The 72,089-nt window shown below is 32.0% G+C and overlaps 4 protein-coding genes and 1 long non-coding RNA gene across 7 annotated transcripts; 3 read left to right on the forward strand and 2 right to left on the reverse strand.

Moving 5' to 3' along the window:
• The first annotated feature begins 3,632 nt into the window (after positions 1 to 3,632).
• LOC132713572 (uncharacterized) lies at positions 3,633 to 13,185 on the forward strand. Of its 3 annotated transcripts, none has more exons than XM_060696209.1 (2): positions 3,633 to 4,041; positions 12,511 to 13,074. In XM_060696209.1, exon 2 carries the CDS (start codon positions 12,533 to 12,535, stop codon positions 13,040 to 13,042), a length of 510 nt encoding a protein of 169 aa, XP_060552192.1. In that variant the 5' UTR covers positions 3,633 to 4,041; positions 12,511 to 12,532; the 3' UTR covers positions 13,043 to 13,074. The 3 variants fall into 3 exon arrangements, with proteins under 3 accessions (XP_060552192.1, XP_060552191.1, XP_060552190.1); XM_060696208.1 differs by lacking the exon at positions 3,633 to 4,041 and adding an exon at positions 4,303 to 4,314 and having other exon boundaries at positions 12,511 to 13,185; XM_060696207.1 differs by lacking the exon at positions 3,633 to 4,041 and adding an exon at positions 8,142 to 8,245 and having other exon boundaries at positions 12,511 to 13,184.
• Positions 13,186 to 15,264: 2,079 nt separating this feature from the next.
• Positions 15,265 to 23,801, forward strand: LOC132713573 (extracellular serine/threonine protein CG31145-like). The gene is made up of 7 exons (XM_060696210.1): positions 15,265 to 15,395; positions 16,539 to 16,631; positions 17,221 to 17,333; positions 17,513 to 17,675; positions 18,255 to 18,382; positions 20,819 to 20,900; positions 21,409 to 23,801. The coding sequence occupies exons 1-7, from the start codon at positions 15,274 to 15,276 to the stop codon at positions 21,689 to 21,691; spliced, it is 984 nt and encodes a 327-aa protein (XP_060552193.1). The 5' UTR covers positions 15,265 to 15,273; the 3' UTR covers positions 21,692 to 23,801.
• Positions 23,802 to 25,655: 1,854 nt separating this feature from the next.
• Positions 25,656 to 28,050, reverse strand: LOC132713575 (uncharacterized). The gene is made up of 2 exons (XR_009623466.1): positions 27,870 to 28,050; positions 25,656 to 26,809 (listed from the first exon to the last, which is right to left on the reverse strand). It is a non-coding gene; the product is annotated as an uncharacterized LOC132713575 (long non-coding RNA).
• Positions 28,051 to 36,148: 8,098 nt separating this feature from the next.
• On the reverse strand, positions 36,149 to 49,311 carry LOC132713576 (sodium-dependent phosphate transporter 2-like). The gene is made up of 12 exons (XM_060696212.1): positions 49,092 to 49,311; positions 47,750 to 47,854; positions 47,333 to 47,473; positions 45,046 to 45,131; positions 44,013 to 44,109; positions 43,217 to 43,336; positions 42,398 to 42,472; positions 41,514 to 41,618; positions 40,058 to 40,170; positions 39,394 to 39,515; positions 37,557 to 37,742; positions 36,149 to 36,546 (listed from the first exon to the last, which is right to left on the reverse strand). Exons 1-12 carry the CDS (start codon positions 49,282 to 49,284, stop codon positions 36,297 to 36,299), a joined length of 1,593 nt encoding a protein of 530 aa, XP_060552195.1. The 5' UTR covers positions 49,285 to 49,311; the 3' UTR covers positions 36,149 to 36,296.
• A 5,311-nt stretch (positions 49,312 to 54,622) lies between these two features.
• On the forward strand, positions 54,623 to 57,225 carry LOC132713574 (uncharacterized). The gene is made up of 2 exons (XM_060696211.1): positions 54,623 to 56,736; positions 57,054 to 57,225. Exon 1 carries the CDS (start codon positions 54,704 to 54,706, stop codon positions 55,598 to 55,600), a length of 897 nt encoding a protein of 298 aa, XP_060552194.1. The 5' UTR covers positions 54,623 to 54,703; the 3' UTR covers positions 55,601 to 56,736; positions 57,054 to 57,225.
• The last annotated feature ends 14,864 nt before the right edge of the window (positions 57,226 to 72,089 follow it).

Below are 72,089 nucleotides of genomic sequence, written 5' to 3' on the forward strand. Positions count from 1 at the left end.
CTGCATGAGGGCGTTTTAAAATTCCAAAGATAAGGTGGTAATAAATTTTGGGTTTGGGTTTTTAAAAAATTTACAAATAGGCCCCATTTATTGCTAAAAACAAATTGTCCTTTTAAGGAAAAATCTGTAAGGTTTTTGGACCGTTTTTTTTTTTCGTTTTAGGGACTTTTTTTTGAGCCCAAAAGGTTAAAAGTGAAGCCTTAGAAAATTTCCCGTGAAAATGTCTGTTTTCTGTTAAAAAATTCTAAAGTTTAAGTAAGGGAATTCCTGTTTAATATAAGTTATCCTTGGGGGTCACGAAAGCAAAATTCCCCCCCGTGGTTTTTTTCTTGAAATTTTACAGACGCTAATCTTGTCCGGTCGAAAAAAAATGCTCGTTTAGGCAGATCAATTAAAAATTTGTAACAACTGTTCAAGTTTAAATTTTTTATAATTTCCCTCTTTTTTTTTTCTGAAATTTCCTAACCCCATTACCATAGCAACTAGGGACATCTCTAAAAATTGGGCCAAAAAGTTGATCACTATTTTGCGTTGAAATTTTTTCCATCAAAATTGATTTCAAAGTGCTCCACAAAATTGATTTAAAAGTGCCTACTTCTCAATGGATTGAGATAGAGTCAAAGGCTTTTCAGCATTGGTTACACGTTACCTTGTGATCGACCTGGGGTCATTTTTAGCCTCCAGCAAGTCCAAAGTTTTTTGGCGATGAGGGGGACTCAGCCCCTCTTCAAAAACCCCCCAAACAGAAGGGGGCACATCCCCTTCTGGCAACCCCCTGATGTATCTTTTGGTTGGGGGTGGGGCCGCGCCGAAAAAGTGGTCAATTTTTTTAAACAACATTTATCAAACAAAAACAAGTGTTTGGGGGCCTACATAAGGCATTTTTTTTCACATTTGAGAAAGCAAAAAAGGAGGGGGGGTGAACAGGCGTAGAAAGGCGTATATATCTGGTAATGGGTTAACAGAAAAAATGATTGAAGAAAAAAAAACGAAATTACCCAAAAACGCGTTTTTTCCATGTTAAAACATGGCCTCACATATAAATTTTGAAGAAAATTGCTGTTTTGTAGATTTTTTGATTTTTTCATTAATGCGGTATGTGCATCGAAAAAAGCTTATTAGCAACATGCAGTTACAATACAAAATGTTTTGATTTAGTACCACAAAATTTCACTATAAATAGAGAAATGAACATGAAAAACTTCATTTTCTATATTCATGCATGTGTGCTTGATCTGTTTTGTGTCTGTCAGTTACATGCATACAATACATAATTATGTATCTTAAGTTTAGCAGCGCACTCCCTTTTTAAGACATAACGCCAATTGCATATTACAGCAAGTAACTTCTGTAAGTGGATATTCATTTGCTAGCAATATGACATTATTTTCTCGAGGTAATAATGTTCATCGCTTTATGACAAATAAAGGCTGAAATTTACTTAATCGGCTCAGATTATAAATTTATTAAATTGATGTAATAAAAGGGGAGACTATTAACCTCGCAACTGGTATCAGTGTTAATGTAAAATGGAAAGATAATATTATTGACAGTTTCAAATATTTTCCTATATTATCAAGTTCTTGAAAAACACGACAACGTGGATTCATTTCTTTAAATTTTCATGTTTGTAATAGCGTTGTAGTTTGCCTTTGAATTACATTTACTATTGCTAAACTATTAACAACAGTTCTAACATCACGTGCTCCCCATTTAACTATGTATTTTTTTCATTCATTTTAGTTGTAACCATGGCAATTATAAAGATGAACCTTTCGATGATTCATATCACAAGATGAAAATAAATCCTGTATTTATAGGAAAAAAAACTAGAATTTTTTTATTTGTTATATTCTTTTTCTCTTTTTTGACCTTTCAATTCATATGAACAGATCAAGCACACATGCAATGAACATAGAAAAATGAAGTTTTTCATGTTCATTTCTTTCTCTATTTATAGTGAAATTTTGTCGTACTAAATCATCACTTTTTGTATTGTAACTGCATGTTGCTAAAAAGCTTTTTTCGATGCACACACCGCATTAATAACTTTTCTATCTTGAGAAAATATTAGAAATGATAGTTTAACGTCTCAATTCCGACTAAAAGGACGCAAAGAAAAGAGGAATTGATAAAAGATTGAACTTGATTTTCTGTCAGAATGTTAGCCACTTTCGTGGTATTTCTGCCATCGACGGCAGCATTTATAATATGTATCTGCCTACAACGGCAGCATTTTTTCTTCGACCGGACAAGATTGAGCGTCTGTAAAACTTTCAAGAAAGACTCACGGGGTAGATATTTGGCTTGCGTGACCCCAATGGATGAACGTCTATATTGATAACAGGAAATCCTGCCATTTACTTAAAACTTGAGATATTTTGAACAGAAAACAGATATTTTCACGGATTTTTTCCAAGGCTTTCACTTTTAACCTGCTCAAAATAGTCTTAAAACAGGAAAAAACGAGTCCAAAATTACCTTACAGTATCTCCATTCAATGGACAATAGTTTTATAGCAATGATATGGGCCGTATTTGTGTAATATAATTAAACCAACCAAATTTATAACCTACCTGTACCGATCGGTAATTTTCAGATATCTGCCATCACTGCAGTGATCTGCCATCACTGCCGCCGGTAATACGGTGTGATATATAGAAGTAGCGATTTTAAAAACCAACAATGTCAACTTTCAATGGTAAAACTTTGATATGACTTACAACAATATTTCATTGACAAGTGTTTTTTTTGTATTTTGGAATGTAATTAACAGGCCAATGTTCAGGCATTGATATATATTTCTATTACGGAGATCTTCCTCCATAATTAACAAAGTTTTATGACCCATTCTCCTATATATAATAGTAAATTCAATATTTTGTTGGCAAATTTGTTTGGGGGGTATTTTTTATAAACTTTTTTTTATGAAATATGAAATTGTATTCAAACTAGGGCTCGATTCTTTCCATTTTAAATGCCAACTTTGTTCTTAGTACTAAAAGTAGGTTATATGCAGGACATTAAAAAAGTAAATAACAAATGAAAAGAATATTGTTCTTTGTTAGAGATGTCAGCATTTTTTCCCTTATATTTCAGCAATTCCCTCGATCATAATAGATTTATAATGCTACTAGTTTATATTTCCGCCCAGCCTATTTATATAAAAAGAATGTAGTTTATAAGTAGGACGTGCGAGTTTTTACCCATTGATGGAAACATGCCCGTATAAAATGTTTTCGGGTATACAATTTCACCCATTATCGTAACATTGACGTTAGAATATGAATAGAAATAATAATGAGCCGAGTCATGACAAAACCAACATAATGCGTTTGCGACCAGCATGGATCCAGACCAGCCTGCGCATCCGCTCAGTCTGATCAGGATCCATGCCGTTCGCTATCGGTTTCTCTTCTTGTACTAGAATTGGTAAGCGAACGGCATGGAGCCTGATCATACTGCGCGGATGCGCAGGCTGGTCTGGATCCATGCTGGTCGCAAACCCACTATGTTGGTTTTGTCGTGGCGCGGCTTAATTATTAATAACGCCCACACCACAGAACACGTAATATTCAAATATCCACCCTGGGTAAATCATAAAATCAACGAAATTCAATTATTTACATTGTGGATTTAACTTGCTATACAGGCGTTATAATTATACCCTGTTTATACACGAGCTGAACTTTTTTTATAAGATTTGCTTTTACATATTATTTGTACAGGATGTCCCCGGATGGTTTAATATTGTATTTATCGAAAAATAAACGTAAACGGAAAACACGAAAGCTATTGAAATCGTCAGATATAGACGATTTAAAGTTAACAGTAGAGGTTTAATATTCGATCATATTATGGAGAGATTTTTTTTCAAACCGTTTTACAATTTACACTGATTTATGAATGGATATTTACAGTGCTATGAACACTTGAAAATACGGGGAGACACGAGCTGTTATATAACCTCCCGAGTTCGGCTGATTTTAATATATACGAGGTGCTGTCAACTATATATGGTTTAAGTAATGCAAGAACAAGGTTTGTGCATTTTCATAAATTTTCTCAGATACTACGTTTTTCAACGGGAGTGTCATTTGTTAAATAGTGACTCATTTTTGTCAAAGAACGCAAAATAAGTGACAATGTTTTAAAAACGAAATATCTTAAACTGGACTACCTTGTTAATCAATTTTTTTACTTAATCATATTTATATTTTTATTTCTAAGATCGAAATACTTGTGTCTATTTGTTTCTATTTTTCTATTATTTTTAAATATTATTACTTTCGTGACAGGTTGTAGCAAAATGAGGTAAAGAAAATAACTTCATATCATAATCATTGACAAATATTAGTTTAACAATATTTCTTTACTAATTTAAAATGTACTTTCATTTCGGTGTAGTTAAATATAGCGTTAGAAACTACGTTGTATTTATAGTCAATAATTTTAACGATATGTTTACTAACGAAAAGTATAAACAAGCTCCTTTAAACAATTTCTTATTAAGGTCTTTTTTCTCTTTAATTCACGTAAAATACCTGTGCTTCCATGTTTAGTCACCTAGGACAGGACCTTAGTTTAATAGAATGTAGATACCTTTTGGTATAGGTTTGCATATTTTACTAGGTCTAACCAAAGATTTTAAAAGTTTGTATTTGTTTTAAAGCAGCATGCCTCCAGATGTGTCATTTTTTTCAATAAAATCAAACTTAGGAAAGATTCTACCAAGAATTTTAAGAAAATGAAAAGGGTTCAAGACTCAAGTAATTATTTACATGTTATGTGCCATTATATGATTGCTTTTTCAGTATTCATAACTATATTTCTACAGCGTTACTAACGCAGTAAGTGCTATTTTTGGATATTTTTAACTCTTATTTTGTAATGTAAGTGCCATTGATAGTGCGTAAATTGCTTCCTTTTAGATATTTCCCAATATTGTAATTTTAAATACATTTTCATGAAAATTAGCATGAATCTGGAGGCGTACTGCTTTAACGAACGAGAAAATATTCTACATTTACAGCTAAAGCTATCATGTATACAATCCTTTTCATGCATTGTCGTGAAAAATTCACGACATGTGTTTGTCATTTATTGATTGGTCATGCACCGTAAAGAGTAACATATTGTAAAAGTTTAAGAATATACAGTGTTAAATATATACAAAAAATATTATAATATGTTACATTGGCAATGAACAGATTGCATTTGATTATCTTGTCAAGATAATATATATAAAAGAACAAAAGTTCACGTCCATAACATATATAATATAATATCACATACCGCTTTTCGGCATTTGAAACACATAATATGACACAGTTTCACATACGTTACAAAATAATGACACAGTTTCACATACGTAACAAACGTAATGACACAGTTTTACAACGTAATGACACAGTTTCACATACGTAACAACGTAATGACACAGTTTCACATACGTAACAACGTAATGACACAGTTTCACATACGTAACAACGTAATGACACAGTTTAACATACGTAACAGACGTAATAACACAGTTTCACTTACGTAACAAACGTAATGACACAGTTTCACAAACGTAATAAACGTAATGACACAGTTTCACATACGTAACAAACGTAATGAAACAGTTTCAAATACGTAACAAACGTAATGACACAGTTTCCCATACGTAACAGACGTAATGACACAGTTTCACTTACGTAACAAACGTAATGACACAGTTTTACAAACGTAAAAAACGTAATGACACAGTTTCACATACGTGACACAAGTAATGACACAGTTTAACATATGTAACAGAAGTAATGACACAGTTTAACATACGTAACAGACGTAATGGCACAGTTTCACATGCGTAACAAACGTAATGACACAGTTTCACATATACGTAACAAAAGTAATGACACAGTTTCACATACGTAACAAAAGTAATGACACAGTTTAACATATGTAACAGAAGTAATGACACAGTTTCACATACGTAACAAACGTAATGGCACAGTTTCACATACGTGACACAAGTAATGACACAGTTTAATCATACGTAACAGACGTAATGGCACAGTTTCACATGCGTAACAAACGTAATGACACAGTTTCACATACGTAACAAAAGTAATGACACAGTTTCACATACGTAACAAACGTAATGACACAGTTTCACATACGTAACAAAAGTAATGACACAGTTTCACATACGTAGCAAAATTAATGACACAGTTTCACATACGTAACAAACGTAATGACACAGTTTCACATGCGTAACAAAGGTAATGACACAGTTTCACATGCGTAACAAACGTAATGACACAGTTTCACATACGTAAGAAACGTAATGGCACAGTTTCACATACGTAACAAACGTAATGGCACAGTTTCACATACGTAACAAACGTAATGGCACAGTTTCACATACGTAACAAACGTAATGGCACAGTTTCACATGCGTAACAAACGTAATGACACAGTTTCACATACGTAACAAACGTAATGGCACAGTTTCACATACGTAACAAACGTAATGGCACAGTTTCACATACGTAACAAACGTAATGGCACAGTTTCACAAACGTAACACACGTAACGACACAGTTTCACAAACGTAACAGACATAAAGATACTATTTATACTATTTATATACGATACAGATGATTATAATTTTGGTTTTTGGCTGACAATTAGAAATAGTGCAGTCAATTAAAAGTGACGCCCATTTTTTCGTTGAGCTTAAAGCTCTTTTACTTTTATCTGCATATGCCACGTTAAAGTGGCCTCCAGTTTTTATATTTTTGCTAGAAAAGCAATTTTGTGTTGTTTCAAACTAAGTATTCCAAACACTTTATCTTGGAAAAGTGCGTCATATCACTCTTAAGCCTCCCCCAAAACAGCGTCCCAAGAGCTATTTATAACGCGTCAGTGACGTTCGTTTCTGAAAATAGAAGATCGTGTCCGCTTTAGTTATAGATAAGGGGTATCGAGGGGTTTCCTTATTGTTTGTGTATTTTTTCGACGGAAAATTTAATTTTCCACCTAAATTCTATTGTTTGACACGATACTAAACGGTTTATCTAAAATAATATATTCAATCTTTAGAAAAACAAAAAGGCCGCTTTAAGCAAAACACGGCATACATTCACCTTCAATATAGCTGAATATACTTTTCAGTTTTCATCAGTTATCTGTTTCAACATCATATAACAAATGGATGTTTTACGATTTGGTCTTTACTTTGTGTCCATTGATAAAGTTACTTTATTAATGACTATGTAGATTAAACTTAACGACTTTGAATATGCAAATTAAAAACCTCAATCAAATTAATGACTTATAAATTAACTAAAGACTTAATAGCCTTAGCGCATGCACAGAAGTTCCATATCAATTATGACTGTAGTCAAAGCATCAATATCTGTGAAACAAATGTCCACCCTGACTGAGGCCCGCAAGAAAGATTAAGATATTGACCAAGCAACTTTTATATGGACGAGAATAGAACTATGTCGCCGAAATGTATGCACGAACGTCGTTCCTATACCATTTGCAGCTGTGATTTGACTCACCGATAAGGTGTATATATCTCCGCCATCCACCCCTTCTTAATGTGCATAACTTTAAAATTTAGCTCTTCTAACGGTCCTAGGATCAAGGCCGGGTGCTTTGGAACTTCTCCCATAAAAAAAAAACAAAATTAAGTTAAAATTGAACAGTGTTTTGTGGGAAGGGCAACTCTCTAATGTTGTAAAACTGGGTCCGACCCTTTTGCTTTTTATGAACAACTACAGCGTCCATGTAAATACTGTAGATTTATTCGATAATGTTTTGTTTTGACTTTGTATCTGTTTTTGTATAGAAAGGAAAAAAAAAGGAAAAAAAACAACAACAATAAAACTAAACTAAACTAGCACTCTTTTTAGCAAACGTGAATTTTGTTTTTACTAAACCTTAAACAGTATGTCTTCACCAGCGTTTTGCATAATTATTATTATAAAGCAACGACTTTTTGTAGAGTTTATAAATTTAACGACTTCAGTGCTTGGCCATATTTTTTTTCATTTTACTGTACATTATTATTCATATAATTTAGTCTTTAGTAATACTAATCTATAAATCTATAGCATATCATCTGTGCTTGAAATATAAATAAAGCTCGGAGTGAATACATTCTATATCACAAGTGCAAGTAGATTCTCCGATAAACTGACGTTTTTTTAGATTAATTTAGGAAAATGGCGGACACGTCCAGCACGTGAGTTTCAAATCTTTTTGTAAACAAGTATCTTTCACGTGTATCACGTGGTTTGTTGTTGTTGTTATTTTATTTATTCATTTTTATTTTGAAATGGTAAATGCAAAGTAATTTAGTTTGTATGCAACGATTCTTTGTAGCGTGTATTCATGCCTGCAATTATTGTAAGATCTTTTATTTATAATCATTCCAATAAAACCAACGCCTTTATTTAGCTTTCGACGTTTTGTCTTTTATTTTCAGAAAAAAATGACGTTAAACGATAAAAGTTAAGATCTGATTTCATTTTTCTCTGCGTTGATGATAATCACTTCTGTTACAAGTCTTAAAGGCGCATTATGACCCAAAATTGCTTTTATTTTTATTTCTCGAAAGCCTTTTATTTTTGTTGTACTTTTATAGCTTCCAAAAACTTACTTATTGAGCAATTACCTGAACCATCTTTTTCTTCTGTTACATACTGGCAGTTATAGTAAAATAATATTTTGTATGGAAGTCAAAATACCACTCAGTTTACATTTTGCTACTTTTATGACAAATAATTTCAAATTAAGCACTTCTTTCTTAAGATAACAAACAGATATTTAACATCTCCAAAAATAATATAAACGTTTATATATAGCACTCAAGTTTGCCATAACCAATGAAGTTAAAAAATACTCATTTCTGTGACATAATGTGCCTTTAAATGCACCCGTGCTACAATTATACCAAATGTGGTTTATTTATACACGTATATATGATTTGATCAGAGTTCTATCTTTGTTATTATCCATAATAGGGTAGATAGATATCCTAACGAAAAAATGTGAGGATAATGTAAGCATAACGTGAGCATAATGTGAGCATTATGCAACGATTTCATTGCGGGGTAAATCTTAAATATTTTTGCTGTAACATTGTGTATCTATATAAAGTTGTCATTGATCAATGTGTAACAGATTTATCAACAATTACTCACGAGTCGCATACGTTCTTTTTATTTTGAATGTTAGTTTATTTACATAGTTAATTGGAAAAAATGTAGAAATCAATCTGTTTTTGTGTAAATCTACAATAAGGCCCATTCACAAAGACTGTGTCACCATATGGATGACAGCATCTGTATAAAAACAAATATGCTTAACATAATTGTATTTCTCTTGTATAAACCATCACGAAAACTATTTTGCTGTCTATGGTGATATATTTCCATTGATAAACATGATATATAAAACTAAGCCTATGATGAAGTATAGGTATTAATATATCAGATATTTGATCCATGACAATTTAAACCTTAGATAAACTCTGTTTTATGATATAAACTTACACCTTTCATTGAAAAAAAAAGGAAATCAATTCAGAATGATCAATCATCATATCAAATATAATTTATTCTCCAGTTTTAAATGCCATAATTTTCGTAACATATTTTTAAAAATAATTATTGACATACGTTCCCCAAATCTTTGAATAAATGGTTCCAATTTTTAAACTTTTGTCCGTTTGAGACATTATTCAGAAATAGTGTACTCATCAGGAATAAGAATATTACTGAAAATTTCACCGTGTTACGATTGGTCGAAACGCGGTCACATGGCCTTCGACCTCGATGAATATCACATACCATGTAATGAAATATTCGCCTCATAATCATACAATAATTGTTCTCAATTCAAATATGATAAACTTATATAACTTGTGTTCTGTCGGTGATATTTGTTTAAAAATCACTAAATTTATCAATTCTTCTTTAATTTATGTTTACAAAATGCAATATTTTAAAAATAGATAGATATCTTAAATTTAATTATTATTTTAAAAGTGAAATATTGCGTTCTTATTTGTATAAGATACGCCTGATTGTAAACAAAAGTAAAATGTAAACATGTAATAAACTATGTAAGGACACTTGTATCAAACATTCTACCCCGTCACTTTATAACATTTATCGAACTACAAAGAAGGTAAATGAGAAATAGTTTAAATTAAGAGATACTTAAAGTTAATGTCCAAAAATAGCAGTTCCTTCTATGGAGGTGATGTTAAAATAATCAGTATTTTAATACAGTGAAATGGACGTGATAATTCTTGTTCAGGAAGTTTCGGTAAGTCTTTTATACGAATACAAGTTAAACCATAATAATAATAATAATAATAATAATAATAATAATAATGATAATAATGATAATGATAATGATGATGATGATGATGATGATGATGATGATGATGATGATGATGATAATGATAATGATAACAATAACAAAACAATAACAATAACAATGACAATGATAATGATAATGATAGTAAATGAATAAATGAATAAATAAATAAATACAGTCAACTATCGTTATCTCGACATCGCTTTTCTCGATATTTCGTTATCTCGATGAAATTTTGAAAGTCCCGATTTTCTTCCTTCTTTATCTATATTGGAAATATTTGTTTATCTCGATATTTCTATTTCGATATTTTCAGTATCTCGATGTAAAATTTCAGCCCAACAGTTATTTTCACACTATTATCCTTTGTTTATCTCGACTTTGTCTGTTCCCTTCAGACGTGTGAAAAACACAATCTAGACGATAATTGCTCAATTAATAGCGTGTGTCATAATGACGATTATGTTTGTAACAAGTTTAGCTGTTTTTATAAAAGTTAATCTATTTAGCGTGTTGATTGACTTATGTCCACAATGAGTGAATTTTACATTCTTTTTAAATATTCGAACACTGTATCAATTCATTATGACCTTAAATGTAAATGAAAAAGTGAAAGTATAGAAACGCTATCGTTGCAATATTGTTTCACAACATCACCACCAAATCAATCAGCGGTGGAACAATCTCGAGAAAGACCCGATAAATAACCCGGGAGGATATCCGGATCAACCATATCCGATATCCGATTCACTATATTGGTGTATTACTGAGTAAACATCACTATGTGTTTTTATCACAGACACCCGTATTTCCGCTGGTAAACATCCGCTTATGTTACTTTGTTAAATATTGACTAGGCCTATGAAAACAAGACATTGGGATATTATAGTTTATTTGACATAAGGTATGCACATGTCTTTTGTAAAAATCAGTTTCGCCTTGTTCTAACCCTAATATGTTTATCTCGACATTTCGTTATCTCGATATTTTTTGGACGGTCCCAATGACTTCGAGATAACGAGAGTCGACTGTAAATAAATAACCAATGATAATAATAATGATAATGATAATAATAATAATAATAATAATAATAATAAAGATGATGATGATGATGATGATGATGATGAATTTGAAGTTATTCGTAAGTATGGCAATTGTTTATAATGCCTCTCACATTAAAACTATATAAGATACTTCGTTGTGTTTAGTGCTGGGCTTTGTGTATAACTTTTAGATACAGTTAAACCCTGTGAGCAAATGCCCTAGACAGTGACAAGTTATGGCTTTAAAAGACATTTGGCCTTTATTTGCAGGGTTATCTTTATTCAGAGGTGATCTTTGTCACAGGTGTGACTATATATTGCAGCTTTCGGCACTTTTTGTCAAACACCATTTTTTACTTAATTTACTAACTCAAGGGATGCATATTTTTGCATATCTAAACATTTATCTAAGTTTATGGGATCAGTATTAATATCAAACTAAGTGATTGTTTTGTAAAGCTGTTTGTTTTAATTGAAAATGAGGCTAGCCTTTGATGTGAGAAAAATTATTGTATAAGCAATACATCTGTTTCAATAATTTCAAATCATCTCATTTAAAACCGTTCATATCTAATTTCTGTAGTCAGCGTATATATTTTCTTACCTTTGCGTATCTATCGATCTAACTGATAAATAAAATCGTTTCCTAATCTAACATCTAATTATCACGCTAACATCTGTGACAGTGTGGGTATTGCAGCACTGTGTCACATTCAGTCACTGTTTCTTATAGTACTCACCCACACTTAATGACAAGGTATTATGCTAAGTATTGTTGTAATTCCATTGTTTTCGGGAATAATCCTTCTCTATAAAAAAAATCATTAGGCGCGTTAATCATATTGTACCTGAAAACATTAAGAATAAGATTATAGTGATTTTATTATATGTTAGTAAACTTTGATCTTCTCCATTGTTGAACGAGCTGTTGATCTTCTAATAAGTATATGTTTATTTCTCTTTTATTTGTTGCTTTATGGCAAGTTGTTTGCTTCAAACTTTGAATCGTTTAATTAATTTCCAAAAAATAAACCTTATTTAACTCGTTAATTGTATAAGATATGTTTTGGTTATGTAGTGGGCTCGAACATTGGATCAGCATGAAACGGGTACAGAGGATTGGCAGGACGGTGGTCCTTGTAGCGCTCCCGATGATCATCATCTTCACCTTGATCAACATGTATCTATTCACGTTCTTCCAACATGGCCATTCGGAGACGATGGTCATTCTCAACGAAAAAGTGTACAACAAAAATAGTGACTCTAGTTCAAAGAAAATACCTTCACTTCGTGATAAATACAGCGGGAGAGATGAATCCGCGAATATTAATCAAGTAGATGACGCGGAACAAGAACTAAGAAAAAAATCTGGAAACGGAGACACGCAATCACGTGACAATAAAGATGCTGAGTCATTGAAATATGACGTAGTCAAAATGGAGGATGAATCTATAGATAGAATGATTGAGAAATTTAAAATGGCCAATGACAAGTATTTTATCCCAAACTATTTTTGGAACAGCAGCCTTTATGATTTAACAAGACGCTTCGGTGCTACTGCAAGACGAAATGCTAAAACTTTATCTGGTTATAACCGTTTAAAAAAGTAAGTTAAATTTTTTGTAAGAACCCATTTTATATTCCGTTGACATCGTATCTTTAACCTTTTTCCAACTTTGTTTGATACGTAAGCAGAGTAAATAGAAATCAGTAACATTACGATTGTGATACTCAAACTTTTGATAGGTCTATTTACCAAACGTTCTGGTTACCAAGAACTATTCCTTTTTAAACCGCTAGAAACCTTAAATGGTTGCCAAGGTTTCACAGAAATATTCCTTAAACCGCTAGTCAAATGTCCGCATATGAAATGCCCTGACTGTCTAACAGACATATATATGAAGTACAAAGTGTAGGACATGTATATGAGAAGAACGCTAATACAGAGAGTCTATACCGGAAATAGGCTTAGAATTTGACTTCTTTGAAAATTGTCAACCCAACATTCCTGTTTTATATACTGTATCTTTGGTTCTCTCAATTTCATTTACATTGTATATATCCTAAACGTTTGTTTCTTGCTTTCAAATTTGTCTTGTAAAACTAGTGTAATGATATTCAGACCCCATAGCATCTTGTTCCTATTTACAATTATACATTACTTAGTTTCGCCCTCTGTTTTATCATCATCACAGATGTTCTTGCACTTGTGACCATAAAGTGCCATTCATCGGTTGACATAAAACAGCCATTTTGAAGTTTCAATGATCGACGTCATATGAACACAATCTGAAGATGTAACCTACATTTCAAATATAATATATAACATTTAAAATATGTTTAAACCGGTGCGGGGAGGGGGTAACTTGCATGATTCAAACTTCTCCATGAACAATCTCAGTCGAACCAAATTTATTTTTTCAATTTTGTCATAATGGGCGACAGTTTCTTTCCTTACCACCATCTCATGTAATAAAGATTATCTTATTGAATTATAAGGGTATCTAATTAAAAGGGACACCACATATTTTTTTTACATTACGGGAGTGGAAATATTTTCCTAAATTTGTGTACCACTTGATATAGGTCTGAACCAATAACTTGTGTGGAAATTTACAGATTATTCCGTCACTCCCGGTTTTCCAGATTAATAATTTTTAATGCGCAAAATGAGCCCAGAAATGGAAAGCGTTGCAACGCTTTTAACTCAAATAGGGCTCAGTATTGCAATACCTATTTTACTTTAAATCCTGCGTATATTTCCATGATTTCTTTACTTAGTATTATCTTTTGCAGATTTTTCTATTTTATGTGTTTCACTTGACCTCTTTAAAAAATCAAATTATGTATTTTTAGGCGTTTTGACGTCAGTGAAACTCCTGCTGTGTAAGATACAAAATAATATAATTTGCGATGAATTAAATCTTTTTTTCACAGCTTTTAGTGGGGAAATTACCAGCGTGGAAAAATTTTTCCCCAGAAACATCCGCCAAATTTTTCCCCTGTCAGACCCCCGGGTGATTTAAAACCCTTTTATAAAATGTTTCTAAAATATTTGGGAACCCTGCCCAAATTTTTTTTTTAAGCCGGTAAAATTATATTTCACTGATATCTAGTTAAAAGGAAATTTTGGGGTTGGGGTTGGGGTTTTTTAAACACGTCGAGTTTTAAACCCCTTTTACTTTGAAATTTTAAAAAAGGGGGGAACAATTTCAGATAAAGCATTTTTCATTGGAAAGGGTGTCTAGGCAGGGTTTTCCTTAATAGCTGCCTTCAATTTTCCCCAAAGGAACTAATAATTTCTGTACCCTGCCGAGCAAAAAGGGAAAGTACAAAAGACCCTTTGAAACCCATTTCCTTTGGGTTATTAAAATTATAAAAAAAAATGATCTGCACCGTCCGGAAATCGGGCCCGGGCCGCCCGATGGACCAACACTCTCAATTTTCATTCTAATAGCAATTTGAATATTCTCCTTTTTATTTTGCTTTCTTTATAAGTAATCAATGTTTCAGTTTTACATTTAATGCACATGTGTATATAAGGCAATACAGCGTCATAGAAAAGGTCTGATTTTAATAGTCAAATCAAAGTATGAAGTGAAAAAATAAGCGGTTTGTCGAAAAAGGAACACGCTCAGTCACATATGCAAACGCCTATAGCGATGACTTGATGGCATCTTTATTCTAAAATTCTTGAAATCAGAAGCTGTTTAAGGATAACGTGATATTTATTCATGAGCCGATAGATGAGCAAAAAAGCCAATCTCCTACGCAGTGATCCCCCCGTATCAGTACAATCTGCCAAGGTAGGTAATCACTGTGAGGTGTTTGCAAAAAAAGCATGTACATGACTGTATCTATACATTTATTGCTGTTTTTTCCAGAGGAAAATACGGGAGGAACTCAACTTAAAATTACAGTACGGTTTAGCAATGAAGGCAGAGCGGTTGTAAAGTTTATGAGGTTAGTTTATTTGTAAACTTTTATAAAGATACATTACTAATAAATACAATATGTGCGACATCGGCAACCAAAAATGTTGATGTGTCTTAACATTCAGTTAAAAACAGTACCCCTTGTATAGAAACATCAGGCTTGCATTAAGCATTCAATGGTATGAAGATATGGTCTTATTACATTATTAAAACTGTTCTTTAAGACGTAAGCACGGCTACCTTTCTTTAAAGCTGTATTCAATGTATGAACTGAATTCATGTATTGTAGTTAAATACTCACATATCTGGTTTAAGTGGCCTTCAGTTTTTTTGTTATTTTATGTTATAAAAACAATCGTATGTTGTTCCAAACTAAGAATTTCAGTAATTTTATCTTGAAAAAGTGCGTCATATCACTGTAAAGCCTTCTTTAAAATAACGTCCCGAGAGTTACCTATAACACGTCAGTGACGTTCGTGTCTAAAATTAGAAGGTCTCCGTCCGCTTTTCTAGCGGACCGGTAGATAAGATGTTTGGAGGGGTTTTCTTTTTTGTTCATATATTTTATCACTGACAAACATTTTTCACCTTAAATTTTATTTATTTGACAATTATATGAAACGATTTATCTAAAAATAACATATTTAACCTTTCAAAAATCTGAAGGCCGCTTTAAAGACAATTTCAATAATAACATAACTGTATTGCTAACTCAAAATTACCGCACTAATCAATATAGATTGTGTGTGTGTATTTGAGTTTATTTATACTCGCCACCGGTTGCCCATATGGGCAAGTCCTCCAGAAGAGTATTAGTCATTTTATATTTTGGAGGATAGTGCAAGATACAGATACAGAAAGATGCCCCAATTCCAGAAGCTTCTCCTGGTTCTTTAACGTGCCAAGTAATTAAGCACTCATACATGGGACTTCGACTTAAGGTCTCATCCCAAACACTGATTAGCAAAAAAATTTGTAGTTAGCCACCCACAGTGTCGAGATTACAAGTCTCGTGCTCTAACCGATTGAGCTATGCGGGCTGGCTTATATATATAGATTGATTTTTGGTGTTCAAGTATTTATGTACACCGGGAACAATTATCACATTTATTCAGTATTTAAATATTGTTGAATTATTAACAATGACGTTAATTATGAGAGGTGTTTACAGGTATCCGAGAGAAGTTGAGGCGGACGAGAATCGTTATATATTTGATGACATAGAAAGACATATAGCAGAGATTGCCGCATTTCATCTGGACAAGTAAATCATTTGATATAATATATAATTGTAACACTGCATGTTTGTAACATCGCTTTTCATTGGACAATCATGACGTTTATATAGTTCTACATAATTATACGACTGCTGTCAATTTATAAAGTCACCTAAGTGGTTTGAAAAAACATGTTGGTATTGTTGTAAGTGAGTTAGAATGAACATTTATATGATACATAATACTGTTTTGTTATAGAACATTTTATTTCCGGTTATATAAATTTTATATCGGATCATGTATCTCACACTTGCCAACAACTTCCATATATTATAGTGTTTTCTCGTGCTTTGATGTTATGTCTGATACTAAGTACTTTCAACGTTATTTTTCATAGTGTTCCATACCTTACATTTTAGACCAACTTAATTACTTTTAATTCGAGAGTCCTATTTCTATTGTGATATGAGTCCATTCAAGGTAAAGACTTACTTCACTGTGCTAATGAATTCTTAACAGTACTGTATCAGACAAAAAGATTAATTTGATTAATTGTATTTTGTCAAAACATTGATTTATTCCAGCAATAAGTATATGCTATTAAAAAGTAATAAATTCATTTGAACTATGTTTCAGAATTTTGGGGTTTTATCGAGTACCCCCAACCATCGGTAGATGGTTCAATATCACGGCCGACTTAGAGCCAATTCTACCGAAATCAATCGCGGATACCCTGTTCAAATCGCCAGGTAATATCTGCAACTTTTTAATGTGTTTAATAATGTCAAAGTCAACTATCAATATTATGTAAAATTTTAGAATTTAAATTGCAATGTTTACACTCGTTAAAACTTATACGTGATATAATAACACGTGTTCATGCGGCATGCTTGGCTTATCTAGTCAACAACTTTTCTTTAATTTACAGCCGGAAATTTGTGCTTCTTTGGTGAATGTGATTATTACTGTGACAGTGCGCATGCGTTTTGTGGACATCCGGATATGATTGAAGGTTCTGTACAGAGTTACCTCCCCTCCAGAAACATTGCAAAAAGAAGATCTTGGTATCAACCATGGAGACGGTCATACAGGTTTTATATAATTTATTTTCTTTTGTATTGGCAAATCTCTTTCACGGTTCTTTGTCCAAAATATATACGAGGGATAATCCAGAATTACTCAGATTTTGTTTATAATTCTGATAAATTTCACGTTTTCTTTAATAACTTCGTACCTGCGCAAAGTTTGATTTTTCGTTACTTTAATACAAAATATTATTGATTCAATGGCACCAAGTTCCATATATTTATATTTTCGTGCCCTGTTATAGTAACAAAAAGTTACTCATCCCCAGTTTTTGCATTTATTGTCTTTTGCTGGTAAGGGCAGTAATAGTACTTAATTATTTTGTATAGAAGTCAAGATACAACTTTGTTTACATTTTGCTACTTTAATGACAAATAATTTCATATTTAGCGCTACTTTTTTCATGTGATAAGCATCTTGCATGCTCAAAACCATTATTTGAACAGTATAAAACTCATGTTTGACATTTCTAAAGAATTAAAAAGTTATAGATTTTTGAGGCATTTTTGAGGCATTTTTGAGGCCTTTAATTTATTTTTGCTTTTGATTAGCAATTAGAAAATGACATTTTTTTCCCTTTGTAGTAAATTTCATAAAGCATATTGGGAGGAGAATGACGATCTTTGTGACAGTATCCGACACGAATCACCGTTCAATAATGGCAAACTTTTACTAGATATGGTCGACGCTCATACCTTTGACTTTCTAACAGGTATTATAAAAATATACAATCATTTGAGCCGCGTCACGACAAAACCAACGTAATGCGTTTGCGACCAGAAACTGAAAGCGAACAGCATGGATCCTGATCAGACTGCGCGGATGCGCAGCCTGGTCTGGATCCATGCTGGTCGCAAACGCATTACGTTGTTTTTGCCGTGACGCGGCTCAAATGTTTTCAAGAGGATTTGTTTAATGATCTGAATGCTGAATGTAATTTGTCCTTCATCACACTTCCATACTAGCTTATATGATGTGATTGGCTGTTTTACTTGTATAGTAAAGTTGTTTATTTTGAACTAAAATAACTTAATTATAAGGTTGAATGAATTTGACCTTTTTAAAAACTCTTTTTCATTGGTGGATTTTAATTTATGCATTACGTAGGCAGTAAACAACTTTCTATTGGTCGCTAATTTTTTTGGCGGTAAACTTTCTTGTCTCTTGCGCTTCTGCATTTTTGGTTCATTCTGTATTCGTTTGACAAGTAGATCACATGTTGAAATTCTATTTTATTATTATTCTATTTTCATCTGAATGATACCAGAATCAGTCTGACTACTTTTTCTATTCAAGTCTGTATCCCCAGAAAATTCATCATCCTCGTGAAAACTGACATTTTTAGCGGAAGTTGGCAACAAGGTCGCTTGTGTAGTTTCCTCGGAAAACAATTTAATATCTTCCATGTGCTCCTCTGTCCAGAAGGATTCCTGGTCCTCATCTCCGAATCCGTCATTTAACAATTTATAGTCCACTCTTTTACTTCTAGAAGGCAATATTTTTTTCTTCTCCTGTTCCTTCTCCTTGGACGCCATGTTAGTCCCAAAATACAAACAGCTTACGCGGCACGAAGTTCCGAAATAAAGTTTATTCGTATTCAACGAAATATTATTTACTGAATACGAAAACTCCTCTTGGTTTGCACTATAAAAACCTGATGAACAATACACCAGTCCATAAATCAAATAAATTACCAACATATGTGGAACAATTCTGTAAAATAACTTTCAATAAACTTGTAGTAAAATAGAATCTCAACATGTGATCTACTTGTCAAACGAATACAGAATGAACCAAAAATGCAGAAGCGCAAGAGACAAGAAAGTTTACCGCCAAAAATATAAGCGACCAATAGAAAGTTGTTTACTACCTACGTAATGCATAAATTAAAATCCACCAATGAAAAAGAGTTTTTAAAAAGGTCAAATTCATTCAACCTTATAATTAAGTTATTTTAGTTCAAAATAAACAAGTTTATAAATCAAGCAAATGAAATATGCAAACATATTTAATACATGATGTGTAATATGATTAAATTTAGTTTCATTGAACTATTCAAAAACTAGATTCTACCTTATATTACAATGCCACCATAAATGATATATTAGAACTGTAGAGTTCCAAGCTTGTAATGTTAAGCTACCATATCAATAGCTGTATGAATTAATTAATATTGTATATAGCCAATGCTCAGATTAACTGGCCCTTCATAGTTATATCATCGATTAATCGAGATGTGACTTGTTAATATTAATATATAAACCATGTTGAACTTGAAGTAAGTATATAAACAGGAAATTAATGTATTGGGTCCTGATGTATCAATGACTTCTGTTTGTTTGATGCCACATTTGCATTTTAACGTTCATGTCGCGACGTACAAGCTTTAATAACCCATAACCTGTTCAAACTGAAAGTGTCAAGCCTTCCTCACCTAGAGCCAGGTCAGCCGGCACATCCATACAGTGTGACCAGACCACAAGGTTACAAAACCTTTTTGAGATCAAGCTCAAATCTCGGGATTTTCATAGGTCAATTCACATTTTATGCCTGTTTCTGACCAATCAAATACCTGAGATCTGAGTTTGAGATTAGAATATTTCTTTGTAACCTTGGCCCCAACTTCAAATGTTCATCTTGCTATCCAAAAATTGATAATGGGCATGAAAGAACTGAAACGTTGACGAGTCCATTACACACATTATGCAGGTTAAGGGTTTAAATCTTAGTGTGGCCAAGTGGTTAAAGCATCGGACTAGTATAGTCTAAGGGTCGCTGGTTGTGTGGTTTCAGACTCAGTCAGGGCCAAGCAGTTGTTTCCTTGAGCAAGAAACTTTACTTTCATTGATAAGTACTGGTTGGTTCCAGAGAACAAATTCGAGTGTTTCAATAAGCTTATAGCTTCTAACACAATCGACCTAAAACAAATTTGTATAAACTATACTAAGTAAGCTGCTTGTGCGAGAGATTTTTCACGTTACATATTTCAGCGCCATTAATGGAAATATAACGCACGGAGGTTGAAGATCAAATGTTTCAAAACACAGAGATACTCCCTATTATACACGGACAGATATATATATATATATTATAACATTATGATAATGTCAGTCATGTACTCATGCATTAATTCTCTTTTGTTTTCTAGGAAATAAAGATCGCCATAGTTTTGCAACTTTTAAAGAATATGGAAATTATACGTTCCCTATAATGTATGATAACGGCCGAGGGTAAGTAAAACTTTTACAATAAAGCTGCGCTGAGTTCTACAGAAGTCTGAAATAATCTAAACATTAATATTAAGTTTTGATGGAGCAATATTAATCTTTCAAATTGTTGTATTCAGAAACCAAGCATGGCTTGCATGTCCCGCGTTGAATTTATATTCCATGTTTTTTCAGTGTTATCACCATATATCAGTACCCTTGTGGTTTTAATGTTTGAGGCATAAGCATTGCCCCGCTTGATTGTATAAGACGATCGAATGTGTTTGAATTACTGGAGTATATACTTCTTTTAAGCTCCAAGAGGTGAGGTGGTTTTGACCCCTGGTGTTGCTTTCAAGTTTGTAACACCCGAAGATGGCCAAAATCATCTTTCAGTCCCAAACCGCCGGGACTGAAAGCCATAACCACCGGGCACTGAAAGCCCAAACCACCGGACACTTAAAGCCCTCGTAGAAATTCTGTTGACAACCATTTTGAAATCTTAATGTCATGTGATTTTTTTTATTTGCAGATTCGGCCGACAAACCTATGACGCCATGTCTATCTTAGCACCTTTAAAACAATGTTGTGTGATTCGTAAATCGACATTGTTAAAATACCTGAAACTTTATATAGGCCCGGAGAGACTCAGTGCTTTGATGGAGAAAACTTTAGAATCCGACCCCATAGCACCAGTGTTGATTAAACCCCATCTTAATGCACTTGATAGACGGTTAATAAAAATTCTGCAAATAGTGGCGGACTGTGTAGACAGATTTCCGGTTAAATCTGTAGTCATTTTCGACAGATTTTGAGATAGTCAATTTAAATTTTCTTTTTTGGTGGTCGGTGAATCTTTTATAGTTTTTTTTCTTAGAATGTTGATAAGTGGTCAATGAATTCTGAACTGTAGAGGTGAACATTTTATGGAGAAAACGATGGCAAACTTTATTAAAAATAAAACACAAAGGCTGTGATTTGACAGTGATTAAGGTGGCACTTCTTTTCACAAAAGTAAAGCAAATCGTTCCGAAATGTGTTAAAATGACAAACTTAGAATCACGATTTTTGATTACTATAGACAGTAAATCGTTTGATAATTGAACACAACCAATACCGGCGCAGACGACAAGACGCCGGAACTTGAGGGAAAGGGGGGAGAATAGTCTGCAAGGGACTAAAAAGTTTCCCATAAATTAAAAGATACCACAAGTATAAGACCGTGTGATTAGACTGCTCATCGTTACAGAAAAAGCATTCCATTGATTGCTATGATCACGAATTTATCTACGAGAAATGACGAGAAATGACGAGACATAAGTTATTTCGGATGATACAGTAGTTGAAACACAAGAAGAAAGAAAGAGAAGGTAAATCGTGTTGGTCATACTATATGAATAGATGATGATGTTTGACACAGAGTTACAGAGCAATAAGTGCAGAAGAATTGGATAGAAAACATGTTTGGATATATATGTGCTGTGTGTTAGTTATCCTAGTAAGTTACAGGTTGGAAATGAGACATTTTAGGTGTCAGGTTCACTCAGTTACCATATATCAAGTCTTCCATATATATATATATATATATATATATATATATATATATATATATATATATATATATATATATATATATATATATATATATATATATATATATATATATATATATATATATATATATATATATATGACAGTAAACATCATTCTCCATGGCAATATTAGTTATAAAAACCTGTGACAGGTTATATAACCCAGTACCTGATATAACCCAATCCTCTTTATTAGAAATTACTGTATACAACGGTCATATAACCTGTATAAAGTAATATTTAGAATTTATAATTTGCAGTATTACTTTCTTTGTTTAAATAAGATTGGCAGCAGCCGAGTAGATAGGTATTATAGTATTATAATACTGAAAGTTTGTTTCGTCGTTTTTCATTGGATAATCGTAACGTTCATATAATCCATATATACGGTTGCAATCGATGTATGAAATAATTTTATCTTTTTTTCTCATATAGGAATTTTACAGTATAATGAATTCATTATAAAGATTCTGTACAGGTTATATGACCATATAAACGGTTATTTACAATACAACCCTCGCCTTATGAATCGGGTGATATATGAAAACGTTTATGTGCCACGACTGGCCAATGAAAATAGGCGTTACAAACGTGCAGTATTATAAGATGTGATAAGAACGTTTCTGCAATGACATTTGAGGACATATATCTAAATATCGAACGAATGAAAATGAATATCGTAGTCAGATCAAATGTTGGACGGATAATTGTGTCTCCGAACATTTGTAGTTTGTTTGTTTGATTGTTTGTTTGTTTATGGGATTATTTTTGTGTTATTGAGTAACTGAATTTTATGATTGTGTAAACTGCCGCTTTCTTAGAACTGGTATGTAGGAAAGTCCTGACGTTCAGATGATCCGTCGTTACCTTTGTATTTTTATGTATTATACAAAAGTATTTCAAAAATAAGTGTTGAGAGGGGGTTTGCTAACTGTATATCCAATATCTTCCAAAAATAGACTTGTACCAAACTTTGTGATCGAATAACTTCTTTGTTTTCTATGGTAATATGTACTGTTATTTAAATGTTGTACACGTGTTGATTCACGTGTAAAGATAGATTATTTATGTCTTAACTGGAAATAATTTAGTTAAAAAGATGAAATCTTTTATCTATGTTTTCATGTTTTAAATTCTACGCACGGAAGTATTGAGATTTTTGTTTTTCTTTCATTATTCTTGTTTTTTCCAAATATTATTTTTATACATGCATATATATACGAGAAATCAATCTGTTTTACATTTTTAAAGTTTATCTATTTATAAAAGCAATCATTGTGAAAATCCAAGTTCGTGCAATGACATTCTATAAATAAATCTCTTATAATGCTCATGTATTATTGTATTTTATATTATTATAGAGCTTGATTGATTTTGTTATAATAATGTTCATAGTAAATTAACCACAACACTATGTGGATGGGCAAAAATCTCAGACTATATAGCAGTAAAAGAAGACATGTCAATGCGCCCAAATTTCAATCAATACGTCTAAAACACAATCAAAACGTCTTAAGTACAACCAAACGTCTGAAGTACAACCAAAACGTCTTAAGTACAACCAAAACGTCTTAAGTACAATCAATATGTCTTAGGTACAATCAATATGTCTTAAGTACAACCAATACGTCTTAAGTACAATCAATACGTTTTAAGTACAACCAATACGTTTTAAGTACAACCAATACGTCTTAAGTACAAACAATACGTCTTAAGTACAATCAATATGTCTTAAGTACAACCAATATGTCTTAAGTACAATTAATACGTCTTGTGTACAATCAATACGTCTTAAGTACAATCAATACGTCATGTGTACAATCAATACGTTTAAGTACAACCAATACGTTTTGAGTACAATCAATACGTCTTAAGTACAATCAATACGTCTTAAGTACAATCAATACGTCTTAAGTACAATCAATACGTCATGTGTACAATCAATACGTCTTAAGTACAATCAATACGTCTTAAGTACAATCAATACGTCTTGTGTACAATTAATACGTCTTAAGTACAATCAATACGTCATGTGTACAGTCAATACGTCTTAAGTACAATCAATACGTCTTGTGTACAATCAATACGTCTTAAGTACAATCAATACGTCTTAAGTACAATCAATACGTCTTAAGTAAAATCAATACGTCTTGTGTACAATCAATACGTCTTAAGTACAATCAATACGTCATGTGTACAATCAATACGTCTTAAGTACAATCAATACGTTTTAAGTACAACAATACGTTTTAAGTACAATCAATACGTCATAAGTACAATCAATACGTCTTAAGTACAATCAATACGTCATATGTACAATCAATACGTCTTAAGTACAATCAATACGTCTTAAGTACAATCAATACGTCATAAGTACAATCAATACGTCTTAAGTACAATCAATACGTCTTAAGTAAAATCAATACGTCTTGTGTACAATCAATACGTCTTGTGTACAATCAATACGTCTTAAGTACAATCAATACGTCTTAAGTACAATAAATACGTCATATGTACAATCAATACGTCTTAAGTACAATCAATACGTCTTAAGTACAATCAATACGTCATAAGTACAATCAATACGTCTTAAGTACAATCAATACGTCTTAAGTAAAATCAATACGTCTTGTGTACAATCAATACGTCTTTCGTACAATCAATACGTCTTAAGTACAATCAATACGTTTTAAGTACAATCAATACGTCTTAAGTACAATCAATACGTCTTAAGTACAATCAATATGTCTTATGTACAATCAATACGTCTTAAGTACAATCAATACGTCTTAAGTAATATCAATACGTCTTAAGTACAATCAATACGCCTTATGTACAATCAATACGTCTTAAGTACAATCAATACGTCTTAAGTACAATCAATACGTCATGTGTACAATCAATACGTCTTAAGTACAATCAATACGTCTTAAGTACAATCAATACGTCATGTGTACAATCAATACGTCTTAAGTACAACCAATCCGTCTAAAGTACAACCAGTACGCCTTATGTACAATCAATACGTCTTTAGTACAACCAATACGTCTTATGTACAATCAATACGTCTTAAAATCAATCAATACGTCTTAAGTACAACCAATACGTGTTATGTACAATCAATACGTCTTAATTTGTTGTATTTATATTTTACTCCTTAAACTGGAAAAATACACATCAAAGAAAATCAATGTAAGTTCTTTATTTTTAAAGTTTATTACAAATAATTTTTGAAATTCCTGAATACATGTATAATAGGTAAAAAACAAAAACACTAAAATAGTTAATTTGATATATGATAATTATAATATTTTAAAATTATAGTAAAGAAAGAACATAGTAAGTAAAAGAGCAATGTACATTGTATATGTATATGTATATGATTCATAAAGTGTGTATAACATAACCTTACATTATGTAAGTTAGATTTTTTTAAACCTTTACCACCCCGCTAAATATCTCAAAATGGATTAGTCCATCTTTCTCATATATCTTTAAAAATGTGTTTTACTGGCTTTTTTGTGTGAAAATAACGTATATAGGAGTATATGTATTTAATTAGACATAAAAATAGACATACAAAGACATAGACATGAAAGAATAGATTAAAAAATACATGTATACATGAAAATATACATTATGAATTGTATATTGGACACTGTCTTTTCAATATCGAGTGTATGATAATTGAGCCTGTTCTGTATTCGAATCCCTTTGTTGTACATGACCACAAACATTACATAATTCTAATATTACACATTTATATTAAAAGAAATGAATAAATTTACACGTGGTATTTTGGTAAATTAAATTAATAATGTCGATACGACATAATTTTCCGCATAATCATGACATTGAAAAGGGTATTATGTGATAATACCAGGGAATATATTGGCAATAACTTTGTATAAAAATATCCTTGCACTTTTACAACCAAAGATAACATTCTAACTTAATGCCAGCTACAAACTTTCATAACCATTTTTAATGTTTTATCAGGCTTTTCTTTTGTAATAAAACTGCTGACATAAAATATTAACTTGATTGTGAGTAGAATTCCACCAGGATGATTGAACTTTCCTCATTTCCTTTCATCTAACAGCGTTTAAAATTGCTCTGTAACCCAGCATCGCGAGCGCACTTAATCCGCCGGAAACCGGAAGTGTAACGCACCACGCTAAAATGATGTTCCTAAAGAGTTTCCAATCAACAGACTCACGTGACCTTACTCTTCCCACCATGACGACTGAACCGACTTTACAATGCGTCGTGCTGATCGGGATCCCGATATTTGACGCTACGATGACGGTCAATGCACTTCCAACTTCAATACAAAAACCACTGAAGAGAAAAGAAAAGATGTTGCAGCAGCATTAATATGTGTGTGAATGTCGACCAAAATAAGAAAAAATCTTGTTTGTAACTGTTGCATACCATGGCATTTATTAAATCTATGTTTGGTATATTAAAGTGACTTGGTCTATAATGGAAGGTCTGATATATATATCAAATAAGAACGTCCGTAGTTTTTAATATCAGACATAACAACGAGTCACTATAGATTATATTAGGATGATGTGGGCAATTGTGAAATACATGATCCATTATAACATATCTTTGTAGAGCAAATAATCAAGCGTTCTATAACAAAATATCATCATCATATAAATGTTCATTCTTAATCACTTGGAGATGTACCAAAAATTTTTTTCCAAGAAATATGTTACAAGAATATGCAAATGATACATTGCTATTGTTTCCTCTATCAATATTTGAAAGACATATAATGGAAAATGTGCCCACTATTGATCAATCCACTTGGTGATCAAACCATATGAAAGAAATACCATTATATAAATACCACGATGTGCTAGAGCTATAACATTGATATTTGTTCAAAACAAGGTCTACTAAAATAATAGTAAAGAGAAAAACACGTGCTACTTTGACGTGCTAATTTTATGCAGGTTTTAAGTATGTCATACGTTTATTCTAATGTACATTCAAATAACATAATATACATGTTTTTTTGTATGTGTACCCGTGCAACAGCTGCACGTGGAGGTTCTCTAGATATAAAAACACATTAGAATAGTTTTGTCTATACTTAAAGGATTTAATTCACTACAGTGTTGGAGCAGTACCTCTAGACGCTTGCAGTAATCATGATCACACAGAAGAAAACATGGCTTTTTTCGCCGATTCTGACATTTTTCATTCATTTTCGTACAAAAATCGACGTGAGACATGTTAGAGTGCATTTTTGCGGGATTTTACCACGCCTTGTCCGGTTAAATACCGGAATAAATACGGAATTTAACGTGGTGCTTCAACACTTTTTTTTGTCTCACTCATACGTGTTTACATGACTGTCAACTTCTTCATCAATGAGATAATTTACCTTGATGGTGTAATTCTGCTAAGATCTTCCCCCATCGTTTTCATAACACGTCGTCCCAAAACCCACAACCCGACAGAAATTCCGATACCACCGTACACAAGGACCCATATCGGTACTGGTACCTTTTGTGCGGAACTTCCGGTTGTTGCCGTAACCCACAGTGCTACCAGAGGTCCGATAGCATTACCAGCCTAGCGGCTCGGGTTATATTTACAAATAGCCGTTTATATAGGGCCATATAACCTGTCAACGATCTTTATAACTAATATTATAACACTGCGCATTTGTAAAAAAAGTTGTTTGAAAAAAATGTGGATATTGTTGTAAGTGAGTTAGAATGAACATTTATATATGATACATATACTGTATTGCTCTAGAACATTTTATTTCAGGCTATATATATTTTATATCGGATCATGTATCTCACACTTGCCAACAACTTCAATTTTTTTTTTCGTGCTTTGATGTTATGTCTGATACTAAGTACTTTCAAAATAATTGTTCATAGTATTCCATACCTTCCATTACAGACCATTTCACTTTTAATTCGAGAGTCTTATTTCTAATGTGATATGAGTCCATTCATGGTAAAGGAGTATAGATTCGGACTTTATCTACCTTGAATACTAGTAAATTATTCAATACAAATTTAAAAGCTCTTCTGACGTCATAATTTACGTCAAATTATAAAATGACGTCAGGGTACTGTAAATAAGTTCTCGTTCAATTAAGTTTATTGTAAATCAGTTGATTTTGATAATTGCTATCCAAGACTTACTTCAATATGCATACATATCTTCTACAAATGGACTCTTAACAGTACTGTATCAGACAAAAAGATTACTTTCTATATAAAATTTAATTCCTAAAAGACATTAAATTGTATTTGTCAAAACATTTATTTATTCCAGCAATTAGTATATGCTATTCAAAAGTAATAAATTCATTTGAACTATGTTTCAGAATTTTGGGGTTTTATCGAGTACCCCCAACCATCGGTAGATGGTTCAATATCACGGCCGACCTAGAGCCAATTCTACCGAAATCAATCGCGGATACCCTGTTTAAATCCCCAGGTAATATCTGCAACTTTTTAATATGTTTTATGTTGCATGTCAAAGTTAACTATTAATATTGTGTAAAAATTCAGTATTAAATTTGCAATATTTACATTCGTAAATCTTTTACGTGACATAAAATATATAACACGTTTTCATGAAATTAAATCCGTTGGCATCCTCGGCTTAACTAGGAAACCATTTTCTTTAATTTACAGCCGGAAATTTGTGCTTCTTTGGTGAATGTGATTATTACTGTGATAGTGCGCATGCGTTTTGTGGACATCCGGATATGATTGAAGGTTCTGTACAGAGTTATCTCCCCTCCAGAAATATTGCAAAAAGAAGATCTTGGTATCAACCGTGGAGACGGTCATACAGGTTTTATATATTTCTTTTCCTTTTGTATGGGCAAAGCTCTTTTACATTTCCTAGAATTTTTTGTCAAAAATATATACAAGGGATGATCCAGAATTACCCAGATTTTGTTTATAATTCTGATAAATTTCACATTTTCTTCATTAAAGTGATTCCTTTTGAAATGTGTGGTTCTTAAAGGTCCATGTGTCTCACAGAATTGCTTTTATTTTTATTTCTCAAAAGTTTATTTTATTTTCGTGCACTGTTTTAGTGACAAAATGTTACTCATCCCCAGTTTTTGCATTTATTGTCTTTTGCTGGTAAGGGCAGTTATAGTACTTTATTATGTTGTAAAGAAGATACAACTTTGTTTACATTTTGCTACTTTAATGACAAATAATTTCACACTTCATGTGATAAGCATGTAACATACGCAAAACCATTATTTGAACATTTTAAACCCCATGTTTAACATTTCTAAAGAATAAAAAAATTATAGATTTCTGAGGCATAATGTGCCTTTCATTAATTTTTGTATTTTCAAATCGAAGATCGGGAAATACAATGCTGACATTCAATCTCTGGCACAAAATTTCATTATTTTTGTTTTTGATTAGTTATTAAAGTATGGCATTTTTTCCTTTGTAGTAAATTTCATAAAGCATATTGGGAGGAGAATGACGATCTGTGTGACAGTATCCGACACGAATCACCGTTCAATAACGGCAAACTTTTACTGGATATGGTCGACGCTCATACCTTTGATTTTCTAACAGGTATTATAAAAATATACAATCATTTGAGCCGCGTCACGACAAAACCAACGTAATGCGTTTGCGACCAGCATGGATCCAGACCAGCCTGCGCATCCGCGCAGTCTGATCAGGATCCATGCTGTTCGCTTACCAACTCTATTACAAGTAGAGAAACTGATAGCGAGCAGCATGGATCCTGATCAGACTGCGCGGATGCGCAGGCTGGTCTGGATCCATGCTGGTGGCAAACCCATTATGTTGGTTTTGTCGTGACGCGGCACAAATGTTTTCATGAGAATTTGGTTAATGATCTGAATGGTGAGTGTAATTTGTTCTTCATCACACTTCCATAGTAGCTTATATGAAGCGGTTGGCTGTTTTTTTTTGTATAGTAAAGGAGATAAATCTAGGAAAACTTGTTTACAATTTTCCAACAGTTGAATAATTGAAATTTATTAAAACTGGCGCTTATTCAACAATGCAAACAAAATAATGAAAAAATGAAGAAAAAATGAGAAAAAAAGAGTAAAAAAAAGCTTAATTAAATGAGCGAAATCCTCTTATATCTAATTCATATTATTTTACAATTACTTAATTGCCATATTGTTTGCTTATAAATCAAGCAAAATGAAATATGCATATATTTAATACATGATGCGTTAATACACGATTAAATTTAGATTCATTGAACTATTCAAAAACTATATTTTACCTTATTACAATGCCACTATAAATGATATATAAGAATTGAGGAGTTCCAAGCTTGTAATGTTAAGCTACCATATCAACAGCTGTATGAATTAATTAATATTGTATATAGCCAATACTCAGAATTAACTGGCTCTTCATAGTTATATCATCGATTAATCGAGATGTGAATTGGTACCATTAATATATAAACCATGTTGAACTTGAAGTAGGTATATAAACAGGAAATTAATGTATTGGGTCCTGATGTATCAATGACTTCTGTTTGTTTGATGCCACATTTGCATTTTAACGTTCATGTCGCGATGTACAAGCTTTATTAACCCATAACCTGTTCAAACTGAAAGTGTCAAGCCTTCCTCACCTAGAGCCAGGTCAGCCGGCACATCCATACAGTGTGACCAGACCACAAGGTTACAAAACCTTTTTGAGATCAAGCTCAAATCTCGGGATTTTCATAGGTCAATTCACATTTTATGCCTGTTTCTGACCAATCAAATACCTGAGATCTGAGTTTGAGATTAGAATATTTCTTTGTAACCTTGGCCCCAACTTCAAATGTTCATCTTGATATCCAAATATGATAATGGGCATGAAAGAACTGAAACGTTTGACGAGTCCATTACACACATTATGCAGGTTAAGGGTTTAAATCTTAGTGTGGCCAAGTGGTTAAAGCATCGGACTAGTATAGTCTAAAGGTCGCTGGTTGTGTGGTTTCAGACTCAGTCAGGGCCAAGCAGTTGTTTCCTTGAGCAAGAAACTTTACTTTCATTGATAAGTACTGGTTGGTTCCAGAGAACAAATTCGAGTGTTTCAATAAGCTTATAGCTTCTAACACAATCGACCTAAAACAAATTTGTATAAACTATACTAAGTAAGCTGCTTGTGCGAGAGATTTCTCACGTTACATATTTCAGCGCCATTAATGGAAATATAACGCACGGAGGTTTGAAAATCAAATGTTTCAAAACACAGAGATACTCCCTATTATACACGGACAGATATATATATATATATTATAACATTATGATAATGTCAGTCATGTACTCATGCATTAATTCTCTTTTGTTTTAGGAAATAAAGATCGCCATAGTTTTTGCAACTTTTAAAGAATATGGAAATTATACGTTCCCTATAATGTATGATAACGGCCGAGGTAAGTAAAACTTTTACAATAAAGCTGAGCTGAGTTCTACAGAAGTCTGAAATAATCTAAACATTAATATTAAGTTTTGATGGAGCAATATTAATCTTCAAATTGTTGTATTCAGAAACCAAGCATGGCTTGCATGTCCCGCGTTGAATTTATATTCCATGTTTTTCAGTGTTATCACCATAATATTATTATTTATTTATCAGTACCCTTGTGGTTTTAATGTTTGAGGCAAAGCATTGCCCCCGCTTGATTGTATAAGACGATTGAATGTGTTTGAATTACTGGAGTATTATGCTTCTTTTAAGCTCCAAGAGGTGAGGTGGTTTTGACCCCTGGTGTTGCTTTCAAGTTTGTAACACCCGAAGATGGCCAAAATCATCTTTCAGTCCCAAACCGCCGGGACTGAAAGCCATAACACCGGGCACTGAAAGCCCAAACCACCGGACACTTAAAGCCCTCGTAAGAAATTCTGTTTCAACCATTTTGAAATCTTAATGTCATGTGATTTTTTTATTTGCAGATTCGGCCGACAAACCTATGACGCCATGTTTATCTTAGCACCTTTTAAAACAATGTTGTGTGATTCGTAAATCGACATTGTTAAAATACCTGAAACTTTATATAGGCCCGGAGAGACTCAGTGCTTTGATGGAGAAAACTTTAGAATCCGACCCCATAGCACCAGTGTTGATTAAACCCCATCTTAATGCACTTGATAGACGGTTAATAAAAATTCTGCAAATAGTGGCGGACTGTGTAGACAGATTTCCGGTTAAATCTGTAGTCCATTTTCGACAGATTTTGAGATAGTCAATTTAAATTTCTTTTTTGGTGGTCGGTGAATCTTTATAGTTTTTTTTCTTAGAATGTTGATAAGTGGTCAATGAATTCTGAACTGTAGAGGTGAACATTTTATGGAGAAGACGATGGCAAACTTTATTAAAAATAAAACACAAAGGCTGTGATTTGACAGTGATTAAAGGTGGCACTTCTTTTCACAAAAGTAAAGCAATCGTTCCGAAATGTGTTAAAAATGACAAACTTAGAATCACGATTTTTGATTACTATAGACAGTAAATCGTTTGATAATTGAACACAACCAATACCGGCGCAGACGACAAGACGCCGGAACTTGAGGGAAAGGGGGGAGAATAGTCTGCAAGGGACTAAAAAGTTTCCCATAAATTAAAAGATACCACAAGTATAAGACCGTGTGATTAGACTGCTCATCGTTACAGAAAAAGCATTCCATTGATTGCTATGATCACGAATTTATCTACGAGAAATGACGAGAAATGACGAGACATAAGTTATTTCGGATGATACAGTAGTTGAAACACAAGAAGAAAGAAAGAGAAGGTAAATCGTGTTGGTCATACTATATGAATAGATGATGATGTTTGACACAGAGTTACAGAGCAATAAGTGCAGAAGAATTGGATAGAAAACATGTTTTGGATATATATGTGCTGTGTGTTAGTTATCCTAGTAAGTTACAGGTTGGAAATGAGACATTTTAGGTGTCAGGTTCACTCAGTTACCATATATCAAGTCTTCCATATATATATATATATATATATATATATATATATATATATATATATATATATATATATATATATATATATGACAGTAACATCATTCTCCATGGCAATATTAGTTATAAAAACCTGTGACAGGTTATATAACGCAGTACCTGATATAACCCAATCCTCTATATAGCAAATAACTGTATACAACGGTCATATAACCTGTCTAAAGTAATATTTAAAATTGACAATTTGCTGTATTACTTTCTTTGTTTAAATAAGATTGACCATTATAATACTGCAAGTTTGTTACGTCGCTTTTCATTGGATAATCGTAACGTTCATATAATCTATATATACAATTGCAATCAATGTATGAAATAATTTCATCTTTTTTCTCATACACAGGAATTTACAGTATAATGAATTCTTTATAAAGTTTCTGTACAGGTTATATGACCATATATAAACGGTTATTTACAACACAACCCTCGCCTTATGAATCGGGTGATATATGAAAACGTTTATGTGCCACGACTGGCCAATGAAAATAGGCGTTACAAACGTGCAGTATTATAAGATGTGATAAGAACGTTTCTGCAATGACATTTGAGGACATATATCTAAATATCGAACGAATGAAAATGAATATCGTAGTCAGATCAAATGTTGGACGGATAATTGTGTCTCCGAACATTTGTAGTTTGTTTGTTTGATTGTTTGTTTGTTTATACGTCATGTGTACAATCAATACGTCTTAAGTACAATCAATACGTCTTAAGTACAATCAATACGTCTTGTGTACAATTAATACGTCTTAAGTACAATCAATACGTCATGTGTACAGTCAATACGTCTTAAGTACAATCAATACGTCTTGTGTACAATCAATACGTCTTAAGTACAATCAATACGTCTTAAGTACAATCAATACGTCTTAAGTAAAATCAATACGTCTTGTGTACAATCAATACGTCTTAAGTACAATCAATACGTCATGTGTACAATCAATACGTCTTAAGTACAATCAATACGTTTTAGGTACAACCAATACGTTTTAAGTACAATCAATACGTCTTAAGTACAATCAATACGTCTTAAGTACAATCAATACGTCATATGTACAATCAATACGTCTTAAGTACAATCAATACGTCTTAAGTACAATCAATACGTCATAAGTACAATCAATACGTCTTAAGTACAATCAATACGTCTTAAGTAAAATCAATACGTCTTGTGTACAATCAATACGTCTTGTGTACAATCAATACGTCTTAAGTACAATCAATACGTCTTAAGTACAATAAATACGTCATATGTACAATCAATACGTCTTAAGTACAATCAATACGTCTTAAGTACAATCAATACGTCATAAGTACAATCAATACGTCTTAAGTACAATCAATACGTCTTAAGTAAATCAATACGTCTTGTGTACAATCAATACGTCTTTCGTTACAATCAATACGTCTTAAGTACAATCAATACGTTTTAAGTACAATCAATACGTCTTAAGTACAATCAATACGTCTTAAGTACAATCAATATGTCTTATGTACAATCAATACGTCTTAAGTACAATCAATACGTCTTAAGTAATATCAATACGTCTTAAGTACAATCAATACGCCTTATGTACAATCAATACGTCTTAAGTACAATCAATACGTCATGTGTACAATCAATACGTCTTAAGTACAACCAATCCGTCTAAAGTACAACCAGTACGCCTTATGTACAATCAATACGTCTTTAGTACAACCAATACGTCTTATGTACAATCAATACGTCTTAAAATCAATCAATACGTCTTATGTACAACAAATACGTGTTATGTACAATTCATACGTCTCAATTTGTTGTATTTATATTTTACTCCTTAAACTGGAAAAATACACATCAAAGAAAATCAATGTAAGTTCTTTATTTTTAAAGTTTATTACAAATAATTTTTGAAATTCCTGAATACATGTATAATAGGTAAAAAACAAAAAACACTAACATAGTTAATTTGATATATGATAATTATGATATTTAAAATTATAGTAAAGAAATCACATAGTAAGTAAAAGAACAATGAACATTGTATATGATTCATAAAGTGTGTATTACATAACCTTACATTATGTAGCTTTGATTTTTTAAACCTTTACCACGCCGCTAAATATCACAAAGTGGATTAGTCCATCTTTCTCATATATCTTTAAAAATGTGTTTTACTGGCTTTTTTTGTGTGAAAATAACGTATATAGGAGTATATGTATTTAATTAGACATAGAAATAGACATAAACAGACATAGACATAAAAATAGATTTAAAAATATACATAAAATATACATTATAAATTGTACATGGGGCACTGTCTTTTCAATATCGAGGGTATGATAATTGAGCCTGGCCTGTATTCTAATCCTTTTGGTGTACATGACCACAAACATTGCATAATTCTAATATTACACATTTATATTAAAAGAAATGAATAAATTTACACGTGGTATTTTGGTAAATTAAATTAATACCTTAGTGCAGTAATTGGTTAACTCCTATTAAATTATATAAGAAGTTAACCCATTATTGCACTAAGGTGACTTAATGTCGATACGACATAATTATCCGCATAATCATGACATTGAAAAAGGTATCACGTGATAATACCAGGGGAAATATTGGCAATAACTTTGTATAAAAATATCTTTGCACTCTTACAACCAAAGATAACATTCGCTACAAACTTTCATAACCATATTAATTTTTTACCAAGCTATTCTTTTGTAATAAAACAGCTGTCATAAAATATCAACTTGATTGTGAGTAGAATTCCACTAGGATGATTGAACTTTCCTCATTTCCTTTCATCTAACAGCGTTTAAAATTGCTCTGTAACCAAGCATCGCGAGCGCACTTAATCCGCCGGAAACCGGAAGTGTAACGCACCACGCTAAAATGATGTTCCTAAAGAGTTTCCAATCAACAGACTCACGTGACCTTACTCTTCCCACCATGACGACTGAACCGACTTTACAATGCGTCGTGCTGATCGGGATCCCGATATTTGACGCTACGATGACGGTCAATGCACTTCCAACTTCAATACAAAAACCGCTGAAGAGAAAAGAAAAGATGTTGTGGCATTAATATGTGTGTGAATGTCGACTAAAATAAGACAAATCTTATCTTAATCTAACTGTTGCATACCATGGCATTTATTAAATCTATGTTTGGTATTAAAGTGATTTGGTCTATAATGGAATGTCTGTTATAAATTATATTAAATAAGAATTATAAATGGATGATGTTGGCAATTGTTAAGTACATGATCCAATATAACATATAAATCAAGCGTTCTAGAACAAAATATCATCATCATAAATGTTCATATTTAATCAGTTTGAACTGTAAGAACATTTTTGTCTCAAGAAATATGTTATAAGAATACACAAATGATACATTGCTATTGTTTCCTTTATCAATATTTGAAATACTTATGGAAAATGTGCCCACGGTTTATCAATCCACTTGGTAATCAAACCATATGAAAGAAATACCATTTTATAAATCAACGATGTGCTAGGGCTATAAAAGTGTTATTTGTTCAAAACAAGTGTCTACTAAAATAATAGTAAGAACTGAAGTAAGCTGCGGACAAAAACACACGCTACTTTGACGTACTAATCTTATGCAGGTTTTCAGTACTGAATACGTTTATTCTAATGTACATTCAAAAAACATAATATACATGTATTTCGTATCGTGCAACAACTCCATGTAGATGTTCTCTAGATATCAGAAGATCAACATTAGAATAGTATAGTCTATACGCAAAAGTTCTACTTCACTACAGTGTTGGAGCAGTACCTCTAGACGCTTGCATTTATCATGATCACACAGAAGAAAACATGGCTTTTTTCGCCGATTCTGACATTTTTCATTCATTTTCGTACAAAAATCGACGTGAGACATGTTAGAGTGCATTTTTGCGGGATTTTACCACGCCTTGTCCGGTTAAATACCGGAATAAATACGGAATTTAACGTGGTGCTTCAACACTTTTTTTTGTCTCACTCATACGTGTTTACATGACTGTCAACTTCTTCATCAATGAGATAATTTACCTTGATGGTGTAATTCTGCTGAGATCTTCCCCCATCGTTTTCATAACACGCCGTCCCAAAACCCACAACCCGACAGATATCCCGATACCACCGTACACAAGGACCCATATCGGCACTGGTACCTTTTGTGCGGAACTTCCGGTTGTTGCCGTAACCCACAGTGCTACCAGAGGTCCGATAGCGTTACTGTTAAAAGAACAACATAAAAAAGATCAACACAACACACAATTTAGCATCATTAATTGTATTACACCAAAATACAGCTTCCTTAATTCTGTACCAACTTTTGTCATTTCTATTTTTAGACATTAATCATAATTCTATATTAAGATTTTTGTGAACGAATTTTCTAAAGACCTTACAATATCTTTTGCTTAAATCGTGAAATTAGCTAAAAATAATATTGAACTAAAATGACAGGATTCAATTTAAGTCACATTACGAGGGGCATATTTTAATTATTGGCAAACAATTCAATTTGACCATGATATGCACGTGAAAATACATGTGTAATATACCGTAGGAAAGATTATTGATTTTTCTAACCAACACGATTTGCACGTGCAATAAAATTTTAGCAGGTCATTTAAATACATGTGGTTTTGTTTACTGATTGTAAACATGGCTTAGTTGGAGAAGAGCGAATGTTCTCACTTCAAAGAACCCAAGGTCCGGGGTACGCAGGATCAAATTATTCCATGATAATTCACCTGCTCGCCGGCCTTGGTTCAAGCTTATTTATAGGAGCAGAGAATTGAGGTTTTGCTACATCTCGCTTATAGTCCTCTCTCATTACCTATGTTATCAATCCTCTGGGTTAATTTTGTAAATGGCATACATTTACCTATAAATTTTGAAAAATGTTTTACGATAAACTGTATAAAATGCATGTTACTTCGCAACACATCTGGGAAATGTTCTTAACTTCTCAAAACTTTGTAAAAAGTCATACTTAAACTTCTTTATAAGATGCTTTAATTTTCTGGTCGGCATTACAGTCAATTTGGATAAAGGATAAAATCAGATACATGTAAACTGAACAACCACAAACATGTACGTGAACGTGAGCACGTACATATATTATCACATGTTTTGACATTCTCACAATGATAATTAACTTCGATTTCATGTTATATAAATGATCTCTTCAGATTTTATTATAACCTATTTCAAAAACAATTAAGTAGACCCCTTGTCTTGCTAATAAATATATTTCCATATTTTTATCACAATTATCACAATGATTGTCAAGTCAGACGTGATCGAAAATAGAATTCTTTAAAAAGAAAAACATCTTTTCCGTATTCTTTTTGACGGCCATCTTGGACATTAGCTATAAAAGCGTCTTTTGCATTTTTGTTAAAAGCTATTCAATATATATTCATTTTCCTTTTTACCTTCAATTAAGTCGGAATTGTCTATGAACTTCCATTACATTTCTAAGAAGGGCGGTGATCTTTTGCTCTACGCAGATTGCGCATGAGTGAGAAAATGTTACTTCCGGTCGATTTTTCATAGCAACGAACCGTGTTGTAAAAAGGTCTATAGCTGTTTTTCTTTTTGAAATGTATTTTCTTTATATACAAAAAAGTTAGACTTGAGGAACTGGTCTTCTTTGCTGTGACTTCTGCATGACTGTACTGAATAGTCCAGTAAAGAATAAATGGCGTTACTGTAAATGTACGTACATGCATATAATTTGCTGACCTTAAAGGAGTTATCCTCAACTTTACTGACATTGAAAAAGATCAAGCAACAATGGACATGATCGTCTGGTCTTATACTGGTTGAGAAGACATATCGGAACATTACCAGGAAAGACTCAAGGTTAACCCACCTTACATCATTTCCTCCGTGAGCAAAAGATCCAAACACCGCAGTAAGTATTTGTAGGAAAGAAAATAAACCAGCTGTCTCCGGTTTGTCTTGAACTTTGTCACGTGCAGCGCTTCTCTCGGACTGAAAAGTTTAATTAAATATGAATACAGTTAATAAATACAGTTAAACCTGTGAAAAAGGAGATATCAAACATGACCTTTAAAGACAGGTGGTCTTTATATGGAGGTCTCTCTGTTATATGTAATCAATGAAAGATTTTTAAGAGTGGTCTTTATTTACAACATGGTCTTAATTCAGAGGTGGTCTTTTACACAGGTTAAATCGTATTAACATTTTGTTTTGAAAACGTATCAAATGTTTATTATATATCAATATATAAGCCTGAAACACACTTTGATATAGTCACAACTTTTATCATAATACTACATTAATGAACATGTATATAAAGTATTTGAACCAAAACTTTTATAATATTTCGTTTAAATGTTAAAATTAAGAATTCCTACACGCCATAACGTAACCAACAGGAAGTAAAATTCAGTAAAAATATTGGTCCTGCATGTCTCCGGCACAGCTACTCCAAGAGGTGTCACTCATGACCTTTTTAAAATATAAAAAATAATTTTGATAATTATTTTGACTTTTTTGTCATGTGAAGATACCTTCTCGGGTTCGTCTGCCTCGTGAGCTATCTCAATGTCAACATTATTCCCGTCACTGTCGGTATTTAATGGTTCCTTTTCTTCATCTAATGCTGACTGATCCTCGTCCTTTTCTGAAGAAGATGGCAATATTGATATATAAATAGAGCACATTAGGTTGTAAGTTCCAGCCAAAGCAAGCTGATGCCCCCCCTCATTTGTCTCCTTATATACGGGTCATTTCAGTAAAATAAAATTGATAGACATTTTTTTTTAAGTTGCAAAATTTAGTGTTTCACAATTGACAATAAATGAATGCGTTTAGATTGATACAAAAAATAATAAAATGCAAGAAAGTTGTGGTGTATATTGAATACACAATACGTGTTAACTGAGATTTGCTGGTGAAAGTTCTCCGCTTACAATTAGAATAGATTTTATTGAGTACTGGGTTGCTACGTATAAGTTACCAAGATTGGGCGTAGATTCCCTAACAATAGTAAACAATATATCAAACGAGTCGAATAAAACAGTATGGAGCGAAAATCTGACTGAAATATAACTTATCTTGTATTAAAACCACCCAAAATAACAAGTACTAATTATATACGATATAGTATAGGAAGAAAAATGATATTATACATGTAAGTGCAGTAAAAATAGTTAGATATTCTTTTGAATGAAGGATACAATGTTTCTGTATCATTGCGTGAAATAGTGATAATAAATTCGTGCAAATCTTAGACAATCGATGATGCATGAACTTTAAAAAGTACATAATGTAAGAAAAAACTTTTATTGTTTTCATAGATAAATCACATGACTTTTAAGTTTACACTGAAACATTTTTGCTTTTTTCAAAGTTGCATGGCATTTAACAACATATCCTCTCTTGATAATGGAAACGAGATGGGATGCGATATGGATTAATGATATGAACGTTCTGGACTCTGGAAATTCAAACGAGGCTATATGTGCTGTGATATGGATTTTGGTTTGGATTTTTATATGGATTTTTTGGACACTGGAAATAAAAACGAAGATAAACTGATAATATTGGGTCCGATAATGAGTTATGTTGTGACATCACGTGATGCAAATGCTGAATGTTCATTGGTTATATTTATTATTTAAGAAGGAAAGCGCTTATTAGATATATTTGATTTAAAAATATTATACATGAGATTACAAGTTATGTCATTCATATACTATAAATTCTTGTACCTTAATGCATGTGAAATACTGTTCACAAAGCTTCTCACAAAAAGCGTTAGTGCATTCATTGGTATTTGTCTCCCTTTGTACTATTGAACAGTTATGCAAGAGTTCTCCCCCTTAAACCGATACACTATCATTACGTACAAGTGAAAGGCAGACAAAGTTGAATGTGTTATGAATACGACAATTGAACACCATACACCATACATTAAGCGTAAATTTCTGTTAAAAGCTTGTATAGCTTACTATGTATACTTACCACTAATTCTCAAAAGATTGTTTTTAAATTGTGTATCGCCTTTGTGGCTCTCTTGGTCATTTTTGTCTTTATCAAAAAAATGCGTCGTAAATTCCTGGTCAATGGCTAAAAGAAACATGTTAATATTTTACTTTCAAGCCATAAATAAATTTTAACCAGATGAAAACTCGCAGTACCGGTTTATATAGATTTGTATTATTATTATTTTTGTTCAGACACAAGTTTTGATTTCACTAAGCATAAATGTTTACCGTATAACTATAGTTTAATATTATTAGAGAATGTTATTTTTGTTCAACATGACTGAATGATTTACAAAATGCTTAAAGAAACTCAAGTGAGGTTCAAAAGCCTAAATAATAATATTTGAATTTCTTATATGATCAACTGGGGCACCTTAATCAGAGACATGCGGTATATAGTCAGAAGAAACTGAAAACAACATTTGTGTGCTGTTTTAGCTCGATTTGGATGAAAACCGTTACAACACTTTTCAATCTTGGATAAATTTTCACAGAAGAATCATTCTTGAAAAAGGGATAAGCAAATGCTCAAAAATTTTGCGCATAAGTTATTGGTAACATCATTCTAGGTAAAAAGTGTTGTCACTATCCTAATACAAGATTAATCTAGCTGACAGGGCCCAGCCCGTAGGCGTCGTTTGTCCTCCATTTTATTATCATGTAGTGTATTAAATTCTCCGTTTTGATTGGGTTAAGGACAGGCGTGTACATGTAGAAATGGTCAATTACATTTAATTATCAATGAGGCAATACAATTTAACAGAAAGCAAGTTTTTACAGTATTGTTAGTAATGTTTACCTGCCTGCTAATGGATGTATTATAAAGGGATATCATCTTAAAGTATTCGTTGAAAACATTACCTTCTTCAAGTTTTGTTATATGTGGCGATGTTGTGTCGGATGTCCCTTCTTCCTGGAGCAGCTTTTTACAGCGATCTGAACAGAGAATTATACATGTATTGTATTACATCACAAAGCATTTAATTATTTCATTGCAGAATTTTACGACATAACTCAAACACTGTTCCTCACATTTTTGTCTAGTATGCTTAAACGGATCGTTTCATAATGTAGCTACATGTACATGTATTCTTATTTATCTTGTTATGACGAGTATCTAGCCATTCGTATGAGAGTAACTGAAATCATTATCATTTTTCCTTATATGAAAGTAAATACTTTCGCCAGGTATTTTTTCTCTCTTCCAGATGCACATAAAACGTTGTTTATATACTCTGCTTAAGTCGGTGCCAAAGGGCGTGTACGGTAGCTCGCATTTACCACTACCGTCCATGAACAGGCTCAATAAAACCGAGTCTGTGAAATTTTCAATTTTGGCTTTCTTTAGAGATTCCGTTTTCTCTATTTAAATTAACTTTTTGTTTTTGAACAAGCTTCATTCTTGGGTCCGTACTCTCGGTGCCTGAAAGGGCGGATGGACTCTCATTAAGCCTAGATACAAAGATAGAGTTAAAACAATGTCCGCCTTACAGTTCGTAATAAAATATCTTAAGACACATTAATAAATAGTATGCACACTTAAATCTTTCTCTTTTAACACATGTCTACTTTATGGTGTTGAGATATTAGTCTCTATGTTTTTTCTTCAGCATAGAACAAGTGCTAGTATATAGAATCGTTTGTTTATTTTTGAATAACATTTTCTCAGTTAAAACTTACCTTGGATTTTCTTTCGCTGTCTTGGAACTAGGAATATCTTGACCAGTATTGCGATGATAATCGGGGGTACAAACGTTAGAATTAACGTCCCATACAACGGAATTTTGTTAAAGTGCAAAACTGAAGTGAAATATGTGATATTAAATGTAACAGATAGAGCACTCACTACAAACAGTTTTATGGCATCGCATGTATATGTCAGAGTCAATCGTTCTTTTTAGATTGATTGAAGTTTATAAATGAGGCTACACAAACGATTTAAAAAAACAAAAACAAAAGTACATTGTATAATATTTATGTATGCGGTACAGTGTCATTTTTATAATAATTTTAAAGTAAGTTTTTCATTTTGAATACCACAATAATAATACCACAGTATAAAACAGTCTTCATCACCGTATAAAACAATCTATATCACCGCATTGAACACGCTATATCAACGTGTAAAACAATCTATGTCATCGTATAAAACAATCTATATCACCAGTATAAAACAATATATATCACCATAATTATAGAACAATCTATATCACCGTATAAAACAATCTATATCACCGTATAGAACAATCTATATCACCGTATAAAACAATCTATATAACCGTATAAAAATATATATATCACCGTACAGAACAACATATATCACCGTATAGAACAATCTATATCACCGTGCAGAACAATCTATATCACCGTATAAAACAATTTATATCACCGTATTTAACAATCTATACCACCGTATAAAACAATTTGTATTACCGTATAAAACAATCTATACCACCGTATAAATTAACAAACTTACGTTCAGATCCTTTATAGAAGACAGAGAACAAGTTAACAGCCAATGTTAAAGCGTAAAACACCGGTAGCAGTCTTAGACCATATTCCAATGGTTTCTCCTAAACAAAAGACATAATTTTATATGTTACCATTTAAATAAAATTCATGTCTCACATATCAATGTCGTATCATTGACATACAACATAAAAATTCATATATTATAAAAGTCTATACAATATAATAATTTAGATCTGTTGCGGAAATACGGACATGAAATTGCAATATATGCTGCATTTGAACTATTAACTCGCTAAATATCTTAAAATGGACTCGTCCAATCTTTTTAATCTTTTAGAGCATCACCATTCATTTTTTCAGGGAAAATTAAAAAATATGTATTGACTGAATAACGAATAGTGCAGACTGTGACCACACGGCTGAGATGTGCCGATCGATTATGGTCTGCACGTGGCGCTCGTGGTGATTTTGTAGTTGCAGTTAAAAAATATGTACACTGCAATTTTGAAACGACCAAGCAATGCGGCTTACTTGGTTTATACAGACTTTATATTAGTTTGATTGTGTTGGAAGATTATAGCTTATGACCATACTCTCAAATCTGTTCCGGGAACCAACAAGAACTGAGCAATTTATGTAAAGTTTCTTGCTCAAGGAAACAACGGCTCGCCCCTGACAGGGTTTGAACCCAAGCGATAGCGATCCTTAGATTACTTGTCCGATGTGTTAATCACTCGGCCACGCCGTGTCGCCACTTTTTGATTGTTGTCAATCGTAATTTTAAGGATAATGATGAAAATCGTAACTAAACCACAGAAAGGGTAATGTAATTAAGGAAATAACATATGTAATTACGGACATAACATATGTAATTAGGGACATAACATACGCAATTATGGACATAACACATGCAGTTAAAGAAATAACATAATATGTAATGACGGACATAACATATGTAATTACGGACATAACATATGCAGTTAAGTACATAACATATGTAATTTAGTACATAACATTAACGAAAGAAAATGAGTTACCTTAGACAAGACTAGAACGTCGAGCAACTTAAAGAGCAATGCTGATACGATACCGGACAATAGTGGAGAAATGAACCATGATGCGGCTGAAATAAAAATGTAACAAATAAATAAATAATGTAAAAAGGAGAATTACAAAAGTACACGTGAAACTACATGTATAATATACCGTTGGAAAGATTATTGATTTTTCTAACCAACAATCTATTTTCGCACGATTTGCACGTGCAATAAATTTTAGCAGGTCATTTATATACATGTGCATGTGATTTGAACGTGGCTGAGTTTAATTGTGATTTGAGAGGGAAGGAATTATTGCAAAATTCGTGGGTTATTAGGTAAATGCGCGCCAGAAATAAAACGGATCTAGATTTAGTTTATGATAAAAAAACCTTCCATATCGTACAATTGTCAGATGGGTGTTAATGTTTAAGGTGATTCTGCTTTGTCAGCCATGTTTGTTTTCACTATGTGGGTCCAAAGTGAAAGTAGGCCAACATTCATATAACAACAAAGCTCACATTGTTATATGATGAGCCATTTGCAAGTACACTTCCAGTTCAATGTTTTAAAGACTATTTTAAACAAAAATAAAAATGATAACAATAAGAAAATTTACCTTGAATGTGCTACATTTCTGAAGACCAAAAACATTTTGTTGCAAAGTTTTATGCACATTTCATGAATGGCAAAATCCTTTTTAAAGTCTGTTTTAGTTCCTACAAAAGCTATTTTTTGCAGAAAATACAAAAAACTTTAAAAAATATAAACCTTAGGAAAGTAGTTTATCTGACCTTGAAAAAACATGGCCACAATGACATGTGTAAAAAAGTAGTACCATGAAAATAAACATCAATTACCTATCTCTTGTGTACATGACAAACAGACACACTTCACTGTTACACATAAAAAGGTTAGATTTTAAAGTTTGATAGTGTTTTCATTTTAATAGTAGTTCATAAGGCTATAAATGATGATTGTTTTCTTGCACTACTTTTTTACAAAAAATAATGGAGGCCATGTGCTTAGAAGGACATGAGATATGGATTTATTTGGAGTTAAGTTTTGAAAGATTTTTGTATTTGCTGCAAAAAATAGCTTTTGTAGGCACTAAAACAGACTTAAAAAAGGATTTTACCATTCATGAAATGTGCATAAAACTTTGCAACAGAATGTTTTTGGTCTTCAGAAATGAAGCACATTCAAGGTAAATATTCTTATTGTTATCATTTTTATTTTTGTTTATAATTGTCCTTAAAATATAAACCTGGAAGTGTACTTTCAAATGGTTCATCATTTTACAATAAGAGCTTTGTTGTTATATGAATTTTGGCCTACTTTCACTTTGGACAGACTTTGTGAAAACAAACATGGCTGACAAAGCGGAATCACCTTAAGGAAGGTACAACTAACGTTAAGAATGATCCCCGTCCAATTTCCACTATCTCTGAAGAAGAGATCAGCACTGTCAAATCCATAATTGATGAAGATGCAAGATATACCTTGGAGAAGATAATTGACATATCGGGCCATTGTGAGTCATATGTTTTCCATCTTGAAAGAAAAGTTAAAGTTAAGGATATTGTGCGCCCGTTGGATCCCGCTTTTGCTAACTTCTGACTAGAAGCTGGGTGGGGTTTAATCGAGACCCTAGACGCCCGAGAGAATGTGCCACAGGGGATGAAACTTGGCTTTATTTTTTTTAGCCCGACAATAAACTCAGTAACAAATGTGGGTAGGTGAAAATAGCGATCGACGTGTTGTTGCTCGACGTATCAGGAGCGCTGAAAGACTTATGTACGCTCTACTTTTTACAGTGATGAAATAGTGGCCCATGTCGCTTTGCTTGAGAGGGGCAGTGCCACTGGAACATATTACCATGACCATGTTCTCACGGCTGTAGTTGGTCACTACATTACAAATGCACCTGCTTACCGTTCAGCCTTGTTTCAAGCTTATTTAGAAGAGCAGAGAATGGAGGTTGCCTTCGCAGTCGCCGGTTCAAAACCCGTAGTGCCATCGGAAGCGCTCTCTACCAGTGTATACAGTATACCCCAAAGAACAGTTCAAAAATGCTTTTCGGAAAAGATTCAGAGGCTCGAAAAGTGTGTAGAGGTCCATTACGAATATTTTGAAGGATCTACTAAACATTTTCACAGTATGATTTATTTATAAAAAACGCGCTGCCGTTGCCACTAATTAAGATATGCCCCTAGTTTCTGTTTAACATTTAAATAAGATAAAAAGTTTTGCATTCTGTTATTTCAAAATCCATATTTTATTTTACCTATCATAGCAAGTTTTATCCAACCTATTCCCTTGACACCATTTACCACCATAGAGAACCCGAGGGTCGCTCCAACAATGCTATGAGTTCCGGACACCGGAAGTCCAAATAATGTCGCCACCATCAACCAGATGCACGAGCCTGAAAAATTGAAAAATAAAAGGGGAATCAAGAATTTAGAACAACAATTTCTGTCAATGAAAAATGGTGTTTTAACTTTAGGTATTAGACAAAACATTAATCATTAATTTTATTCATGATATATCTGTACATAAAACATAAATGAATTAATGAAAACAATTATCAAACATTGTATAATGTTAAATGTCAGTGTTGATGTAGAAAGTGAGAATTAAAGTCATGAAACGATGTACTATGTTCTGAAAGCAAATTTTACTTTCAGCCTTTTTTACTAACCTGTGAGAGCCGCCACATTTCCCGCCATGAATACGTCCTCGGTGCCATTTGTATAAATGTCAGGGGAAATAATCCCTTTTCGGATCGTATTTGACACCTTTGCCCCTGAAATAAATCGGCAATCATACTGTGTATAGGTTTACTTATTTCGAGCTTTTATTGGTTTACTTAATACATGTATTTCTCGTGAAAAATGATCAAATAGTAATCTCTTGGTGTTGTCTATTAACCGGATACCTGTTATTAGATGCCCGTCCGACCATATGTCAAATGAGAGGTCAATATAACGACCATGTCATACAAAAGTTAGATACATCAATATTGATTAAGTTATTCATGGTATGATGGTCATGTCATACAAGAGGTAGATATGATAGCCGTGTCATACAAGATGTAGATATGATGGTCATGTCACACAAGAAGTAGATATGATGGTCATGCCATACAAGAAGTAGATACGATAGCCATGTCATACAAGAAGTAGATATGATAGCCATGTCATACAAGAAGTAGATATGATAGCCATGTCATACAAGAGGTAGATATGAAAGCCATGTCATACAAGAAATAGATATGACAGCCATGTCATACAAAAAGTAGATATGATAGCCATGTCATACAAGAAGTAGATATGATGGCCATGTCATACAATAGGTAGATATGATAGCCATGTCATACAAGAAATAGATATGATGGTCGTGTCATACAATAGGTAGATATGATGGTCGTGTCATACAAGAGGTAGATATGATGGGCATGTCACACAAGAGGTAGATATGATAGCCGTGTCATACAAGAGGTAGATATGATAGCCATGTCATACAATCATGTCACACAATATGTATATATGATAGCCATGTCATACAAGAAGAGGATATAATAGCCATGTCATACAAGAAGTAGATATGATGGTCATGTCACACAAGAGGTAGATATGATAGCCATGTCATACAAGAAGAGGATATAATAGTCATGTCATACAAGAAGTAGATATGATAGCCATGTCACACAAGAGGGAGATATGGTAGCCATGTCATACACGAAGAAGATATGTGACAAAGTTAACCAATGTTTGCAGGTATTTAAAGGTTGTATAAAGTGCTTACGTATTTCGGTCTTACATGGTAGTTTTTTTTCTAGTATCAAACGGAAAATAAATGTTAAAAAACACATCCTAACATTGAGTATACATTGGCATTTTTATGTATCAAAAATTGTGAGCGCTCGACGATTTCCGCCTGTGACGTCATTTGTACTAAACTATTAATTTTTTAACCCTATTGAAGAAAACATAAATAATAACAACAAAAACAACAAAACGAGTGATGGATGATTATCTTACCCACTAGAATAGCGCCCATAATTTCAAAAATGGTACCAAGAATACAAGCTTGTCTTATGGTAAGAACTTTAGCCCCTACCGATGTCCCGAAAGCGTTTGCTACGTCGTTTGCACCGAGACCGAAGGCAAGCACAAATGCAATGATGAAGCCTAGTATGACCAACCAGAGCCACGTATCGTCGTACAATACCATCCTCGTACAGGTAGCGTCCGTGAGTTAGAATCTGTAGGGAAACGAAGGAAAATATATTCAAATTTGCTCAAAATTGAGCAATTGTAGACTCTTACTAGTATTAATGAGACATAATGAAAAATAAAATCAGCCGGTACGCCTAGGGTTCTGCTGCTCATACTTTTGGCGAGGGACAAACTTCTCTCCGAAATGACTTCAGTATTTAGTTGTACGTCGCACCAACCTAGTACAGGTCATAATAGCGACTTTCCAACTGAACTGGTGGAAGAAGAGCGCCCGTCCATGCAACATTTCAGGCACGGGAGGGCAATTTGAACCACAAATGTAACTTTTGTCGTTTTTTTCTAATGCTGAACAGACATTTTCTAAACAATCCTTCTGATGTCGAAATTAAGAGACCGTAATTTCTAAAACACAAAAATGCATGATCCAAGTTGTCCAATATATTCTAAATGCATTTTACTCTATCAAAGTATTATTTCAGTAAAAAAATGATCTTCCAACCAGAATTTGTAAAACACAAAAATGCATGATCCAAGTTGTTCAATATATTCTTAATGCATTTTACTATATCAAAAGACTATTTCAATACAAAAAAGATCTTCCGACCAGAAATTGCGCAAGTTATTAGACTTAATAGATATATTCAACACACACATATATATATATATATATATACGATTTCCTAAATAGGAAAACAAAAAAGAGCAATGTCATTATTATGTCGGTGTTTTATGATATTACAAAAATTCAAAACACATGTGTCGGCGAGGGTAACCTCGTGTATAGAATTTGTTTCGTTATAAAGAAAACCTTAAAATATTTCTATTAATATAAACGATTTAATTCAATAACGTGATTAAATCGATCACTTATTTGCTGATGTCAACATTTAATTGGAAAGGAAGTGCTAAAGTCTTGCTAAAGTCTAAAATAAAATAAGAAGTATGTGTAACACATAAAAAGAAGGTCAATCCTTCTGATTTTGAAATTAAAAGACTGATATGAGTACTGTAATATAATTTCTAAAACACAAAAAGTGTACTGAGTATATTATTTGTTATAAAGAGTTTTGACAGGTTATATGGCCCTATATAAATGGTTGTTTGGAAATATAACCAGAGCGCTAAGCCATTTAACCTCTCAGAATTAAAAATACAGCATAGAGAGTAAAAGCGAGTTTTCTTCACAAATTGACAGATTTTTGACAGATTATATGGACCTATATAAACGGCTATTTGTAAATATAACCCGAGCCGCTAGGCTGCTGCCGATTTATGAAGAATTCTTACGTTTTTCTCTTAAAAATGATGCTTGCTGAATTATAAATTCGTTATAAATATTTCTGGCAGATTATATGGCCGTATAAAAACGGTTGTTTGCGACACAACCCTCGCCTAGCGGCTCGGGTAATATTTCCAAACAACTGTTTATATAGGGCCATATAACCTGTCCAAAATCTGTCAATTTGTGAAAAAAACTCGCTTTTACTCTCTATGCTGTATTTTTAATTCGTTAGAAATATTTCTGACAGGTTAAATGGCTTAGCGCTCTGGTTATATTTCCAAACAACCGTTTATATACGGCCATATAACCTGTCAAAACTCTTTATAACAAATAATATAAACGCCACGATTATCCAATGAAAAATGACGTTACAAATGTGCATTATTATAAAAAATAATAAATATAACATGTTCACATCATTCATACATATATGTGTCTTACCTATAAATAGCTATCAATAAATAGTCCAAATATTTTACATAATAAATTATATATTCAAACATGACAGCTGAGTCGAATAAAATGAAAATTTAATTCGCACAAATTAATAATCATACATTAATTTATTGTTTTATTACGCTAAATATTACGTTGTTATTTCTTACAGTGGTTAAGGACAATTGAAACGCGAAATCAGTCTTAAAACATCGTAAGAGTTTTACTGTTAATTACTGTTTAAAGGCACATTTTGCCTCAGAAATCCATATTTTTTTTTAATTCTAACATGTATTTAATACGGATAAAGAGCATGTTAGATGCTTTACAACTGATTAAAAGTAGCGCTGAACATGTAGTTATCTGACATAAAGGTTGCAAAATGTAAACAAAATAGTATTTTGACTTCCATACAAAATGCAAATTCAGTATAATTATACAAATTGCCAACAGATCTAAAGATGCAAAAGATAGTAAATGTATGTAGCAAATGAGTATATTTTTAGAGACAATATACCAAAATTAAACAGTTTTTGAGATAGGCATAATGGACCTTTAAAGACACACTCATTCTATTGCTAGAAGTACATGTAAACGTTAACAGTTATCCTAAATAAGATTTGTTTTTCAATTGTGTATTATTTGTGTAACCAAGTGCTATTTTTAAGGTTTTTACTATTTTCCAAGAAAGGTAACTCTGTCGACCTTGTTTGATTTTAATCTTTACTTTGGGTGATTATGTCCCCTTGACCACATTTGCTATTTGCTCAACCATAACGTTTCCCTCCTAAAGTTAGGGTCACTTGAGGTCATTCTTTGTGTAATCAGAAGTTGATGGTCATAGTGACATGAATATATGTTTTTCTGACTTAGAAATTATTATTAATAAGGATTTGGATTGAGGAATTGGTATTTGTATGTTTTATTTATTTGTTCTTAAAAGTTCTAATGTCAACTAAATGAAGACTTATAGTAATTAATACAGTTGTGGATTTGATAAAAGTTATTTTGATAAATTTGTATTGTTCTTGAGTGTTAGAATTCAAGATGGCAGCATATGTTCTTATCTTATAGTTATTCATAGAAATCACTGTTTCTATTTGTATTGCACTGATGTTTGTAAATTACAGTTTACAGCATAATTAACAGCACGGTGAGACAGGTGTGAGACAGGTGTGATATAGAAGGAGTTTGGTCCACAATCGGTATGTTATATTATGTTTATATGTAATTGGTTATATATTTTGTAAATATATGAATGTTTTAAAGGAAATGATAAATTGCATAATATTTTATAAATAACTGGTTAAGTGGTCACTAGATGCAAGTTCAATAGGATGTTTACATATTCAGTTATCTATTTTGTGTATGAATGATCACATTTAGTAAAGGTACATTCTTAGTATATTTATATGGACTGATCTGTTAATAAAATGGATTTATTATATTTAAAGATAATATGTATATGTTTGTATCATATATTTCATGAATATATGGAATGCTTAATGTGTATATTTTCAGGGCTCGTTGCTATATGCTATATGCTATGTGATGCTAATTGTTAGTACTATATGTGTGCTATGAAATGTTGATCTGATGGACTATATATATTGGTGTCTACTACAAATTAAACAAGAACCAGCAACCCTCAAGTTTTGTTTTGAATTTACCCATAGGGAAAACACAACTGGGTCACAAATGGCGCCCAACGGGTTGAAAGTTGAATGTTAATTAAAGTACATTGTATCAAGTACATAGTACTTTAAGTATATTATTCTTTATGTACATTGTCCATTACGCGTTTAATCCATTGTCCGCAATGTTAAATTGTCTTAAGGAAGTTAAAAGTTAAAGTATGTTATTCTTTAAAGTGCACTGTTCTTTCATTAAGCATTCTATAATCTACGCAGAGTCTTAATTTGCCATTCTTCTTTCGTACCAGTACTATGTTCGAAGCCCAAGGAGATTTAGATGGTCTTATTATACCACATGCTAACAGTTGTTCCAAGTGTTGTCGAACTTCTTCTATCATATTTGGAGGAATGCGTCTATGACGTTGTTTAAATGGAATTTCGTCTAAAAGGTCGATTCTGTGTTTGACTTTATTACACTGTCCAATATCTGTATCACTTATTGAAAAAATGTCCTTATGTTTCATTAAGAGGTCTCTAAGTTGTTGTTTTTGTTGTGTATCTAACAGGTTATGCTCATCTACATTCAAGTTTTGAACTATCCTCTCTCTCTGTGAATCTAATTCATCTTTTTCTAATCTGGTGAACACTTCTTCTGTCACTGACACTGGCTGAATCTCACAAAGTATTTGTTTCGGTGATATTGTTGTACTTTGAGATGAAAGATTAGACATTGTCACTGTAATATTAGTATTTTTTCCATATTCATACTTGATGACTCCTGGTGTTATATCAATGAAGTTGGGTATTGTTGCATCTTCTGATGGTTGAATAAGTGCAGCAGTGACTGTATGATTAAGTTCTTTATCCAAGTATGCCTGAATGTTAACAGTTTCATTTGGTTTAAGAATAACTTTGCTAGGCATTGCATTTCTCACTATAGCAATCTTGTTTTTATTCTGGTGTAATGTCCTATCTCTAACAACCATTGATCTGAAGCAAAGGTACCATGGAACATGTAAGTCTGTCTTCTGTAAAAATTGTTCTCCAAAGTTTTGTTTACACTCTTCCAATAATTCTTTCAAAATATTTGTTCCTAGTATAACGGGTGTTTTAGATGAATAATTTGTGTCTGGTACCACTAGAAGTAAAACTGGTTGAGTTTTAGTGTTTGGAAGACCTTTCATTACTGTCAAATCTATTTCAATAAATCCTAAATATGGTAACTTTTGACCGTCTGCACATTCAATGTTAAGGATGTCTTTAATTGGTTGAAGTTCTGTGGTATCTTGTAGGAAATTCTTATAAAATGTATATGAAATCACGCTCACACAACTTCCAGTATCTAATAAAGCTGTTGTTTGATAATTGTTAATCACTATGTCAGCCTCATTAGTGTCTCCAACTAAATTGGGATCTTTCCGATCAGTGCCTTTGTTTGATCCCTCAACAAGTGCACTTATTCTTTTAAATCCTTGTTTGGTGTTGGTTTCTTAGTACAATCTCTTGCCATGTGTCCTTTCTCATTACAAATATAACAAGTTCCCATGAATGTGTTGGATGCTAGTGGTCTTCTTGGTACATATGTTCCACGTCCTCTTCCTTGATACCCTCTATTTCTATTCCATCCACTATAATATCCTCCTCGTTGTTGAAACCTGTAACCTCCCCTATATTGTTGTTGACCTCCATAATATGACTTTTGTTGTTGTTGTTGTTGTTGTTGTTGATCTGTCTTTTCAGCATCTTTTTCTTTTTGAAATTTGTCCATTTTAACTGCAAGGTCTTTAACTATATCTTTCAATTCTTCCAGTTCACTTTTCTTCTTTGGCTGATCATAACTTTGTTGAGTGGCATGACATGTCTTTACTTTGCCTGAAGAGTTGATGTCTGCTTCGAGTTTTCTAAGTTCCATCTTGAAGCGATCATAGTCTAGGATTGTTTCACTTTTATATTGAGCAATATGTCTTAATTCTGTATTAAGTCCAGTGAACTATTTGGATGATGAGGAAGGTATTGAAGAGGATATTGAAATAATTGATGAAGATAAAGAAAAAGAAGAAAGAATGGATGCATCCAAAAGAGAAAGTGACGTCACGAGCGAAGAATCTGAAGATGATGACAATGGATATTATCTTATCCCAGAGACAAGAGTGTATGGGGACGCCCATAAATCCAAAGTCAACATATCAGAAGAGAAAGTTGAAGAAACGAACATTACTTTAGTTGATAAAGATAAAAGAAACGGTGATACAGACCTTCAAGAAGTATCTGTAGAAATAGAGAGACCAGATAATAGAGAGACAGAGCAGAAGAAAGAGACCAAGGCTTCTTCTCAGATCATAGATGTGAGGACAGAAAGCTTAGAACAACATATAGAAAGAGATGAAGAGAATATACTTGAAGAACACAGAAATTTAGGGCACATAGACAAAACAACTGAAACATTGAAAGATAGACATGAAGATACATTGACATACAGAACAGACACAATAGAAGAAGAATATAGACATACTGATATAGAAAGAAGACAAGTAGAAAATGAGAATGAAAGTGTTGAACATAAAGAAGAAACCGATAACAGAAACTTAAGAGATAGAAGTAAAAGGCAATTAGAGGAACGATTGATAGAGCCACAGATAGATATCAATAATACTGTAGAAGTAACAGATACTGAGACAGACACAACACTAGGAGAAACTGACACACAGACACAAACAAAACAACTTAAGAGAAACACTAACAGGAAAAGACTTTTACCACCAGATCCACCAAGAAGATCTGATAGAGCAAGAAAACCACCAAAACGCTATGAAGATTTTCAAATGTATGGAATAGTTAATACAAGCACTACACCATATGATTCTCGATTCAAAGCTTTGGAGACATTAATTGGATCAGGAGTACTTCAAACCATGGACATAGACACAGCAAGAAAAATAGTAACATCTTTAATGTCGTGATAAGTTTTAAAATTTTAAACTGCTTTTAAGGTTTGATGATAATAATAAAAATAAAAAACCTAAATCATATCAAACATAATATAAAACCTTTGATATTATTATTTTAAAAATATAGTATTAATGTTCTTATGAGATATATCATAATGACATTTTAAATGGGGACATTTTATTTTAAGCAGGGGGGAGAAAGTTGAATGTTAATTAAAGTACATTGTATCAAGTACATAGTACTTTAAGTATATTATTCTTTATGTACTTTGTCCATTACGCGTTTAATCCATTGTCCGCAATGTTAAATTGTCTTAAGGAAGTTAAAAGTTAAAGTATGTTATTCTTTAAAGTGCACTGTTCTTTAAGAAGATTGTTCTTTAAGTACATTGTCTTTAAAGTACAAACATTTTTTTGATTAAAGGGAGTTGATCATATAAAGAATCATATTGTGTTTGGTATATTCACAATACATGTTTAATATAGTTAGTATAAATCTATGACTATCATAGATTTTAGTTAGTTAGTTGAAGTAGAGATATTTTGACGAGACAATGACGGGACGTCATTTAAGACGGGGCGGAAATGTGTAACCAAGTGCTATTTTTAAGGTTTTTACTATTTTCCAAGAAAGGTAACTCTGTCGACCTTGTTTGATTTTAATCTTTACTTTGGGTGATTATGTCCCCTTGACCACATTTGCTATTTGCTCAACCATAACGTTTCCCTCCTAAAGTTAGGGTCACTTGAGGTCATTCTTTGTGTAATCAGAAGTTGATGGTCATAGTGACATGAATATATGTTTTTCTGACTTAGAAATTATTAATAATAAGGATTTGGATTGAGGAATTGGTATTTGTATGTTTTATTTATTTGTTCTTAAAAGTTCTAATGTCAACTAAATGAAGACTTATAGTAATTAATACAGTTGTGGATTTGATAAAAGTTATTTTGATAAATTTGTATTGTTCTTGAGTGTTAGAATTCAAGATGGCAGCATATGTTCTTATCTTATAGTTATTCATAGAAATCACTGTTTCTATTTGTATTGCACTGATGTTTGTAAATTACAGTTTACAGCATAATTAACAGCACGGTGAGACAGGTGTGAGACAGGTGTGATATAGAAGGAGTTTGGTCCACAATCGGTATGTTATATTATGTTTATATGTAATTGGTTATATATTTTGTAAATATATGAATGTTTTAAAGGAAATGATAAATTGCATAATATTTTATAAATAACTGGTTAAGTGGTCACTAGATGCAAGTTCAATAGGATGTTTACATATTCAGTTATCTATTTTGTGTATGAATGATCACATTTAGTAAAGGTACATTCTTAGAATATTTATATGGACTGATCTGTTAATATAATGGATTTATTATATTTTAAAGATAATATGTATATGTTTGTATCATATATTTCATGAATATATGGAATGCTTAATGTGTATATTTTCAGGGCTCGTTGCTATATGCTATATGCTATGTGATGCTAATTGTTAGTACTATATGTGTGCTATGAAATGTTGATCTGATGGACTATATATATTGGTGTCTACTACAAATTAAACAAGAACCAGCAACCCTCAAGTTTTGTTTTGAATTTACCCATAGGGAAAACACAACTGGGTCACATTTTAGGCAGGAAACAATTTATAAATGTTTATTCATTTTCGATTAAAATCTAATGTTTAGAGCATTAGTTCTACCGTGATTTTAATAAGTTTAATATAGAAAATTTTCCCTGGTGAAATTTATTTAGACACCGGTATATGTTAGAAAAATGTTAACTCTTCTATGTCAAGGGTATTTAGCCCATAGGAACTCGAGAACGGGACCGCAGATTGCGGCGCATATTTTCGATCGTGTAACGGCTTTTAAAAACGTTTCTGCTACATCTAAATATCTTTAAGTATTATCCGAGCATATGGCCTCAAACAATATATTATCACTTTGAACCCAATCTGTTACTTTTAAAAAAACTGGTCAAATTTTACGGTATTATAAAATAAAGTTTCCTTTTAAAAGGAAAGGCTTGCACAGTTGTGCCTTCATAAAGTGTTTATTTAGTTGTTTTTTTTTTTGTTTTTTTTTTTGTAAAAACGAATATTTTTTGTCAAAACAATTTGAAATCTATTCTCTATTGTATAAAACTTGTAAAGAAAATAATCAATCACAAGAAAAGCATTGATGCAAAGCATCAAAGGGCGTCCAAGCAAGAAATGCAGCAAGTGAAGATGAACTAGTACACGTATGATGACAAGATATTCTTATAAACTACCAGAAATGTATACCACTTATGAATGAGCGGACAAAAGACATTGTTCATTATGAACTTTGATTGCATGCTAGAGATTAGAATATTACTTGTTATTTCTTTATAATCGTGGTTATTAATAGCAACGGATATACATGTATGCAATTTATTTATAATCCATATGTGTAACGCAATGATCAACACGTACCACACATTTGTCCCCTTATTAATTTATGTACATGTTAATCGTTATTAGCGAAGACCCCCTTAAGGTATCTGTTCACTCACTTTAAGCTAGTAAAAATATGACCACTGGTTTAATTACCATGTTGATCAATGTTGAGCATAATTGCTTTTTTAAACAAATTGTAAATACCTATTAAATTTTTTAATTTAAAAATAATACAAAATTTAGGAATATTGTTTTCTTTTATTCCTTTTTTTGGTGTTTATGTGCTATTTTAATACTGAGTTTTTACTACTCTTTTTATATTAAAATTGTAAAATAAAATTTTTACGGAAATTTAAATTTCATAAATTTACCCACGAAATTTTTAAATCAAACTTAACCGGAAAAAATCAGAAAAATTTTGGTTTAAACTTTCAAATATAAATTTTTATTCCCTTTAAAACCAAGGGACATGTACATTGTATTTTTCTTTATCATTTTTTAAAATTTTCGACCCTTTTAAAAAATTCATTTAAAACTAATTTGTAACTTTGAAAATTCCTCGGAAACTTTTCTAAACACCGGGAAAAAAATTGAAAAAATTTAAAAAAAATGTTTTAAAATTGAAATGTCCCTTTTAAAACCATAAAAAAATTTTAACCTTTTTTTCAATTAATTTTTCAATCACGGATTTTTTAAATTTCATATAAAAACCCCTGTAAAAATTTATTTTTTTTTATCTCCATATAGATAAAAGAAAAAATGCATTTTGTTTTTTCTAAAATTTTAACGAAAATCAAACATCTTTCTCCAAAAGGGAGGAACCGGAAAAAATATAAAAATGTGTACTATTGCCCGGGCCCCTAAATAAATCCCTGGTCAAAAAAGACCGGGAGGACCGGCATTTTCCCAAGGGGTGATAAAAAATATACTAAAATAGGGGTTTTTGGGAAATTTAGGTCAACAACTATCATTAGGAAAAAAAACCCCAAAAATAACATACCAAACATTTAAAACCACTGTGGGACTAAAAAAATTAAATTAAAAAAAACCCCCAAGAGGGGCGATTTTTGACGGAAAAGGTTTTTTCTTTTTAAATGTTTCCCTTTCAAAATTTATTTTAACTATCGCGACATTTTATTTTTTTTTAAAAAAACAACACCCCCATTTCCGAACGGAAAATTTTGGCTTTTTTTATGAAACCCACTAAAAGGCTCGAGAAGTGCTGTCGGCCCCTTTCCACAGTAAATCTGATTTCATTCCATAAGAGCGCCGCGCTTCGGAAGGGACGCCAATAAAAATACTAAACTCGCCAATCAAAAATACTAACTATCATCAATACCAGAAAAGGAAACAATGTGAACATTTCATTTCAGAGAAACATTCTTTTTGGCAGTGCCTAATTTCTTTTATATAGCATCCTTTATGAAAGAATGCACTAAAATACTTCTTTAGTTAAACGTGGTACCAAATTTAATAAGCAGATCGAACTAATTTTACACAACCAAAGATACGGTAAGGTAATGATATGCTTTGGCTATTTTAAGATTCCCCACTGCGTTCATTAGATCTAATTAAGTAATAACCCGATCAAATAGCACTAATATTCTCGTGTGTTTTGGTAAGCAAGAACCACCCTTTTGGAGACTTAACCTCCTCTTATTATAAGGATTATAGTTAATTATATAACAAAACTAATACACGAAAACACAATTATAAAAGAAACAAATACTGGCGTCGAAAAAAAATTTTAAAACGAAAAAATTTTCGTTTATAATTTTTTTAAAGGGTTTAAACCCCGAAAAAATTTAAAGAAAAATGGGAAAATTTTATTTATTTTAAAAAAACCGGGGATTACGGGAAGTAAAAAAATAGTTTAGTTTCCCGTAAAAATTTACTTCTTTCTGTTTCCCGCAGAAAGACGTTTCGCCCGAATTGTCACGTTTGGGAAATCGGAATACATGGGCCTTTTAATCTTTAAAACCGAAGAGGGGAGGGAAAGGGGCCAAAAATTTTGCGTTTGGGGCCCCGTTGCAGAGGGGTTTCTCGTTAAAATCTTTGCACTAACAAATGAAATTAAAGGAAAAAACCCAACCCGGGAAACCCAATTTTTCCAAAAAAAATGGGTTTTGCACCCGGGGGGCTGCAACCCAAAAAAAGAAAAGGAGACTTTCCGGGCCATTTCCCCGCAACGTTCGGCATGATTTTTCCCCCTTTCCCCTTACACTTGATTATTTTTTTTCAAATTTTTTGTTCCCTTTATCTTTGGGTAAACTTTTCAGGCACCCGTAAGGTTATTGTTTACAGGGTTTTTGACATGCACTATATAGTCGGCTTTTATAAGGGGCCCGTTGTGTGTTTTGATCTGTTAAAAATGGAAAAAAAAACAGCCCATTTTGTGATAGGGTTTCCTAAAATTTGTTGCGTAACTAAATTTTAAAACATGACCTTTAGATAAAATATTAAAGGGGCCCCAAATCGGGTTTTCCCTTTTTGGAATGAAAATTTTTCCCCTTTGTTTTGGGAGTGACTTAAAGAGAAAATAAAAAAAAAATCAAGCACATAAGGGGAAACTTACGCCGAACTTTGCGGCAAATGGGGGATGTCACCCCTTTCTTTTTTAAATTTATCCCGGTAAAATTTGCTGTTTTTTTAAATTAGCAGATTAACAAAATTTGGGGTAAGAAAATTAAAAAGACCATCCCCCTCGTATATATTAAAAAGTTTATTCAAAGGTCGGACAAAAAAAATTTATTTAAAGCGGGGTAGGGATTCAAAATTTTTTTGGGGGGGGGGGCCCCCCCCCAATAGGGCGGTCCTTTTCGAGTTCCTAGTTTTAGCCTGTTTTTAAAAAAACAATTAAAAAATTAAAATGCCTTTAATTAAAAACCATGCTTAAAATTTTTGCTTTTTTGGGTATCCCTTTTCCCAAAATTTTTAACCCAAATTTGGCTTTGATTGTGGGGGGAAATTGCCGGAGTTTTTAAATTAAATTTAGTTGAGTTGATTTAAGTTAAAAACAAAGCTATTTTTAAATTTTTTCCAGATGAATTAAACTTTTTCGGGGGACACGAATTATTTCACCCTTGGAAAAATTAAACCCGGGAGCAAAAATCCAAAACGGGGCAACCCCACCTTTACTGCTACTTTGTCCCCAACTTTAATTTTTTGGAACTTTTAATTTTTTGAAATTTTTTAGGGTTTTTTTTTTAAAAGGGTTTTTTTTTTGGTAAACATTACATGTATAATGTTTTTTGGAGTTGTTTTCCCTTTTAAATTTTCAAATTCCCCAAATTTGTTTAAACTAAGGGCCAAATTAACAAGTTTCCAAATTTACATTTAAAGTACCCCAATGTTATAAAAAAATTTTTCCCGATTCCCTTGTAAAAAAATGTAAACTTATTTCTTGTGTACAAAAAACATAACGATTGGTCAGGTTCCCTTGCAATCCATGTATTTTTAAAAACTTTTCCTTCAATTTTTCCAGAACCCTTGAATGGGGAAATTTCTTTTAAAAAAAAACTGATCAGTTTTTTTTGGCGCTAAAATTTTTTTCATAAAAATAAAGATATTTTCCCATTTTAAACAAAACCGGGATTTTTTAAAATTTAAAAAAGTTTCGATTAATCTTTTACTTTTTTGTCAAAAAATATTTTAACAAGTACATTATTTCCCTGCATCATTTTTCCCCGGGCATTTATTTTTAAAAAGAAAAACCCTTAACAATCACGTGGTATTGTGTATCAGTGCGAAAGGGAGTTTACTTATTGTTTTTGGCATGTTTTTTGTGAAATGTGGGACTTTACTGGATTTATCTTTAAAAAGACAGTGCAAAAAACATGCCCTTTTGTAGGCCTTTTCTTTTTTATGTTTTTTTTTGGTTTTTTTTTACTTGGGTTTTAATTTTTTTTTTGAAGGCTTTTTCTTTGTTTTTTTTGGGGTTTTTCTGTTTATTTTTTTGGGGGAAAATTTTTCCGTTTATTTTTTAATTTGGGGATTTTTCTGTTTTATTTTTTTTTGGGGGGGAATTTTTTCTTTTTAAGTTTTTTTTTTGGGGTTTTTTTTTTTTAAACTCATAACCGGAAAAAATTTCAGCGCTGTCAATCTAAACATAAATTTGGGAAATTTTGGATTTCAAAAATTTTATCCAAAGTTTGACGGAAAAGGTAAAAGAAAAAGGGCGATTGTTTTAAAAATTTTTAAAATATTAACCCTTTCAACTAAAAGATAAAAAACCCTGGCGGGTTTTTGATGGTTTGGGTCAACGTGATCATCCCAATTGAAATTTTCTTTGGGGAAAGTTGCGCCTTAAAGAAAAATTATGAAAAAAAAACAGGGGCCCATCAAAAATAATTTGGGCCGGGGTTTAAACCCCGGCGTGGGATTAAGAAATCAAAAGGATTGCGGGACCGCGGGGGTTAAACCCCTTCATGGGCAACCATTTTTTTCCTTGAGCAAAGAATTTTTTATCTCATTGCTTTTTACTTTTGGTTTTCCGGAGCAAATTCGAAAAGTTTTTTCAAAAAAGGAAATTTTTTCCAAACAAATTCGAACTAAAAAAAAAATTTTAAAAAACTAAAATAAAAAACCGTCCCCTGATGAAGGGAAAAAAAACCCCTTAAAAAAAAAAAACAACAAATTTCCGTCCAAACCTTTTTGAAAAAAATTTTTAATGGATCCCCCAAATATGTTTATAATGTCATTTTGCTTTTGAAAGTTAATTTGTTTCCCTTTTTTTTTTTTCCAAATTGCACTTAAAATATATTGATAATTAACAATTTTCAAGTATTTATTCAGATGTTTACAAACTGGTAAAGCATAACATAATAGATTTATCCCTTTGCCGCAGAGGTACACAGTATCTAAACTATATAAAATCTTACCTTTTGAACTTTTCTAACCTTATTTTGTTCAAAAAGTGAAGTGAGGTAGTGAAAAGGGTGTTCTTTTAAAAAAAAAAATTTTAAAAAAGTTCCCAAATTTTTAAATTTTTTTTTAAAACACTTTTAATTTCCTTATAGCTAAAAGGGTTAAAAATTTTTCCCAAAATTCAAAAAAAAGAATTTTAATTGAATTATTTTATGATCTTAGAAAAATTAACAAGTTTTAATTTTTAAAGGGAAGCTCAACTGGTTAAAAAAAGCAATCGAAAAAAAAAAAAAAAAAAAAAAAAAAAAAAAAAATGAAAATTTGAAATTTATACATTGACCCCCGTGAAGGACTTATTAAAATGAAAAAATTTCTCCCAAAGGATAAATAAAAAAATTTTACTCAGAAATTAAAATTTCGATCTAAAAAGTACGAAAATGTTTAAACCCAAAAATTTAAAGGAAAAAAAAACTTTGCAAACTTTTTCTTTTTTCTTTTCATTTGCGCAATAAAAAAATTCTAAATAAAAAAACGGAATAAGGAAAAGATCGGGAAAAATTTGAAACACAATTTAAATTTTGTTCAGACCTTCTTTAAAATTTGTACACAAAATCCCCCAAAAAATATTTCTAATCATGCTTGCAAAAAATTTTCCAGTGGGCCCCTTTAACAATTTTCATATAACGTAGTCAACGTTTTTTTTTGGGTTCTTCTTGCAAATTTTTAAAAAAACGTCCAAATTTTTTAAATCTCTTAAAAAAAGGAAAGTAAAAAAAAATATTTTTTAGCCCCGTTGTTTAATAAATAAAAAGAAAAGGGACTAAAACATTTTTACGAATAAAATGAAAATTTTAAAACAAACGACAAAAACAGAAAAAGGTCAAGCAAAGCAAAAATTTATACTACGGAGGGCAGGGAAAACACATAAAAACCCATCCCCGGGCTAAAACCCATTTATTAAAAAAGCTTTTTTTTTAAAATAAAAAAACTACTTTGTTTCCAAAAACCCAAAAATATTAAATTTTTTAAAAACCCCAACCCATTCCAATAAAAGAAAATTTACTTTTTTTTAAGGCATAAACGTCCCTTTAAAAGGGGTTTAAAAAGCACAATCAAAACCCTTTGGGGGTTAAAAAACAAGAAAAAAAAAAAAATTTAAATAATTTTTGTAAAAAATTTACCGCGCCCCTTTATTTCCGGAAAAGCCCAAACAGGTCCTAAAGTCTAAGCTAAATTGAACCCCAAGGTATTCCATTTTTTATACATTCAAAACCCCAAAACTGAGAATTACATTTTTGACAACACCTAACCCGGGGCTCAAAGCTTTTGGTCGTTTTTTAAATTACAATTCTTTTTAAACCCAAAATCACGCGCCCGAAGTCTACAAATTACATTTAACATCGTCGGGTTTTCCCTTTTTAAAAATTACAATTTTTGTTATCCATTGCAGTTAAGCAAAACATGAAATTTTGAAATGACCTTTTTCATTTTTTCGCAAGTCATATACTCGTTGACCAAGTTTGAAAGTCATTTATGAAAAATGGGGACTATAAATCAAAAGGGTTTTTTTTCTCTAAAGTGTAAATGAAACCCTTTTTCCTTTTGATAAATTTTTTGCAAAGTTAAATATTTAGCTAATAAAAAAATTTTAATTAAAAAACTTTTAAAAAATAGGGTAAAATTAAACCAAAAATTTTGTACAATCCCACCTTTTCATATAATCAAAAATCCGAATGTTTTTTTTAAACTTATACGTTTTTTTTTTAATATGTTTTTTTTTAAAAATCAAAGGGTCAAAGCGTAAATACGACATTTGAAAAAACCCATGCTATTAATTACGAAAAATAGATTTACGCATCAAAATTAAACTTTCGCTCTAAAAAAAATACTTACTTTTTTTGATAACTCAAAAATTTTTCCCCCGGGTTTGTTTGTATCCGGGGAAAAATTTTAGGGATTTTGGGGGAAAGGGTATTTTTAATTTACCCAGGAAATAGGTGCTAATTCCATTCAAGTATTTTTCCCTATATTTTTAAAAAAAATTTTGAAATATAAATATGAAAGGTGGGCGGGGGTCAAAACCCTCATTTTTTTTTTAAGGCCCTTCTTTCGCCTTTTTTGTTGAAAAATCTGATAAATATAAACAATTTTTTTATTGAATTTTGTTTTAAAAAAACCCTATCTAGAATGATAAAAAAATGGTCTAAATAAAAAAATAAATCCGAACACCAATATCTTAATTTAAAAATGTAAATATAGGTTGCCCATTTAAAGACTAAACCCACTTTCTTTAAAAGTTTTTACAAAAACCCCCTTCTTTTTTAAAAGGAATTTTGTTTAAGGTTTGAAAAGAATATTAAATTTTTAGATCTAGAAAAATTTTAAATTTTTGTTTTGCCTCAAAAATGATTCTGATTTTAAAAAACATTTTTCTAAAATTCCCATAAAAGAGGGGTTTTCTTTCCCAGCCAAAAATTTGTTTCAAAACAAACATTTAAACGAAAAAAAACCCCTTTTTTTAAGTAATGAAAATAAATAAACAATGAATAAATATGTTTTTTTTATTTTTAAAAATTAAAGTGAAAACTTATAAAATTTTTGTAAAAATTTTAGTTGTATTTAAAATAATGTTTTTTTAAAAAGGGAAATTTAAATTTAAATTTTTGGTTTTTTACCAAATGGGGATTGTCTTTTTTATATTATTAAAAAAATGTGTTTTTTGGTTTGGGTTAAAAATTTGCCCATTTTTTTTTAACCTTCTTTATAATCATTTATTTTTAAATTGGAATTTAGTGTAAAAATTTTACAAAATGGCCCCCCCTTTTTGGAAAAAAAAAGGGGGTTTTTTAAAGCTTAATGGGAAACCCCTGGGGTTTTACATACACAAATCATTAATTAATCTTAAAAATTTAAAATTTTGTTGCATTTATGGTGGTGTTTTATATATTTATCAAGTTGATATTATGTGATTAACATTGTAGGTGTAAAAATGTTTTTTCCCCTAAAATAAATCGATACGATTTTTAAAATTCAGTTTTTAATCCCCACACTAAATTACTCCCTTGGCAAATTTAAAAATCTCTGTATTTTAAAAGGGGGGGAGATCATTTGCGTAGGAGTTTGGGTTTAAAAAAACAAGCCCAAAATTAATATATTACTGCGCGCTGTACAATTTGTTTTTTGCGTAGCAAAAATTTGGGTTTCGTAACCATTTTTCTTTGATAATTAAATTAAAAAAAAAGGTTTTTTTTCGGTTTTCGTGAAATAGGGGATATTAAATTTTAAACCCAGCATGATAAAATCCAAAATTTTCACTCGCCCTTTCCCGGCCCCGTTTAAAATATATGGCATTTTTAAACTTTTTTCGTAAAAATAAATTCCCTTTTTTCACCGGAAAAAAAGAAAAAAATCCTTCTTAGGGATTTACCCTTTTTTAATTTAAATTTAAAAAGTAAAAAAAAATGTTTTAAAAAAAATCGGTTGTTTTTTTTTATTTTTATTGTATTGTTTTCTTTTATTTTAAAGCCAAAAACTTAAAAGTCCCCAATAGGATTGGGGTATTTTTTTAAAATTTCCATTAAATATATTGATTATTTTATTTCATTAAGTGATTAAAAAAACCCAAAACCCATAAGAAAAATTTAAAAATGATAATTTTTTATTTTTTATATGGCCCCTCAAGGAAAAAAAACCCAAAATAAAAGGATTTGCGACCCCGCCCTGGATTCCCGAAACCCCCTGCGATCCCGCGTCTTATCAGGGGTCCAGCTGTTTGCGTTTCAAAACCCCATAAAAGTAAAAGGGAAATAAAAGCGAACAGCAAAGGAACCTGACCCGACTGCGCGGAATTTCGCAGGCTGGGGCTGGATTTATGCTGGGGGGGCAAACCCATTATGTTTTTTTAGGGCGTGAAAACGGCTCATAAAATATTTGAAACACTTACGTAAAAAGAAAGAAACCCGTACTTTAAAAAAACAAAAAAGTAAGGGGGTTTAACCCCAATTTTTTTAGCTTTAAAATTTTAAAAATTTTTAAAGGGGCTATTTGTAACTCCCTTTTTTTAGATCAAATAAATTTTTGAGCAAATTTTTTACCAAAAGTTCTATAGCATTGGATCATAAAAAATTTAAAATTTTGCCAAAATTTGGGGACCCTTTTTTTGGGAAAAAAATTTTAGAGGGGTTAAAAAACGGAAAACCAAATATAACTGGGTTTTGCGGTTTTTGCCCGCGATTTTAAAAAAAAAAAAAAGGCAAAGCTCCTTGATTGGGTACAATTTTTTCTTAAGGATAGAAGGAAAATTTTATAAATTTAGGTGCCCCAAAAACTTTTTTTTTTTTCCTGGGATTCCATATTGTGACGACAGAGAACTTGCTTTTATTTTTGCCTTGGTGAACATTAAAAAACCCCGGCCAAAAACCCGATTTATGCCCCCGTAAAAATCAGATTTCTTAAAAAAAAACACATCCAAAAGTTTGGGTTCATCCCTTTTTTGTCTGTTTTATGTGTTTTGTTTTGTATTTTTTTTTGTATTTTTTTTAAAAATTTGTTAATTTTAAAAAAAAAAAAAAAATGCACAAAAAAAAAACCGCCCTTTCACTGTTAGTTTCGGACCCGGACTTTTTCACCAGAACATGTTTTAATTAAAAAAGTTTAAATTTTAAAATTTTAAAGCAAAAAACCCCGGGGATAATTTAAACCCCCCATAAAAATTTTACGGAGTATTAACCAAAAAATTTTGAAATTTTTTAGCCCAAATAATTTTAAAGGGCCTGTTTGGGGAAATGAGAAACCCAAATGTACAGTAAATGAGACAAAAAAATGAAAAGGGGATAGCCCCTTTAAAAGGGTGTTGGGGCAAAGCAAAGGGGGGTTAATTTTTCTATAAGTCAAAGCACCTTAGCCACCCCTCCTCGAAAGTTTTCTGCCACATCGTATGGCAGTCCCCCCCGGCAAGTCATGAAAACCGGGAACTGGGCCGCAGTACAAGGCGATCCCCTTTTCCCAATTCCAATTTTCAAAAACTTCTGCCGATGTTTCCCGGTTTCCCTTTTCTGCGAAAGCACCCTTTCCCAGGGGGAAGTGAGAAAGGGGTGTCGTTACAAAGGTTCAAGTCTAAAAATTTTTTTTTAAGGGTCCGGAAATAAAGAAAAATGCCGTAAAATAACCCCCTGCCCTTTTGTAGGGGAACATGAATTGGGAAAAGACTCGCAAGGGCCCTGCAAAGGGATTTATTTAGGGTTCAGTGAAATTTTGTTTACTTTTTTTGAAAAAAAGTGAAACCTGGGGAGAAAACACTTTTAAATTTTAAAAAATTTCCATTTTTAAACACTTGACGTTTTAACCCCCACCACAAGAATGAAAATATATACTTTTAAACCCAAACATTAACAAAGGTTTTTGGAAAAAAGGGCACTGTTTTACCTCATATTTTTTTCCCATTTTGTTTGGAATTTTTAAAATTTAAGGGTTGGGAAAGGGGGAAATGCTTAACATTTTAAATTTGGTTAAATTTCCCGAATTTTTCATATTGGGAAAAAGGGAAACATTCACGTTTCTCAATTTTAACTTTCCCCGCCTAAAAAGATGTGTGGAACGTTTGGGAAACAAGGGGTTTTCCCCGCAGGTCCAACCTAGGGGACATATGCACCCAAATTTAAAAAATTTTTTACACTATAAACCAACTTGACCTTGATTAACCCCCCCCGCCCTTTTTTTTTTTAGTCCCTCCAAAAAGGGTTTTTTGGGGGACTCCTTAACTTTTAAAAACCCTTGAAAACAAAAATAATAAGAAATTGTTTAAAGATTTTGCAAAGCGCATATGAATTTACCAGAGTAAAATTCAGGCCCACCGCAGGGTGTAAGCAATTTTCCGGTAATTCTTGCCTCACTTTCGCAAAAATAAACTGAATCTACTTACATACCAAAACAAAGGGACAGTTGGGGGTGAAACCCTAGAAAAGATTTCAAAGATCCCAAACACAACACCCTCCCGGGGAAAGAACCCGGGGCGCCCGAAAAACAGTTTAAAGCTCCCCTTTCTCAAAAAATTTAGTTAAGGACGGCCCCTATTTAGGTTTGCGCAAAACTATTAAAGTGTTTTGGAAACCCCAGCTAAAAATTTTTTTCTTTTTTAAAAAACAGAAAATGCTGAGAACTTTGACCTAGCCACATGGGTTTTATGAAAATTTCCCCCATTTAAAAGCCAGGTTTTTGAAAAATTTCCCCAAAACCCTTTGTGAAGAGTTTTGGCGCGGACAAGCTTTTCTCATTATTTGAACATTTTGGGTTAAATTTTTTTAAATTTTTTGCCTACTAATGATAGAAATTTTTGGAAACCCCAAAAAAAAAATAATTTTGGACGGACCGGGCGACGCCCACACGAACGCAAGGGACATTTTAAAAAGAAAATGCCATTGTTTAAAAACTTGTCGGCCCCTTTCCCCAAACCCGGGGTTTTGGGCAATAAAAAAATCAAAACCGGGAAATTAATTTTTTTCCCCGCATGGGGGCCAAAACGTTAGGGGAAGACAGCACGCCCCTTTTAAAGAAATAAAAGTAGAAATTTTTGACAATTTTGAAATAGTTTAAAAAAAAAGTATGGAAAATTAATATAAAAATTAAACTTTTAAAAAAAAAACAAAAAAATTTCCCCCAATAGCTTTTCGAATTGAATGTTTTTTCCCCTCGAAAAAAAAGTTCTTTTCCGAAATAAATTTTAACAAATACGTTTCAAGAAATGTTCTTTATCAAAGGGAAACCCCCCGGGCTTTTCCCCACGTCAACCAGAAGCTCAATTTGGGGATTTATACAACTATTTTTGTGGTTAAATTTATTTTTTTTATGGAAAATTTTCAATTGGGGGAATTTTTTTTTTCGTTTTATCACAACTTTTTACGGGATGTGAAAAATATTATTCCAATGGTCTTTTGGGTTTTGCAACAAAAATGAATTTTTTATTTTTTAAATTTTTCTTGTTTATACTTAAAAAGGAAATGTTTCTTTATTTTTTATTAAAACCCTTTTGCGGCAGACAAATATTAACCGCTTTTGTTTAAAGAATAGGGTGAAATTTATTGTTTTTTAATCTTTTTTTTTCTAAAATGTTTTTTTTCCAAAATTTTAACTAACTATGAACAAGAGAATTTTTTAGGTTAAAAAAATTTTGGTAAAGGATTTACCCTTTTTTTATGTATTTTTTAAAAAAAGAAAAACCCAAAAGGGGGGCCCTAAAGGCCCCGAGGGCGCTCCCTGTATTTAAAGGGAAGAAAGGAACCTAAATTTTAATAAAATGACCCAAAAAAATTTTTTAAAACATCGAAAATTTTTCACCCAAAACCAACAGCTCATTTTTTAAAACAAGTGACAAATTTTATAGGAAAACCACCGGGATATTTAATGACAGGGGAAAAGGAAAAAATTTAGCCCGTTTTCCCTTTTTAGAGTTCAATTTATATCAAATTTCAAAATCCGTATTTGTAACCTGTACTCAAATTTTAAAAAAACGATCCAAGCAAAAAATGCTCCGGAAAAAAAAAAATTATTTTGCTAAATAAAGTTTGGGGAAATTAACCATTTATCTATTTTAAATTTTCGCATGCGCAGTTCCCTTTTAAAAAAAATAATTAAGACACATTTCAATAAACCTATATTATTTTTTGGGAAAATTTTTTTTTTTAAAATTAAAAAATTTTATTTTTAAATTTCCAAACAGATATTTTGCTTTTTAAAAGTCAAGTTTAAAAAGTAATTTTTTATCAAAGGATTTTTAACCAAAAAAAATTTATTAAATTTTTTGGTTTTAGTGGGCTAAAAATATTTTCACCCCTTTTTATACAATACAATATAATTTTCCCAAAAAACAACATACCCTTAATTTAAAAAAATATGAATATAATTTTTAAATACTCCCTTTTTTTTAAAAAATTTTCATATGACCCATTTAATGGGGTTGGGTTTTTTACGGTTTTTGTTAAATTAAAAAAACACCATCACAAGAAGAAAAAAAAGACTCACTCACTTTAATCACCACTCAAATCACTCACTCACCACTCACCCCACTCACTCACTTTACTCACTCACTCACTTTACTCACTCACTCATCACTTTACTCACTCACCATCACTCACTCACTCACCACTCACTTTATCACTGAAAATCACTGACTCATTGGGGCTCAAAGACTCACTTTACTTTAACCCCCTTTACTCCAACTCACTCACTCACTCATCAAACCCCTCCACTCAGAACACAAAACACCCCAAAACACAACCCCACCATCACCACTCCCCCACACCCTACACACACACGCACACCCGGAGGGAAAAATTTTTTTTACTCGGGCCCTGTTTTTACAAAAATGAGGATTTCTAATAAATGAATAACAAAAAGGTTTTCCAGTCCCTAAACATAATAATTTACGGGGATAATTTTATTTTAAAAATCCCAAATGCAATGGTAAGGGGCCCAAACCCTTACCGGAATTATTTTGATATCAGGTAGGTTTAAACCCGAAAATCAAAATCAAAAAAAGCCCCCCCGATTTCAAAAGGACTTTTTTTTCAATAGCTTTTATTTTAAATTTTTAAACATCCCCTTTTTTAAATTTTCCAAAATTTTTTCTCATTATACAATTAATCATATATTTTTTTTATTTAAATAATGTTTTGAACGGATTTTAAAACTTTTTTCATTTGTTAAAAAAATTTTTTTTGGATTATAAATAAACAAATTCATTTACAAACAACCCAAAATTTTCACATTAAAAAAAAAGGGTTTAACCAAAAATTTTTTTAAAAACATTAGCGTGGGCCCCCTTTCCCCTTTTTTTCAAATTTTTGGCTTTATATGCTTTTAAAAAATATTTGTTTTTTTAAACTGAATCGCTGTTTTTGATGAAAATTGGGAAAAAAAATAATCTGTTTCAAGGGGTGAAACGGCCATTTCAACGGCCCGAATTCGCCCAACTGGGGAAAAAGGGTTCCCCCAAAAAAAATTTTTAAAAAAGAAAAACAACTTTTCATTTTTTGGAAACTTTAAAAAAAATCCAATCGCATAGCATTTTCCGAAATTTGATATTGGTGGTTTGAGTTTTTCAAAAATATAAAAAAAAGAAAACACTTACACTTTATTTAGCCCCCCTGCACTAGCTCCCGGGAATAGCGAAGAAACATTTAAACCCTATACCTTTCCCAAAAAGG

Source organism: Ruditapes philippinarum, unplaced genomic scaffold (assembly GCF_026571515.1).
Source record: "Ruditapes philippinarum isolate M1 unplaced genomic scaffold, ASM2657151v2 ctg3568_1_1_1_1, whole genome shotgun sequence".
NCBI classification, from domain to species: domain Eukaryota; kingdom Metazoa; phylum Mollusca; class Bivalvia; order Venerida; family Veneridae; genus Ruditapes; species Ruditapes philippinarum.

Bases quoted from the DNA above. Each gene is read 5' to 3' on its own strand.
- LOC132713572 (XM_060696207.1), top strand. From the start codon at position 8,226: ATGGCGGACACGTCCAGCAC. The intron at 8,246-12,510 runs GTGAGTTTCAAA...TTGGTTATGTAG, and splicing joins ATGGCGGACACGTCCAGCAC to TGGGCTCGAACATTGGATCA.
- LOC132713573 (XM_060696210.1), top strand. From the start codon at position 15,274: ATGTACATGACTGTATCTATACATTTATTGCTGTTTTTTCCAGAGGAA. The intron at 16,632-17,220 runs GTAAATCATTTG...ACTATGTTTCAG, and splicing joins GCCGCATTTCATCTGGACAA to AATTTTGGGGTTTTATCGAG. The intron at 17,334-17,512 runs GTAATATCTGCA...TTTAATTTACAG, and splicing joins TACCCTGTTCAAATCGCCAG to CCGGAAATTTGTGCTTCTTT.
- LOC132713576 (XM_060696212.1), bottom strand. From the start codon at position 49,284: ATGGTATTGTACGACGATACGTGGCTCTGGTTGGTCATACTAGGCTTC. The intron at 40,171-41,513 runs GTAAGTATACAT...CATCTTCTTCAG, and splicing joins CAATCTTTTGAGAATTAGTG to AAAAGGACGAGGATCAGTCA. The intron at 37,743-39,393 runs GTGGGTTAACCT...TTCTTTTAACAG, and splicing joins CACGGAGGAAATGATGTAAG to TAACGCTATCGGACCTCTGG.
- LOC132713574 (XM_060696211.1), top strand. From the start codon at position 54,704: ATGGATGCATCCAAAAGAGAAAGTGACGTCACGAGCGAAGAATCTGAA.